This window comes from Cryptomeria japonica, chromosome 5 (genome assembly GCF_030272615.1).
Source record: "Cryptomeria japonica chromosome 5, Sugi_1.0, whole genome shotgun sequence".
NCBI classification, from domain to species: Eukaryota; Viridiplantae; Streptophyta; class Pinopsida; order Cupressales; family Cupressaceae; genus Cryptomeria; species Cryptomeria japonica.
Genome location: NC_081409.1, coordinates 375,687,826 through 375,759,914, shown reverse-complemented (window position 1 = coordinate 375,759,914; position 72,089 = coordinate 375,687,826). Strand labels below are relative to the sequence as shown.

The 72,089-nt window shown below is 35.9% G+C and overlaps 1 protein-coding gene across 1 annotated transcript; it reads left to right on the top strand.

Moving 5' to 3' along the window:
• The first annotated feature begins 29,505 nt into the window (after nt 1-29,505).
• On the top strand, nt 29,506-70,811 carry LOC131035136 (pectinesterase 31). The gene is made up of 6 exons (XM_057966781.2): nt 29,506-29,810; nt 30,886-30,990; nt 31,080-31,157; nt 69,854-70,041; nt 70,170-70,343; nt 70,431-70,811. The coding sequence occupies exons 1-6, from the start codon at nt 29,553-29,555 to the stop codon at nt 70,591-70,593; spliced, it is 966 nt and encodes a 321-aa protein (XP_057822764.2). The 5' UTR covers nt 29,506-29,552; the 3' UTR covers nt 70,594-70,811.
• Nucleotides 70,812-72,089: the final 1,278 nt, after the last annotated feature.

Genomic DNA, 72,089 nt, shown 5'->3' with positions numbered 1-72,089 from the left:
AGAATAGCAATAGAGAAATGTGCCAAGAACAGAGAAAAGATAGAGACCAGAGGATAGAGAAGATAGCGTTGAAGAGAAGAAGAGCAGGGTGCAAAGGTTTGAGTAATATAGAGAAGACAAACAAACTCTGAGTTAGAAAATTACATTTGTAACAAGGCATTATATTTGTAATCTATTTATTCATTGTAATTCTCTGAGTGGGTGCTCCTTGAGTAGGTTCTCTAAATTATTAGGGGGCTGGTGCTTATTTAGGGGTTAGTGCTCATTGGGTTGGTGCCCTAAACATATTGTAATAAGTGATTTTATTGTGAGGTTGGATTGGAGCAGTAGACTCTAGCAGCTATTCTCACCAAGGTTTTTCCCACATTGGGTTTTCCTCAAAAAACCTTTGTCTTGTGATTTGATTTGTCTGTGTGTGTTCTTATTTGATTTGCATCTTGAGTATTTGCACACTTAGTTTAAAATTTTTTAAAGATTCACTAATTCACCCTATCCTCTCAGTGACCTATTGTGTTCCTTCATTAATTACATCCCTTCCATCCTGAGATAATATTCTCTACATTCACATTACTATCTTTAGTAATCTCACCTGCATTAAGATGTGATTTCCTACTGATTGAATTTTTCAAATCTTCTCGAGGTACACAAAGAATCTTCTATCTGTTTTGCAGTCGTAAACATTAAATGTGACCATCCTTCTTAAGTTTCCATACTCTTTGTGATTAGATTTGATTAGATCTCCAACCACCATTTTAGGTGTATACATGCAACTATTCTTTGCCAGCAATAACTCTCTTTCTTAGACAAAAATAATTTCATTTTCCCATACATGACACATCCTTGGCTTCTTCATAGTCATTGGGTCAACCTTGGTCAACACCAATGTGGATCACATTTATGTCAACATTTCCTTTTTATCATAGTACTAAAGACAAAATGGTTGGGGAATGTTCCTAGCTTGTGGGACTACGGTGTCCATTATTTTCCATAAAACCACAGAGAGGTTGGCCAAACGATACTCCCATTTTGAGGGGCTGCGGTGACCCTTTTCCTTCTTTCCACACTACCACAAATTAGTTGGTCAAGAGATGTTCCCATTTTGTGAGGTTGTGGTAACATTACCTTCTTACCGTTGTATCACAGGTGACTTAGCAGCAACGGGACATAGGCTTGGAAGGTTGCAATTACCTTAAATTTTCCTACAGTACCACAACTAATCTAGCAATGATAGAGTTTAGTCTTGTAGGGTTGTGGTAACCTTCCCTTCTTACCCCGTACTACCACAAATGATTTGGCAGCGGTGGTATACTAGCTTGCGGGGCTGCAGTAAGTATCACTTCTTCATTCAGAACTATGGATGTCAAGATACTGATATAATTTCATCTTGCAGGAGTGTGGTAGAAATCTCTCCCATGATTCAAACCAGACTCCACAACTCTATGGCCTTTGTCTTCTCTGCCAAGTTATACTTCAATCTTAGTGACAATCATCATCTTTGCATCTCTGTCGAATGCATGTTGACATCAATTATAATCCAATGCCAATAATCTCCCCCTCTAACATTGATGTCTACCACTTAAACCACTCTCATCTCATGTCCCCCTTTAACAACAATGACAAAGAGCAGGTCATTTATCCTTCTCTTAGCTTGGAACACATGTCACTCCCCCTTTGAAAACCACTTCTTTAAATCATCTTGATAAATTGTGGATTGAGATTTCCTTTTCTCCTCTTTGGGACATAGAAAACTACACATATGTTGAAAGATATATACTCTTTCCCTGTTCATCACGTAGAAACCAACCTTATATTCTCCCCTTATTCATTACACAACTCCAACTCCTACTATCTCTCTGCTAATACTTACGGCTTTCTTCTGAGAACCAAGTAAATTATGCTCCATTTCCCTTGTAGTGTAGACTAGTTTTAGGGATGTATGAGAAGGCAGTAAACTCCCCCTAAACCACACACCTTTTTTTTTGTATTTAAATACTGAAAGAGTGGGGGAAATGCCCAACCTTAGTCTCAATAATTCAAAAGTGTCCTTATGCAGTGGTTTTATGAAAATGTTTGCTACATGTTCACCTATGCTCACATATTCCAACTTCCTTTTCAACAACTTTTTCCCTCAAGAAATGATATTTAATGGCAATGTGTTTTGTTCTTGAGTACATGCAAGGGTTCTTGGAGATGTTTATTTCACTAGAGTTGTCACACAAAATGGAAATGGGGTCTAAGTATTCTACTTGGATGTCATTAAGTGTTTGTTTTATCTAGAGATTGTATGTGCAACATGAAACAACTGCAATGTACTCGGTTTCAACAATGAATAAGGATATGGATTCTTGTTTCTTACTGTGCCATGAGACTAGTCTACCACTAGGAAATAAGGCTCAACCACTAGTGTCCTTTCTGTCATCCACACAACCTACCCAATCTACATCTGTGTAGGCTTGTAGTGTAAAGTCATCATTCTTTGGATACCACAAATCATAGTCCACAGAGCTCTACAAATACCTGAATATTCTTGTAATTGTATTGACATGAGATTTTCTGGGAGATGATTGAAATCTAGCTACCATGCACACAACTTGCACAATGTATGGCCTAGAGGTAGTTAGATATAGAAGACTTCCAATCATTGACCTATACAAGGTTTGGTCAACACCAAGTGACTCATCAATTTTTATCAACTTGTATCTAGTTACCTTGGGAGTACTGACAAGCTTACAATATTCCATTTGAAAACTTTTCAACATATCCTTTACATACATGGTTTGTGAAATGAATATGCCTTTGCTCAATTTAGATATTTGCTAACCAAAAAAGTAGGACAACTCTCCTAACATTGACATTTCAAATTTTGATTGTAATTGATCAGTAAAGTCCTTACACAAGCTATCTTTATTCCTAGCAAAGATAATGTCATCTACTTAAACAAAAAATATAATCATAAGATTACCTTCAACTTTAATGTATAAGTTGTTGTCAGCACATCCTTTCTTGAATCCTTGTTGATGTAGATACTTGTCAAGTTTGGAGTACCATGCTCTAGGAGCTTGTTTTAAGTCATATAATGCTTTCCTTAATCTACACATATAATCTCCTTTCTCAAGTGACTAAAATCCTTTAGGTTGCTCAATGTACACTTCTTCCTCGAGGTTGTCATTTAGGAACACAAATTTTACATCCATTTGATAAACTTTATAGCCCTTGTACACTGAAAAAGATAAAAACAATCTAATGGCCTCAAGGCAATAGGGGAAAATGTTTCTTCAAAGTCTATTCCCTCTACTTGTGAGTATCATTTGCACACAAGCCTGGCCTTATTTCTTATTACCTTTCCATCTTCATTAACTTTATTTATGTACACCCACTTTGTGGCAATTGCATTTTTATTAGCGGGTCTTGGAACTAAATCCCAAAGTTTTGTTCTTTTCAATCTGTTGTAATTCCTCCTGCATTGCCTTCACCCATTTTTCACTCTTGCTAGATTCATTGTAATTATTTAGGTCAATTTCAGCTAGTAGATAGAAATTGACTTGTTAATTTTTTGTTGCATGCCTTCTCCTTGTTTGTACACCTTCATTCTTCTCACCAATAATCTGATCTTCAAGATGATTCTTCTGCACATATATGTTTGGGGGCTTGTTAGTGATTTCTTGTTCATTATCTGATTGTTCTTCATCTTCATAACATGGTTCCTCAATCTAATTGACTATATTTAGCTTTGATTTTTGTAAGTCTTCATCAACCCTTATATTTATGCTTTGAACAACTTTCTTGAGGCATTTATTGAAACATTTGCATGCCTTGTTGTGAGTTGAATAACCCAAGAATATGTCTTCATCACACCTTGCATCAAAACTTCCCAACCCATCCTCATCTCTTCTAATAAAAAAATTTCTTCCAAAAACTTTTAAGTACTTGACAAAGGGTTTTTTGTCATACCGCAACTCATATGGTGTCATTTTGTTGTTCACTCTTAACTAAGCCCTATTAAGTGTGTATATTTTAGTGTGGACAACCTCTTTCCAGTAGACATCAAGAAGGTTTGATTCATTCAGCATTGTTCTCACCATTTCTTTAACCATTCTATTTTTTTTTCCACAACACCATTCTGTTGAGGCGTTGTAGTAGCAAAATGTTTTCTCTTTATTTCATGTGAATTCAACTCCACAATCTAATCTTAATAATTTAACCTTGTATCCACTCTCTTTCTCAACCATTTTCTTGAAAATTTTGAACCTTTAAAATGCTTGTGATTTCTCTTGCAAGAAAGCTATCCAAGTCATCCTTGAGTAATCATCTAATAACAACATGAAGTACTTTTCACCATTTAGAGCTCTTGTCCTAGTGGGACCACATAAGTTTGTGTGTACCAGTTCTAATGGCCTTGTGGTTAAGTATTCCTTTGCCTTGAAAATTACCTTAGCTTGCTTCCCTTTTTTTACACTCATCACAAATAGTGTTTGCTAGTTTAGTAATCTTAGGTATGTGCCTCACATATCCCTTTGAACTCACTTTGACAAGATTGCCAAAATTTATATGTCCTAATATTTTTTGTCATAACCAACTCTCATAAACCTGTCCCATCATGGACAACAATGAAAACACAATGTAATATTTTCTTCCAAAGTTTGGAGAGCATGGAGCGCGGACAGTTCCAAAATTCAAATTTGAGTGGGAATTCTGGATCGGCGTCAAGACAGCATGAGGCAAATGACTCAGAGATTCTTGCAGATGGAGGGGGTTCAGATACTAAGGACCCCAATGATCCCTTGGATTTGGGGGACCCAGGGGGAGGACCAACACCACGTGAAGAGCGGCTAGAAGATGAGAGCGGGAAAGGGCAGGTTCAAATTTCAAAAACAGAAGATGACAACTCGAAAGGAGCTCAAGGACAGCAAGCGACTAGTGGTTCAGAGAACACGGTGGAAGGAAAAGATCATCTGAAAAAGGCTCTTTCATCAACGGATCTTAAGGGGGGACCCATTTTGAATGGACAAACATGTAAGTGAACCTCTCTGTTCGGGGTTAAACCTAAAGGTAAGTCTTCATCGCCTCCTATTAAAAACACCTTGAATGTGTCTTAGGGCAAGTTTGCTACCGTTGTTCCAGATCAAATCATAGACCAAAACATTGCTAGAATGGAAAATAAATTGATCAGTAATCTTTTTGGGTCTAGACCTAATATAGAAATAGTTCGTGGATTTGTCAAAAGAAAGTGGCACCTGAAAGGTCAGGTTGAGGTGGTAGCAATGAACAAGGGATGTCTATCCTTTTCTTTTTCTTGCGATGAGGATAGAAGAAACATTCTCTATAGTGGGTATTGGGCAATAGGCAAATACATCATGTACATCCAAAAGTGGCATCCTAATGTGGCAAAAGGGAAGAATTTTTTGGTCCAAGTATCGGTGTGGGTCAAGCTCCCTGGGCTTCCAATGGAATTCTGGGAGGAAAATGTTTTTGCAGGAATAGCCAATACCTTCGGGGAGCTTATCGCTATTGAGCAAATCACAACATCCAAAAGAAGGTTGATTTATGCTAGGATTTGTGTTGGAGTTGGACCTGACACGAATATGCCAATAGAAATAGAGATAGAATCTAAACTGGGGAAGTGGATGTAGAATATTGTTTTTGAAACTATCCCCTTTGCTTGTTTTCATTGTAAAAAAGTTGGACATTGGCCTAAAAAATGTCCAAGTATCGAGGGTAAACCCTACCTCCAAACTAAGGTTTGGAAAAAAGTGGATAAGCCTCTAAAAGCCTTGGAGTCCAATGAACCAAATCAGGAGAAATAGTCTCAGATTGGATGGGTGGAGGAAGAACTCACCAGTGAAGTGGGGAATGAACTAAAGATTCAGATGTTGGAACCAAGTGATAAGGACTCAGAGCATAAAGAAAGAGACAGCATTCAGCAAGAGGATCTGGAAGAGGATAAGACAGAGTTAGTCTTAGATAAAAGTGAGAGTAAAGTAGATAAAAAGCCCTTAGATAAAAAAGAGGAAGGAGATAACTTTAACCTTGTTGCAAAATCTCATGATCCAGATAAAGAATTAGACTGGCTCCAGGAGGCTCAACCTGATAATATCCTGGGCCAAGGGCTATCGGAAATCTCATTAGCTACCCCGGCAAAAGTAAAGCTAACCTTTTCGGAGGAACAAGATCCAAAATGGGGAGATGAGGAAGACATCAAAAAGGCACTAGGGAAGAATGAAACAAAGCAGGATGATGAAGAAGAAGCAGAGGACAAAAGAAAGAATAAGCAAAAAAAAAAGAATAACAATAACCTAATCAATAGTACGCTAACTAGAAACACCAGGAGCAGGCTTGGGGATGTGGGAGCGCAACACACTTCTCTAGGAAGACATTCAAATGCCAAGAAAAGATCAATGGAAACAAGTAGGAATATAGCAGATGGAACCCAAAGAACCATCTTTGAGGCAGGTATTTCCAAAAACCCATGAAAATCATCTCCTGGAATATTCGGGGACTGAACAACCCTCACAAATATGATTTAGTTAAAAGTATGATTAGAGATAAAAATCCTAATATTTTTTTGATTCAAGAAACTAAGATGTTGAAAGATAAAGTTGAAAGTCTGAATATGTTCAAAAATGGAGGAGTCAGCGGAGGTAGTTCAGAAGGTGCATCGGGAGGAATTGTTACCTTCTGGAACAAAAACAATGTAGAAGGTGAGGCTCTGATTCAAGACAACAACCTGGCTTGTATAAGATTTAAGCACCTCAAGAATTGCACTACTTGGGTCCTAACTAATTTATACGCACCTAACACTAAGACTGGTAGAAGTGAGATGTGGAGAAATCTTACTGGGTTGAGAAGTAGGTTTGTTGAGGACAGCTGGTTAATCATGGGAGATTTCAATACTCCCTTGAAGGAAAATGAGAAAAAGGGAGGGAGTCAAGCTAATATGGACAGTAGATTAGACTTGATGGATTTCATAAACAATAATGCTATTCATGATCCAGAGCTGCAAGGAGTCAAATACACTTGGACTAACAAAAGAAGTGGTGAGAATTTGATTCAGGTTAGACTTGATAGAGCTCTCATTTCCTTAGATTGGTTTAACCTTCATGACTGCTCTTTATCTTCTCATATAAGGGCAAGATCAGATCATTACCCTATAACCTTCACGGCTGAAGTAAAGAATAGAAGGAGACATTTCCCTTATAGATTTCAAAAAATATGGACTAGACAGCCGGATCTGGAAAGTAAGATTAAGGACTGGTGGCAGGTCAGTATTGAAGAAAACGCCATGTACAAAGTGGTAAAAAAGTTGAAGATTGTTAAAGATAATGTTAAGAAGTGGAATAAGGAATTCTTTGGGAATATCTTTACCTCAAAAGCTACAATCCTCTTAGAGCTCAAGGAAATCCAGGATGAGATACAAAACAATGGTTATACTAATACATCTAGAGACACTGAAGATGTTATTCTAATGAGATATCATGATATTATAGCTAAAGAGGAAACCTACTAGAAACAAAGATCGAGAAATGTCTGGTTGAAGGAGGGGGACATGAATACTAAATACTTCCATATGTCCACCTTGAGACATAAGGCCATTAATAGAATTGTTCAGATTAAAGCGAACGACAGATGTGTAGTAGATGATAATTCCATGAGCAAGGCTGCTATGGATTTCTTCTCCAATTTACTTGCTAAGGATCAAAATCTGGATATATAGGCCCAAAGGGACCTCCTGGACAGTATACCTACCATTTTAGGGGATGATCAGAATGCTCACCTGACTGTCATCCCTTCCCATGATGAAATTCAGATAGTTGTAAACTCCTTTGAGGGTAACAAGGCCCCAGGTCCGGATGGCTTTCCCATGTTCTTCTTCCAAATGTACTGGCATATTATTGGAGATGATGTTACCAGAGCAGTGAAAGAATTTTTTGGTGCTAGAAAATTTTTGAAAGAAGTTAATGGTACTTTTATTGCTCTTATACCCAAAAAGATGGGGGCTAACTCAATGGATCTTTTTAGACCTATTAGTCTATGCAATTCTCTCTATAAGATTATCTCCAAGGTTCTAACCTCTAGAATTCTTAAGTTGCTCCCCTCCATCATTTTGCCTCAACAAAGTGGTTTTGTCTCGGGTAGACAAATTTTGGATTCAATCATCACTATCCATGAAAATATCCACTCTTTGTCTTTTTCTAAAAAAGAAGGTTTTTTTTTTAAGCTTGATCTCTCTAAAGCTTATGATAGAGTGGATTGGGATTTTATGATGGATGTTCTCTCTGCTTTTGGCTTCAGCTCCAGAAGTGTTAGCCTTATCAGGCAACTTGTCTCTTCGGCTTCTTTCTCTATTTTAATGAATGGATCTCCCTCTCCTTTCTTTAAAGCTTCTAGAGGTCTCAAACATGGGGACCCTCTATCCCCAGTTATCTTTATCATTATGGCAGAATGTTTGGGGAGATGTATTGGAAAGATGGTTGAGAAAAGGGAGTTTTGTGGTTTGAATCCTTCTTTGGCGGATCAAATATGTTCCCATCAGCAATTTGTTGATGATTATATAATAATGGGGAAAGCTACAGTGAAGGATTCTAGAAGATTAAAAAAGGCTTTGGATAACTATGGAAATGCCACTGGTCAACTTATAAACTGGTCTAAAAGCTTTGTTTATTTTATCAATACCCTGGAGAGAAGGAGGATTAAAATTAGTAATATTCTGGGTGGTCAAATTGGTAATCTGCATGCTTCTTACTTGGGGCTCCCCTTATGCCATGATCCTCCGGATACCTTTTGGGGAGCTTTGGTGGATAAATTCCACAAAAATTTGTCTGGATGGAAGGGTTCTCTTCTTAGTCAAGAAGGTAAGGTTCAATTACTAAGATCCACTCTTCAAAGTATTCCTCTCTATGCTATCAATCTGTTTAGGATTCCTGCTAAGTATGTTGAGGCCATTGAAAAGATTCAGAGATCCTTTTTATGGACAGGGGTTGAGGAGAAGAAGAGAATGAACTTGATTGCATGGGAGAAGGTCTGCAAGTCTATAAAGAAAGGAGGTATGGGCCTTAGAAGAATAAGAGACATAAATAATTACCTTATGGCCAAACAGATTTGGAGAGGTTATAGAAATCAAGGAGAGTGGAAAACGATATGGGATAACAAATATAAAAGTCAATGTCTGAACCTTCAAAGATTCCTCAAAGCAGAGATTATCCCAATTGGATCCAACATTTGGAAAAATGTATCTAGGACATGAGACTTAATTGCCAAAGGTACAAAATGGAAATTGGGAAAAGGGAATCTTATCCAATTCTGGGAAGACCCTTGGCTTCTGGAGACCCCTTTGAATGAAAATTCTGAGTGGAATAGATTTCAGAATCAATGCAAGGAAAGATTTGGAACCAAGGTGGAGGATTACTGGAAAGATGGACAGTGGAAGGACTTATCTTAGGTGGACCAGTCTTTGGGTAGTTTGAAAAAAGTCTCGAACTCTATGGTGAGGATTGAAGAAGAAGACCATTTAATTTGGAAACTCACAGCTAGTGCTACTTTTATAGCTGCCTCTTTGTATCATCAATAGTTCAACAACATGGAAAGTCCATGCTGGGCTAAAGCATGGGTGAAAGGCCTCAACCCTAAGATAAACATTTTCTTCTGGATAGCCCTTCAAGATAAAATTCTTACTACTGAGAATATTATAAAAAGAGGTATTAACATGCCTAGTTTCTGTATTCTTTGTAGGCAGAATGAGGAGACTATAAACGATATGCTCTTTCATTGCCCTTTCTCTACTGATGTTTGGGGAAGTTGTTTGGATCACTTCAAAGTCAGTTGGGGCTTCCCCAACTCAATTCAAGAGATTTTCAATTCATGGCATCATCCTTCAAAAAATAAAACCACTACCTTATTATGGAAAATTGCTTTACCTCACATGTGTTGGGGCATATGGAAAGAGAGAAATGATAGAATTTTTAGAGAAAGACTACTAAGGCTAAAATTGTGTTTGAAAAAATAAGAAGTATAGTGGAAAATATGAACATCATAGGCGGTATGGATAATCCTCACGATATGGATGATCAATTTATCTACAAAAAGTGGAGATTAAAGGTTCAAGAGTTCTTTCAGAGCAACCCTAGAGAGGGAGTGATATGGATCAGCCTGCCTAGGGGATGGATGAAAATCAATTTTGATGGGGCTTCGAAGGGTAACCCGGGTGTTGCAGGATGTGGCGTGGTCCTAAGAGATGAATGGGGAATATGCAAAATCATAAAATGTATTCCCATAGGAAATCAAACTAATCATATTGTCGAAGCCATGGCGGCTTACCATGGGATGATCCTTGCCAAGGAAGCCAAATCCACTAAAGTTTGGTGTGAAGGAGACTCCTTAAACATAATCAATTGTTTAAATATGAAATTCCCGCCTTCTTGGTCAATTAGTAATGCTATTAAAGCAACTAGGAAAATCAGCGAAGAATCTGAAATGTGTGTTTTTACATGTGTATAGGGAAGCCAACTCCTGCACTGACTGGGCAGCCAACCTGGCTTGCCAATCGGGAGACATCATTACTAGTTATGGTGAAATGGAGATTGCAAGTGAAATGAAATCCTTGCTCAATCGGGACTGAAGCCAGACAAGGAAATGTGGTACTTTAAATCATTATTTCTAATGACCTTTTTGCCTTTTTTGATGCAGGATTTTCTCGAAGATAATGAGCATTTATATAGGTGTCTTATCATTATTATTTGGCACGGATTCTGGGTGTTATCACTGAATAACCACAGAAACCAGAGGAGAGGCTATCAAGTTGAGATAAGGAATTGCAAGGAAGGTGTCAGAAAAATGGGAGGTAACAAGAAAAGATTTGAACCTACTTCCTGCTCTAAATGGAGAAAGAACAAACAAGTCTGGGATATTCTTCAGCAGGGGGGTCTGAATGTTTTCATGGAATGGCTAAGTGAGAAAGATCCCACAATCACTAGCTATTTCATCAAGAACTGAAAAAATGGCAAAATTCTTATCGGATCCCAGATGATGAATGTTGATGAAGAGGTCATCGTCAAGGCCACGGCGATGACGACCGAGGGAATAAAATTTTCCAGGGACAAAGGTATATCAGATAAAGCAACAGACAAGTTTCCTATTACGGATGAAGAGAGGAGAAAGATGATTAAAATCAACAACTCCTACCATGCCCCGAAGAGAATTTGCAGGCCATGGAGGTTTGTCTTATTCACTTCTATTGAATACATTACCTTAGATGGTAGGTTTACCAGAGCCTACGGGCATCACTTCATTTTACTCAACCATTTCCGTCATGGGGAAAAGGTTAGCCTTCCCTATTACCTTGCATGCTCAACGGATCATACTATCAAGGAGATCCAGAAGGACCCTAAGGGTGATCATACCCTCCATCAAGGGCTTATGGTCCTGGTTTATAAAATGCTCAAGGGAAAGTGCATTGAAAAGCCTACTAAGGGTAAAAATGCAAGAGATGTGACAACGAAGAGTGAAGCTAGCTGTTTTAACTTTGAATCGGAGATCGAGGGAGAATCAGAAGAAAGTAGCAAAAAAGGGAGGAATAGGGCCAAGAAGAGAAGGATTATTGTGGAATCACGTATGTCGAATTCTAAAACTGACTTTTTTGAGAAAAAAATTGTTAAAAAAAGAAAGGGAAAGCTACTGGAAAATAGGTTCAGAGAAAGAACACTAAAAAGGGTAATAATTTTGATATCAATCATATTTTGGTTGACTCTGAGGAGGAGGCTGAAGAAAACAAGAAGGTTGAGAGTCAGGATAAAGAAAGGGAGGGCAACTTGGTTATGGACAAAATTGAGGCCGTGAATACCACAAGTCTGCATAAGGAGGATAAAGGGGATATAAGTGGCAGTGGTGACAATGATACTGTTAAGGCCTTCTGTGAGACCATCGCGACCATGGTGAAGGATATCAACAGTTTGAAAACAGAAAGAATTGGTTGTTGTTCTGCATAATGCGGAAGCTATTGAATGTATGGTTGGAAAAATCATAGCTACGAAAAAAAAGGTCAATGAAATGGGAGATAGAAAGGAAATGGAAATCAAAATGAATGATTTCGGTAGCAGAATTGACAGGTTGGAACACAATGTCAAGAAGATTGCTAACCAAAATTTCCAAATTCTCAAATCATCGATGGACAACATGAACATCCTTATCAACAGGTTCGAGAACAATGCCGAGAAGGATGGTGATAAAGAGCAGCTGGACAAGAAGGGTCATGGTAGGAGGACCACAACCAACACAAAGATTAAGGGCAACATCAAAGGTTGTGAGCTGGAGGATCTGAAGACCTCAGCGAACAACATGAAACAAATGGTTGTTCACACTGAGGAAATTATGAATAGTATTTAGATTTCAGTTGATGTCCTAGGTTTTGTCTTTTTGTTGTCTACGTGCTTTCCTTTTGTTGTCTGCTCCGGGTTTTTAATGTTATGTTATGTTAGTTGATCCCTGTCAATGGGTCATTTTGTCTTTTTGAAGTGATCAGGCACTTTTTATAGATGATCTGTTTTCTTGGTTTGTACAAGGTTCGGGTACCTTTCAAATACCTACTTTTACTTAATCAAAACCTGTCCCATCATGCATTGTGTCCCATAACACTCTTTTAGAATACAGTTCCAATAGTTCTTTTACCTTCAACTACAAGTCTTCCACTTCTTTCTCTCCTAATCTCACAACCTTTAGAATCAAATGTGAGTTTGTAGCCATTGGCGCACATCTGACTGACACTAAGCAAGTTGTGTTTCAGCCCTTCCGTAAAATGTGCATTATGTCTATAAGTTTCCATCTATGCTTAAGGTTCATTTGCCTTTTATCTTGATGGAGGAGTTGTCACCAAATCTAACTGAACCACCATTCTAATCTTCAAGTTTTGTGAATTTATCTTTGTCTCCTATCATATGATTGGAGAAACTACTGTCAATCACCCAAACGTTTTTCCTTTTGACATGAAGAGCAATTTGTACTAGCAAGTTTGACTCTTCCTCCTCTTTATGTTAGATAGCTCAAATAATCGAAAGACTACTGAGGGGGGGGGGGGTGAATCAGTTGTCATAGATTACCGAAACCATTAGCAATTTAAACTTTAATACCGGAACCCAAAACATTAATACTAGAATGCTTAAACCAAATATCGAAATAGCAGTTAAACCAATTAAGCATAAACAATGATCACAGAATAAATACCATCCACATAATACCAAGATTTATACATGGAAAATCTGGTAAAGGGAAAAATCACGGTGGGAAGCCAACCCATAGTCAGATAATACTTCTGCAGTAAGTATGTGAATTAAAATTGAGGGGCCTACACCTGCAAGAAGGCCAACAACCTAGAGCACACTGCTCATCACAAAAAGGAGTCTAACTGACTACATAGAAATCCAGACTACAATTTGGAGAAGTGTTGAATTGCAAAAGATAGCATCTCCTATTCCTGAGTACAGTTCTGGTTAAGCTCAATACCAAAGGACTAAATCCTCTTACATAAACCCAATTCAATCTCCAATAATCGACCAACTCCTCTTCCTGAATGATATTACATTATTCACACATTACAGTCCTTGACCATGACCTCTAACAATAACCATGATGATCTACAATGAGATCTTACATCTATATATAAAAACCCTCGACCATAAACAATTAGGTCGGCCATCAGATAATAAAACAATTACATAATTACAAACCAAGTCGGCCTTAGATCAAACAAATAATATCCAACATATAAGACATCCCAGAAATACACAGAGAAGACCAATCCACACTTTACATTAAAGTCGATCCATAACCTAGATCAACTGGGACCTAGTATAGGTCCACACGCTACTGCAATGATCTCCATCCACCAAGTCTCGAACATGATTACCAACATCATCTAGAAACTCCACCAGAAGATGCACCAACACCACTTATGCAATTCATCAAAGATCTCCACCAAAAGCTCTGTCAGTGAAACCCTCATCGAAACTAGAAACTAAGCTTCTAGGTAAGAAGGATAGCATTTGATCACCAGACCAAAACCAACTGACCAAATATGAGCATGAGTATCATGAATAAGTCAATTCTATCACCAAACTATATCCGAGCCTACTGGATCATGTCGGATCCAAGTTAACCAGAAATCACTCAACCTACCGAGACAAGAAAGGTGTCGGTAAAGCATCCAAATAGCTAGTGTTGGCATCAATGACAAAATATTAATGCAACACATAATCAATTCCATCAAATGGCCAACAATCTCCCCCTTTGGCATTGATGGCAATGCTAGATGTGAAAAACATCTAAGTACCAAGAAATGCCAAACAAGTCTCCCCCAATGGAAGACAACCAACAATTTCCCACATACAACTCTGAATATCAATATCTCTCCCCCTATAAATAATATCTCTGTAAAGCTATGAATTTCTCCCCACGTGACTTTTTCTTTTTCTTTCTTTGTCTTTTTCACATCAATATCTCTCCCCCTTTGACATCAATGCCAAAATTTTGACAAAAATATCAAAGTAAAAATATAAACCACCGAATCACAAAGATGACTACTCCCCCTGAGCAGCACCATCCCACATCAGTGCCAGAATGAATAGTATCTCTAATAGTGCATGTCGGAATGATACCAACCCACATCAATCAAGTCTCTATCGGAAGGGCAGAAACTCCCAATCTGTCTCTCAGGTACTCAAATGATTCCTTGGGCAAAGGTTTAGTGAAAATATCTACAATCTGCTCTTTAATGTTCACATAAACTAGTCTAACTTCATTTGCTTCCACCTTTTCCTTCAAAAATTTATACTTTATAGATATGTGCTTTGTTTTAGAATGAAATGTCAGATTCTTTGATATATCAATAGCAACAGAGTTATCACAGTGAATAACTACCAGTGCATCACAATCCACCTGTATATCCTTCAACATTTTCTTCATCCAAAGAACTTGTGTACAATTGGTAGCAGCGGCAACATACTTAGCTTCAACAGTAGATAAAGAAGTACATGACTATTTCCTTTTGATCCATGAAACCAACTTCTTTCCAAGAAAGAAAGCTCCACCGAAAGTGCTTTTCCGATCATCAATATCTCCAACCCAATCAGCATTTGTATATGCACATAAAGTAAAGTTATCATCCTTAGGGTACCACAAACCATATTCTAATGTACCTTGTAAGTATCTAAAAATCCTTTTCACCGCCATCTCATGATTTTCTCTAGGATCACTCTAAAATCTTGAAACAATACAAACAACATTCATAATGTCAGGCCTACTCTGAGTCAAATAAAACAGACCTCTAATCATAGATTTGTATCCTGTAGGATTTACAAGTTTAGAAGCATCTTTTCTTGTCAATTTCTCACTTGTAACCATAGGAGTACTTACCGATTTAGAATCTTCCATACCAAATTTATTCAACAATTCCTTAGCATATTTAGTTTGACAGATAAAAATACCTTTGTTAGTCTGAGTAATCTGCAAACCTAAGAAAAATTTCATCTCACCAATCATAGACATCTCAAATTCTTTCTCCATATTCTTTGAAAATTCTATGCATAACTTATCTTCACCTCCAAAAATAATGTCATCAACAAATACTTCAACAACTAGTATATCATCATCAATGATCTTATAATATAAATTGTTGTCGGCATTGCCCTTAGTAAAACCAAGCTTCAAAAGATATTTATCCAACTTTGCATACCAAGCTCTAGGTGCTTGTTTCAATCCATATAAAGCTTTCCTTAGCCTGCAAACCATATTTGTATCATCTAATAGTGAAAAACCATCAAGTTGCTCAATATAAAATTCCTCATCAAGATACCCATTCAAAAATGCACATTTAACATCCATCTCATAAACCTTGTAGTTTTTATAAGCAGCATAGGCAAGAAATAATCTTATAGCTTCAATCCTAGCTACAGGTGCAAAAGTCTCTCCATAATCAATTCCTTCCTTCTTAGAATATCCTTTACAAACCAATCTAGCCTTGTTCCTTATAAATTGACCATCCTCATTAAATTTATTCCTAAAAACTCATTTAGCTCCAATAACATTTTTATTTTTAGGTCGGGGAACCAAGGTCCATGCTTTATTTTTTTCAATCTGATCTAATTCTTCTTCCACAGCTTTCAACCAATATTCATCTTTACATGCCTCAATTACTGATACCGATTCAACTTGTGAAATTAAACATAACTCATTAGTTGTTCATCTTCTCTTTGTCATCACTCCATTTCTCTTATCCCCAATGATCTGATCTTCTGAATGATTCAATCTCACATACCTAAGAGTCTTCTGAATTTTTGTTCCTCTTTCCTGTTCTTTAGTTACTGTTGTAGAATTATCTGATGTTGCCGGAGTAACTAGTTCAACTCTTTGTTCTAGTAAAGGTACTACCGGTTTAGATATAATCATTTCCACTGTCGGTTCCTTCTCATAAACTTTGATTTGACTTTTGTTCCACTCATCTACTTTGACATTAGCACTCTTCACAATTCTTTGCAATCTCTTGTTATAACATCTATATGTTTTGCTTTCATTAGAATAACCAATAAATATGTCTTCATCACATCAAGGATCCAATTTCCCAAGGATATCATCTCTCCTGATATAACATTTACTACCAATTTTTTTGAAATACTTAACTGTAGGTGTATTGCCAAACCATAATTCATAAGGTGTCTTATCGGTTTCTCCTTTGATATGTACTTTGTTGAATGTATAAACCATTGTGCTCATTGCTTCTCTCCAGTAGATATGAGGTATACTAGCTTCCATCATCATTGTTCTAGCAGCATCCAAGATAGTTTTGTTCTTCCTTTCCACAATTCCATTCTATTGAAGTGTCCGGGGAGCAGAAAATTGTCTTCTTATACCATGCTTGTCATAAAAGTTATTAAACTCACCGCATATGAATTCACCACCATGATCTGATCTCAAACATTTAATCTTCAATCCTGTCTTAGTTTCCACTTTAGCCTTAAAGATTTTAAACTTTTCAAATGCTTCAGATTTTTCTTTTAGAAAAGTAACCCGCATCATTCTAGAATAATCATCAATGATTAGCATGAAATATCTATCACCTTGAAAACTTTAACTCTAGCAAGGCCACACAAATCGGCATGAATAAGATCAAGAACATCATTTGATTTATCTTGTATACTCCTAAAAGAGGTTCTGACTTGTTTACCAATTTGACATTCTTTACATACCGGATTATAGGGCTTCATAATCTTAGATATATCCCTAACTGACTTAGTTGAACTGATCTTCACAATGCAATCAAAATTCACATGACACAGCCTTTTATGTCATAGCCAACTCTCATCAATCTATGTAATCAAACATGTCTTCTCACCAAAGTTCAAATGACATATATTAGCTTTTTTCTATGTACCGGTTGCAATCTCCAAGCCAAATCTAGTAATGATTTTGCATTTTCCATCCTTGAACTGTAATTGAAATCCCTTATCTACCAATTGTCCTACACTCAAAAGATTATGCCTCAAACCTTCAACATAATAAACATTTTCAATATTGTTCTTACCATCCAATGATATAGTTCCTTTTACTTTGATCATACATGCTTTGTCATCTCCAAATCTAACTAGACCACCATAAAATTCTTGCAAAGACAGAAACTTCCCTTTATCTCCAGTCATATGATGTGAACAACCGCTGTCAATTACCCATTCATCCTTGTCTTCAATTTTAGCAAAATGTGCCTTCTCTTCAGGTACATTCTCTTCCAGTGCCGAAACATCTTCTTTGATAGCTAAGAACACCCATTCCTTTCTATTGTCGGATCCACTAGTAGAGTCTTCTTCTGGTTCATCATCAGAATCAGTAATTCCTTCCTCACCTGCTATGTAGCATGTTTTGTCTCTATTTTTCTTGTATTTATACTTGTTCTGATATCCAGGGTTAGGCTTAAATGATCTTCTAACTCTTTCTTCAAATCTTGAATTTCTTTCAGGACATCTATATGCAAAATGACCAATCTTATTACATGCAAAACATTTAAAAGGTTATTTTCCTTCATACTTACTTCCTACCAATCCTTTAGGTACTCTTATAGAAAATAGTGCTTCAAGTTGCTCAAACTCACCATCTTCTCTTTTCATATCTTTCAATTCCTTTGCATACAAAGCTTTCCAGTCTTGCTTACCAGTTGTATATGTAGATGCATGAAAAGTAGGTTCAGACTTCACAGCTTCAGAAGGTCCAAATTCTTCAAGCTCAAAAGAAGATAGTTTACCAACCAAAGTATCTATGTTGATAGATGTATTAGCCATTGTTCTCAACTCATTAATAGCAGTATCCTTCATTTTGTAAGCCAGTGGTAGGGCTCTTAGGACTTTAGAAATGATTTCATCTTCGCTTAGAGTTCCACTACAACATTGAATTCCCATAAAAATCTCATTTACCCTTTCAATGAATGCAGTAATCCTTTCATCTTCTTCCATCTTCAATTTTTCATATCTCACCTGGTAACCATCAAGTTTAGCAATCTTCAGTGTAGGGTCACTTTCATTAAGAGTCTCCAACTTATCCCAATAGCCTTTCTAGATGATTTGTCGATTAAACCCATTATTTGTTGATCAGAAAGTGCACACAAGAGGGCTTCTCTTTCTCTACAATCATTCTCAAGCTCCTTGTCTAGGTTTGCCAGAGGAGGATTGCCAGATCCTAGATTATAGGGTGTGACACCATTCTATGTGATCTCCCAAATCTCATTACCAAGACATCTGAGATGACTCTCCATCTGAATCTTCCATACTCTGTAATTTGTTCCATCAAGCCTCAAAATATCCCTTTGAAAGATAGCTCCAGAAGAATTGGATGAACTCATACTGTTAGTCGACATAGGGTCTTCCTCAGACAATTAGGCTTTCTATAGAGAGGACCAAAGCTCTGATACCAATTGTTATACAGTTCAAATAACCAAAAGACAACTGAGAGGAGGGGGGTGAATCAGTTGTCACAGATTACCAGAACCATTAGCAATTTAAACTTTAATACCGAAACCCAAAACATTAATACCAGAACTCTTAAACCAAATACCGGAATAATAGTTAAACCAATTAAGCATAAACAATAATCACAGAATAAATGCCATCTACATAACACCAAGATCTATACATGGAAAACCCGGTAAAACCACGGTGGGAAGCCTACCCACAGTCAAATAATACTTCTGCAGTAAGTATGTGAATTACAATTGAGGGGCCTGCACTTGCAGAAAGGCCAATAGCCTAGAGCACACTTCTCATCACAAAAAGGAGCCTCAGTGACTACACAGAAATCCAGACTACAATCTGGAGAAATGTTGAACTGCAAAAGATAGCATCTTTTATGCCCGAGTATAGTTCTGGTTAAGCTCAATACCAGAGGACTAAATCCTCTTACATAAACCCAATTCGATCTCCAATGATTGACCAACTCATCTTCCTAAATGATATTACATTATTTGCACATTACATTCCTTGACCATGACCTCTAACAATAACCATGATGATCTATAATAAGATCTTACATCTATATATACAAACCCTCAACCATAAACAATTAGGTCGGCCATCAGATAATAAACCAATTACATAATTAAAAACCATGTCGGCCTTAGATCAAACAAATAATATCCAACACATAAGACATCCTGAAAATATACAGAGAAGATTAATCCACACGTTACATTAAAGGTAGTCCATAACCTAGATCAACCGGGACCTAGTATAGGTCCACATGCTACAACAATGATCTCCATCCGCCAAGTCTCGAACATGATTACCAACAACATCCTGAAACTCCACCAGAAGCTACACCAACACCACTTATGCAATTCATCAAAGATCTCCACCAAAAGCTCTACCGGTGAAACCCTCGCCGGAACCAAAAACTAAGCTTCTAGGTAAGAAGGATAGCATTCGATCACCAGAGCAAAACCAACTGACCAAATATGAGCATGAGTATCATGGACAAGCCAATTCCATCACCAAACTATATGGGAGCCTATTGAATCATGTCAGATCCAAGTTAATCGGAAATCACTCAACCTACCGAGACCAGAAAGGTGTCGTTAAAGCATCCAAATAGCTAGTATTGGCATCAATGAAAAAACATTAATGCAACACATAATCAATTCCACCAAATGGCCAACACTTTACCCTTTTCTTTCCAAGTTTGCTTGATTCTTACTTCTAAGTTGTAACTTTTGATTCATATTTGTCCAAAAAGAGTAGCATCTACTTTCTTTTCTTGTTTGGTAACTTTTTTATACAATGTTAAGCAATGTGACTAAGGTTGTTGCCCTTGTAGCATACTATGTTTTCATAGAATTGAGGGATGAGGTACCATTTACTTGGCTGATTTGTTTTACTTCTACACTTAGCGCTCTTGTGTCCTAGCTTGTTGAAATTGTAACAAAAGGATTTTTGCTTATGAAGTCTACAAATGGTCTATTGTAGATTTTATAATTTGAAAATTTGTAACCATAAACATTACACTTATACTAATAACTAAAGAATTCAAGTACATACCAATTTTTGAATTGATGGTTATTTCGCACTGGTCTTCTTCTAGTAGGAGGTCTTGTAAACTTTTGTCTTGTGTCCTCAACTATTATGAAGTCATCATTTTTATGCTTGGACTCCCTTTTTAGGTAGTATTATTTTCTTTTGGAGCAACTATAACTTCCTTTTTACTATTAACAAAGGAGTTCAAATCAGTCTTGTTTCTTGAAGTTTCTTTTTCCTTAGAGCTCTCTCCTTGTTCATAACCCAGACCATGAATATCTTTGTTCTTCTTTTTTTTTCTAAGAATATCATTTAATGCATTGGTGTTGCTTTCAAATTTCATTCTCAGCTTGAGATCCTCCTTGCATTTTTCAAGCTCTTTTCTAAGATTTTCCACTTCTTCCAATTTTTGACATTCCTTTTCTTTTGCATCCAATTCTAATTTTATTACATCACTCATCCTATTGGCTGCTTCTAACTGATTTGTTAAAGTGGTGATGTTTAGATCAGATTCTTCAAGTTTCTTGTTCCACAAGTTTTGTTTGTTTATGGTAGATTTTTTGTATTTGGCATGCTCTTTCTTTAATCTATTTAATTCTTCAAGAGCACATTTTTATTCTCCTTCTAGGTCAACTTCATTTTACTCATCACTATCAAACAAATTTGGATTTTAAGATTGAGCTTCACTTCCATTCTTTGAAATTTACTTCTCATTTAGCACCTCTCCTGCCATGAACAAGTTGACTTATTTTTCATCATAACAATAACTTTTAGTTGACACACTTTCATTATCAGAAACATCACTATCTAAGGTAAAGAGAATTTTCTTCTTTTGAAAATTTGTTCTTGCTGATTTAAAATTTTATTACCTTTTCTCTTCTCCCTTTCCTCATCATCATCCCCCTTCTCTTCATACAAACACTTAGCAACAAAATGTTCAATCTTGCCACAGTTGAAGCATTTGAATGGCATCTTACCTTTGTATTTTCCAAATCCTTTCTTTAGCTTCTTGGCAAAGTTTGCTTCAGCAATGCTAGGGTCGTCTTCATCAACACTTGTTGCCAATTCTTTCTCTTTCTTAACAATGTTGAAGGCAAATTTTCTCTTGGATGTATCATCACTTACAGTCCTCATCTCATAAGTTGATAACGAACCAAATAATTCATCCATGGAGAAAGTTTTCAAGTCCTTAGCTTCCTCTATGGCAGAAACATTTGTGTCATATATACTTTGTTGTTAGTGATCTTAGCACCTTCTTGACTATAACTTCATCTACAACATCCTCACCTAGTCCTCTTACTGCATGCATTTATTGTTTCATCCACCCTTTGTAGATAGTCAAAAATATTGTCTTCCTCTTTCATATTTAGACCTTCAAACTGAGCTCAAAAATGCTACAATTTAGCCTCCTTTACCTTCACATCTCCTTTGTATATTTTCTGCAGCTTGTCTCATGTTTCTTTTCCAAACATACAATGCATAACTTTAACAAACTTTGTATCTGACAATCCACTAAGGATAGCATGCTTGGCTTTATCATTGTGTTCATATCCCCTTTTAGCATTAGGATTAGTTGGAGGGGTAGATAGAATAGTATAACCATTTTTAACCGACACCTAGACATTATAACCTAGGTATGACAAATATGTTTCCATTATTTTACTCTAGAAGGCATAGTTAGTGCCATCAAACATTGGTACTTTAATAGAGGAGAACTCATTTCTAACCATTGTGTTCACAAACCATAATCTACCTAAGCTAGAGAAACCTTATCTAAAAGGGAACTGAGGGCTCTGATAACAATTCAAGGAACACAAATGGACCATTTAGATGGGGGGTGAATCAGTGGTAACAAAACTTGAACTAACTAATTAATCAAAACACTTAATAACATAAATTAAGAAAATCTAAACAGATGAATTAAACACATTCACACATAAGACATACACATAACACCATATATGTATGAGGAAAACCCATGATGGAAAAAACCTTGGTGAGAAATGCTACTAGAGTCTACTTCTCTAATCAAGCCTCACAATAAAAATATTTAGATTACAATGTTTATGGGCCCACCAACCCAAAGGAACACAAAACCATAAATTTAATGGGCACCAATCCAAAGGAGAACAAACCCCTTCTTTGAGCACTCACTCAGATGATTTACAATAAAGTTAGATTACAAATACAATTTAAGTACCTTGTTACAAATGATTTTTTGAAACACACAGTTGTTTTCTACACTTAGAATTGACTCAACTATTCTTTGCCACGACTCTCTACTCTTTGGTCTCTGGTCTCTCCTCTCAATCTTTGTTTTGTGTCCTCTATCCTCCATCTTCTATCCTCTATCCTCAGTTCTCTGATCTCTACTCTCATAGTTATACTCTGAACTCTTTATTTTCTATCCTTTCTCTCTACTTCACTCTGTATGTGTCTTTCTGAGTTCTTCTCTATCTTTGATATAGACTCAACATGCACTCTCTATTCTACACACCTCTCTCTCATCCTTTTTGTTCTAATTTTCTTTTTCTTCTCTACACTCTCTTGTTTGGCACACATACACCCTCACATAGCCTCTACTATGAATATATAGAAAAAAAAAGTGTTTTGATAGCCCTTGCTATGAATTTCCCACCAAGGTCTGAATTAAACACTCTTCTTCGTGTAAACATAAATTTGATCTTCTACATCTACCCTGCAGATTAATGGTTGCCATTATTAATTACATCCCTTCCATCCTAAGATAATATTCTCTGTGTTCAAATTACTATCTTTAGTAATATCACATGCACTTAGTTGTGATTTCCTACCGATTGAAGTTTCAAATCTTCTCGAGCTACACAAAGAATATTTTGTTTGTTCTACAGCCGTAAATATTAAATGCGACCATCCTTCTTAAGTTTCCATACTCTCTGCGATCAAATTTGATTAGACTTCCAACCATCATTTTTGGTGTACGCATGCAACTATTATTTGCCAGCAATAACTCTCTTTCTTAGACAAAAATAATTTCATTTTCCCCTTTACATGCCACGTCCTCGGTGTCTTCATAGTCATTATGTTAGCCTTGTTCAACACCAATGTGGATCACATTTATGTTAAAACTTCATTTTATTGTAGTATTGCAGACATAATGGTCAGGGAATTTTCCAAGCTTGCGAGACTGCCACGTCCAGTACTTCCCACAAAACCGCAGAGAGGTTGGTTAGACGATACTCCCATTTTGTGGGGATGTGGTGACCCTTTTTCTTCTTATCGCAATATTGTAGATAAGTTGGTTGAGAGATGTTCTTGTTTTGTGGGCCTGGGCTACGCAATTATCTTAACTTTTCTTGCAACATCGTAGCTGACCTAGCAACGACAAAGTTTAGTCTTGCAGGGTTGCGGTAACCTCCCCTTCTTCTCTTGCAGTACCGCAGATGATTTGGTAGCGGTGGTATACTAGCTTGTGGGGCTGTGGTAAGTATCACTTCTTCATGTAGAACCATGTAGAACCACATATGTCAAGACAACGATGGAGTTTCAGCTTGCGGGAGTGCGGTAGACATCTCTCTTGAGTCACAGATTACCAGATTATCAAAACATTTAGCAATTAAAACTTTAATACTGAAACCCAAAACATTAATACCAGAATGCTTAAACCAAATACCAGAATAGCAGTTAAACCAATTAAACATAAACAATAATCACAAAATAAATACCATCCACATGACACCAAGATTTATACATGGAAAACACGGTAAAGGGAAAAACCACGATGGGAAGCCTACTCACAGTCAGATAATACTTTTGCAGTAAGTATGTGAATTATAATTGAGGGGCCTGCACTTGCAAGAAGGCCAACAGCCTAGAGCGCACTGCTCCTCACAAAAGGAGTCTCACTCACTACATAGAAATCCAGACTACAATCTGGAGAAGTGTTTGAACTGCAAAGATAACATATCCTATGCCTGAGTATAGTTCTGATTAAGCTCTATACCAGAGGACTAAATCCTCTTACATAAACCCAATTCGATCTCCAATGATCAACCAAATCTTCTACCTGAATAATATTACATTATTCGCACATTACATCCATATCTCATTCCTTATCATATCCCATGATTCTATACCATGATGATCTACAATGAGATCTTACATCATATATATACAAACCCTCGACCATAAACAATCAAGTCAGCCACCAGACAATAAACCAATTACATAATTATAAAACATGATGGCCTTAGACCAAACAAATAATATCCAACACATAAGACATCCTGGAAACACATCGAGAGGTCCAATACACACGTTATATTAAGCCAGTCCATAACCTAGATCGACTGGGACCCAATATAGGTCCACATGCTAAAGCAATGATCTCCATCCACCAAGTCTCGAACATGATCACCAACAACATCCTGAATCTCCGCCAGAAGCTACACCAACACCACTTATGCATATCATCAAAGATCTTCATCAAAAGCTCTGTCGGTGAAACCCTCGCTAAAATCACAAGCCAAGCTTCCAAACAAACAGGACAGCATCCAATCACCAGACCAAAACCAACTTACTGAATATAAACATGAGTATCATGAATAAGACAATTCCATAACCAAACTATACCGGAGCATATCGGATCATGCTGGATCCAAACCAACCAAAAACTACTCAACCTATCGGGACCAGAAGGGTGTCGGTAAAGCATCCAAACAACTAGTGTTGGCATCAATGACAAAACATCAATCACAACACATAATTAATTCCTCCAAATGACCAACATCTTATACATCAACTTAGTGTCTCACTTAAACATGATTAAAAAAACTTGAGCTTTTTTAACATCTTTAAATATCTTTTTGTAGAGGTTAAATATATACTTTATTTAACAGATTGTGTCAAATGATAAAATTAACATAATTTTTAAGTTTTGATGGGTAGATATTGTTAGCAATACTCGTCAATAGTTGTCATTGATGTCAAACCTGGTGATCCGGATTGCTATGGGTGTATTGTAGAGCAGTAGAAGATAGATATGTATGATGTATATTGTAGAGCAATAGAAGATAGATATGTATGATGTGTTGTAGAGAAGTGGAAGATAGGTATGTATGTTGTAGATGGTAGCATTTAGTTGTTGTTTTTGATATGTCAAAGACATGTTCATTGCTCTAGAAATATCCTTTTGTTAGTATGAGGACACTTTAATCCTGATGAGAGAGTTGGTGTTGGTTGTGGCAATCAGTTTTTCAATGCTTCAATTGTTCATGCAATGATGTAGTTTATAAATTTAGTCCTTTACATTTGGTTCTTGATAAGATATGGTAGTACAATTTGTGATATGATTGTTGTTATCAATTGAGACTATTGTATTCATGTTTTTGATGCTCTGGAAGTCATGCTCCAGATGTCGTACTCCTGAAGTATATTCGGTTATGCGGTATTAAGCAAATCTTCATGCTCCAGTTTCTTGATTTTTGATGATATGCTATTGATAATTAGTTATTCATGTCATTAACCTCATAATTTTGAGTTGGATCGTGATCATGGTGCTCTGGTAGCATGTCATTGCAAAATTTCAAGGATGTGCTTATTCCAGGTCAAACTGACCTTGAGAGATTATGTTAATGTTTAGCTTCGATGATTGTAGTTTCTGATTTGACCATTTAAAATATCATTTGGGGAAATATTGTTAAGGCTGACTTGATGAATATTCTTATTATTGTAATCATATATATGCATGATCATATTATGATTGAGATATATGAAGGAAGAGAAGTTTGGAGAAGAATGTGAGGTATACAAGGACAGTGAGGATTTGTTTGAGTCAGTTTGGAATGAAGGTATGTGAGTGAAGAGCAAGGTGGTAAGCAACAAAACAGTTGATCTTGTGCTATAGTGCTTTGGAGTAGACATATTGTGGAGTGTTTTATAGAGTTTCTTAACCGAATCCACTGCAAATATTTGGTGTGTTGTCTGAGCTTAATTGGAACTAATTGCATGCATATGTAGATGCAAATTTCTCATTTCATTTCCTTTCTTGCTAGCAGTGAGCGGTTGTAATCCAAGAAGTGAGCCCTATGACAGTGAACCTCTTTTTGTAATTCCATATAACTAGTTATATTATCTTGAGAGTTAACCCTCTCTGCACAGTTTTTCTCATTTGTGTTTTCCACGTACAAAAATCTAGTGTCTCTCTTTTGGATGTGTATGATATGCTCTTTGTTTTAATTGGTCATTTCAATTCATGCTAAAGAACATCTAAGAAAATTTTCAGATTATTATTAGAGTATGTTTTGTTTTTGGGAATACTGATTTAGTCCCCCTACCCCCTCTCAGTATCCCTGTTTGTTCAACAAATATGTGATGGGTGAATATTTGTATTTCTCACTTCTTGTATTTTAGTCTATGCATAAGCATCAATTTAGTTTTTCTATCCAAACACAGAAAGTTAGTCACATTAATTTAATCACCCTTAAATTTTTTCGATTATATTTTGTTTTCAAGATCAATCTAATACTACTATAATAAAAAAGATTATTATTACATTTTATATTCCTAATCTTTTATAAAAATTCATTCAAGACTTTTTTTATTTGAAGTTGGATGTGATAATGATGGAAATTAAACTTATAGTTAAATATATAATGAGTACAGATGAATGCAAGTGTAAAAATATTGAAAAATAGGTACCTAGAATATGTGGTAAAAATATAGGACATTTTAATGGGGATTGTGTACCTAAGAAGAGTATTAAAAATTGAAGATATAGATGTGGAAATAAAAATTAAGAGTATTATTTAAGAATATATGATTGCAAATGATATAGAATTAATTTACTAAGTGAATCCCCTAGTCATGTTTAACAACTACTCTTAGCTTGTTTGCTTAAACAAACATTACAAGATATTTTATGGCCATCTAGCATGGGAATTGTCCATAATAACATACCCCACTTCACATTTGACTTTTCCAAACTTAAACATCCCAACTACATATTATTTATCTTCATTTGACAACCTTAGACACCATCATGTCTAATTGCATCTTGAATGCTCAAAAACTATTTTTTCTGTTATATGGTACCTATTTATTTTTTATATCTATCATTTCTACGCCCAAATGATAAAACATTGATTGTGTAATTGTTTATCAAAGGAAATATAATTGTAATTAACATATAAAATAGAAAACACAACAAAACAAATAGTAATAGGCAGAAGCGCAACATTACACTATAGAATCGATTATAGTATCTACATAGTTGTACAAGCCTCTACACACAATCATATGCTACACTTGAATTACTTTAATCACCTCTACACATTTATAGGGATCTATTCCATTTTTTATTTTTTTTGTTGGGACTTGATCATAAAAATAATAATATCAAAATTCAATCTCCATAAGGCAAGCCCCTAAAGGTGAGCATATATACTACCATTCCCCAAATATCACAAGTTAAATACAAATTACAAAGCACATATTTGTAGAGAGAACACACAATTATAAAAAGGACCAATGCAATCTATAGAAATCAATGCCTTAAAAGGGATCAGATACCTTTATGTCTAATGAAGACACAACTAATGAAAAAATATGATAGAGAGAAAATGGATCATATACCAATTTCTAAACTATAACAAACCAACACCAACCTTCACAAACAACTAAACCATTATAAGTCGTATTGTATTTTCTATTCTACAAGTAATCAATTTCCTATTTTAAAATCTAAAAAACATATTTCATTTTTTATTATATTTGACAATTATGTTTCAATTGTAAATCAAAGGGTAAAGTAAATGGACCCTTGGTCAACCAATGAAGTTTAATATTTTCGAATGAACCCCTTAGGGATCAAGTCTTGTTACTTTTGCAAGATCCTAATATCATAAGGGATGAAGTTTAAATCATACCTCAGAAGCACTGGGCAAGGCATAATAGTGTTCAAGTATTGAATTGTAATTAGGACTATAAAAAATCTCAAAAGCTTATGTTTCTTTCTCGTATAGAGACTGAGATTTAATCTATAAATGTATGAATGTACATTGGGTTGTTAAGCCTCCACTTTCCAAGCATGATTGATCTCTGTAAAGAATATTTTGCAAATGCATGGAAATTTCAAGAAGGAAAGACAAAATGTATGAGTGATGCATGAAATTTGTTAGCAATTAGTACTTGTATAATTTGTCTTGTTATCTATACATAAAAAAAGGTTAAGTTCAAAACTAATTAATTATTTTAAGAAAAGCTAAGGTTTGAGTTAAGGTTCATTTAGGTTTCAATTCGAGTTAAGTTAAATAACAAAAACAAAATAAATTATGCATATCAATAATGATATCTCCCAATGTCTTCTACATAGATTTTTTTGAATATAGGTATGCTAGTTTACAATTATGTGTTGATTCTTAAAAAAAGGGTAAAGCCAATCGACGCTTAGTCTATTAGAGAAGTTGAATGGTTTTGAATGAACCTATTAGGGATCAAGTCTTGTTAAGTGCAAAGCCCTAAAATCATAAAAGATGAAATTAGGATCATACCTTGACGAAAATAGATACCCTTCAAACCTTCACTCTATACTAAAAACTTTTTAAACGTAAGACTTATATTCCCATATCAAATAACCAAACAATCTTATAAATGATTTAAGAGTAAAGAAATTTGAACTCCTATATTCTCCCCTTTCAATAAAAGCATCGATAAGCTTGAGGAAGTTGAATCTTATTTGCATGCGTCCACTAGCTTGGAGAACTTTTCTTAAGTCGACATCTTTATCCACTATCCATCTATTCATAGATGGATTGAACACAAGTGCGAATAATGTTATCATCACAACAGTCGGATCTATGTTGTAGTGCTTCATCGCATTTGTTCTAAACTAAAGTAGACCACACATAAACAAATGCCCGCATCTCTCTAATCTTTCAACACTTTCAGTCCCCTCCCCACAATATATTCCTATTTATAGACGTGTTTGAAACATTATAGTAACTAATCTGTGAGCAGTAAAATTGAAATTTGTTAGAGCATAGTGAGATGGCTCAGCCTGTGATAGAGAAGAATGTGGTGAGAGTTGGTAGAGATGGTAGTGGTCAGTATAAAGGCGTGCAAGAAGCCATTGATGCTGTTCCTCTTCACAACACAAAGCGTGTGGTGATTGAGATAATGCCCGGAGTTTATGAGCAGCCTCTTTATATTCCCAAAACGAAAAATTTCATTACACTGCTAGGATTTTGCCCAGAAAAAACCATATTCACTTGGAACAACTGTGCTACTCGAATCACCCATCCTCAGGTTTTCACTTGAATTTTAATCATGTGGACAGACTTCATTAATGAATTAAAAGTTATAACATTGGGCATTAGATTTGTTTTGTATTAATATTTTTTTAAGTTTTTTTATTATTTTGATAGGATTATAGAGTGATCTAAAATATTCTTGCAAAATAATTTTGTGATAATAACAATAATTGTTGATTAATGATAATAAAAGAAGATAATATAAATTTTTAATTTAGTCTTATCTTTTAGAATAACAATTATTTTTCCTTCTTAGAAAATTTCTAATTTCTTTTATGGAATTAAAGAGACCACGTGGGAATGTTCCTAATTTTTTTAATGGAATTAAGAGATTATTTCTATGTTGGGTGTTGATTGTAATATAGAAATAGTCTATATATCTTTGTTGTCTTCAAGGCAATGTAGTAATATGAATTGTAGATTGAAGAACAATTGATGTGGATTGTAGATTGCAAGGACAATTGATGTGGATTGTAGATTGTAACAGCAATTGTTAGGATGAGTCATGAATTGCAAATTCAGATTGTACTAGTGATATAGTGGTAGTTATGGAGTTTGTAGTTGTTTTCTCCTAGCAATAAGAACACTGATATCTTGCCCTGTAGATGTTTCCTTGGCGTTTTGTCAAGGTTTTACCATGCAAATCATCGTCTTAAATGTGCTATTCTATTATCCCATTTAATTTTCTTTATTATGCACCTAATTTGTGCTGCAATATTTAAGTTTTTGTATTTAGGCTTCTGTTTCCACAACAGTATCATAGTATGTGATAAAAAACATTGATGCAAAACAAATCTTACACAGTTTTCTATTATTCTAGTGATGTTTCATAGAGTGTGATTTACAATGTTATCTTGTAAAACAAATCTTTTGTGATTAAAACGTTATCTTGTAAAACAATTCTTACTCAGTTTTTTATTATTCTAATGATGAATCATAGAATATAATTAGATCTTACACCTTTTTTCCATTAATATGAGAGAAAATAAAATATTATGTAATTGAATTAAAAATGATATGGGCTATTTACTAATGAATTCTTAGATTATGTTATGTACTGGAATATGCAGGATGAGAAAATTATTGGGACTGGAACATTTGGCTGTGGAAGTGTAATAGTGGAGGGGACGGATTTCATTGCCCAAGGAGTTACATTCGAAAATTCTGCACCACAGGTATAGGAAAAAAACTAAATTTAATTTTCTTCTGTCAGTGAAAAATACTTTACGTGGCGACGTTATGAATTGGAGTTGATTTATTGCAGGGATCAGGGCAAGCTGTGGCCATCAGGGTTTCGGCTGATAGATGTGCTTTCTATAATTGCAGATTTCTGGGTTGGCAGGTGATGATTTCCATTTTGTTAAAAAATGTTGTATTAACCTATTTTGCACTTCTTCCAGATTTACTTTTAAAGGTTCCAACTTAATAATATATGTTAATCATTTATTAAAGAATTAAGATAAAGTTTATATAATGTAGGTTCATATATTTCAATGATATATCTTATTAAAAAAAAATTTGATAAAGTTAATATTTAATTTATTAAATATCTAGAATTTAAAAAAAAATTATTTTATTATTAGAAAGGAGAAAATACAACTCTTAAAGTTAGTTTTGGTCAATCTAATAAGTTGTACGTATATATATTATATCTTTTAAAACAAAATAATGATTGAGAAAATGGAGTTGAATAGATAATTAATATATATTTTATTACTTTTAGAAATAAGGAGGATCGACTATTTAGTTCTCTAATTGGAGAGTGAGTGTTAATGAATAAAATGTTCTAGAACATGTGCACTTCAAGATTTGGAAATAATCTTGAAAATTGAATATACAAAAATTAGAATTAAAATAGTATTCTCTACTCTATTTTGAATCTTTAACTTCTACCCTTTGTGTAATCCAAAAGGTAGACCATATAAATTCTCACACTAAAAAGGGATTAGTTGATGTGTTAGTTTGAAATTTGCAAGATCCCATTATTCCTAACATGTTAAACTATGTAAGGAGGTCAAATTAATTACTTTGACTAAATAGTTTAAGATGATCAACAAGCATTTAGAAATCAAATTCACTACTCATTTCAAGCACCAAATCCAAATGTGTTGCTATTTCTTTTATCTTCTAAGAAGACTTAGTTAAAAGATTGGAAATTTGTTGTAGAATAGTATGTTGATTATCATCTTTTTACTTGTTTATTTTGGAATCTTTCATTTGCTTTCCATCTAGACAATCCTTTCTTCTTGCAGAATTGTTTTATTAGACTATATACAACACACAATATGAAGAAGTATTGGCATGATTTTTGTTGTGCAAAATTTCTATTGTAAGCTTCTTTTCTATAATTATATCATTTTGTATCAAAGTTGTTTGATCGTAGCCTTGAATCAAGCTTTCTGAAAGGTTTTAGTTAATTTTACCAAATTAATTTTCTTTTGTTACCATCTAGATCTAACCTATAATTTAGAAACTTCTATGGTTATTATCTCTAGGTCTTCATTTGTAGCCTATAGTTCTATTCTACTTGAGAAATTCCATCTATTACGCTCACTAGATCTTCATTGGTTTTCAAGTATCACACTAAAAAAAACTATATCTCATTCTTTATGCATTTAAAGTGGGTTTGGGAGTTTTATTGATTTTTAAACACCTCTTTAATCAACTTTACACATCTACCTTATTAGCATTTTTTTTTTAATATCATTAAAATTGGAGTTGTGTATCTAATATTACACCTACAAAAGGTATTCAACTTCAAGACCCTCAATTAAAAAAACTATCTACTTGTCATTTTGAGATGGCTTCTAAGAGGGATACAAAGTGAGAAGAGACTTAAATTCAGTAATTGATAGATTTGAGTAATCCCCAACAAACTTTGTAAATTCAAGAAGAGATCTAACATTGTGTGAATGCAAGATTTGGTTGCAACCTTTTAAATGGGTTCCAATGTACATAAGTTAATCTACATGTTTCTCAAGGCCCTAGTTTCCATTCCAAAGTTTGATGGCACCATTGAATATTAGAAGATAGACTTTTGGATATATAACCTAGAGTCATATTCAAGGAATTTAATTAATCTTTCCAACCATTAAAAGATCTAGGTGGCTAAGATCCATGTGTTAGAGTTGGCCCTAGACTATTGAAAAAAATATCAAATTATGCTTGTAACAAGAGATAGGGAGAGCAATCAATGGAAACAATTCCAAGGGGCATGTGTAATTTTTTTTTTAATTAAATTAAGTGGGGAAGGGCCCCAAACCATTACAAATCTAACAAAGTACATACGAGACCCAACAAGAACAATAGAGTTACACCAGGTAGTAACAACAAAACAACATCGTTAAAACAAAATAAAAAACCTTACGAGAAGTTTGAATAGAGGCCAAGAGGTGGGCCCAAAGGAGTGCATTGAGAACTATGGGTCAAAAGGAAGTGATCCCTTTTCTTGCGATGCACAACCATCCATGAAGAGTCCTTATTAAGTGAGTCAAGTAGAACAATGTTAGTTGAACCCTTTGAAGCCAAGACCATGTCCGAAAGCCAAGCTACCAAACTCATAATAAGAACTTGGCAATTTGGGGAGAGAGAATACAAGACCAATGAAGGAATAAGCTTTGTACTCAAGAGAGCTCACAAAGGAGTCTGTAGAACATTAATCAAGAAAGCAAAATTCGTTGGGGAAATTGAGGCTCCCTAGGTGGGGGCCACAAGGGAAGACTAACCACAAGCTGTAGAGGTGGGGATAGTCATTGGGGAAGGGGGAGTTGAATTTGTCGAAGAGTTCAAAATAAAGTCTAGAAAAAAAAATGTAAGACGACACCTCTCAAAATCATTCCACCAAGTGGGCAATGAGCGAGGACAAGGCACATGTGAGTAGGACAAGACAAGATGCCTAATAGAAAAGAAGTGCCTACAACAAAATGAGAGACCTTCATAATCCACATACTTCTTCTATTGAAGTTCACCAACCTTGAGATAAATCTCAGCAGAAAGTGGCTTGGAGAGGTCCAAGTCCACTAAGATTTGCACAAAGGAGGTATACGAGAAGAGAATGGTGTTGGGATCAACTTTAATAAAGTGGTTAAGAATTTTTCCAATGCATACAAAGGCAACTTGGCACCAAAAGTGAAGAGGGCGTTGTGGAAGCTTGACCCTCATAGGGGACACTTCAATAGGGTCTGTAAGGGGATTGAAATATGGGGTCCAAGGGCAGAGAGATAAGGGATGGGAGTCCCAAATCTAGGGGCCCTAAAATAGAATAACTTCTTTATCCTCAGTGTAATTGAAACAAGCAACAAAAAACCCCAACACAAGGGTATATTTCCATCTTACTAGATGTCGAAGGGTTCCAGCACGGGTTCAAATCCAAGAGTGAAGTGCTAGAAGAGTTGACTAGAGATAGTTGAAATAACCAATAAGAGTGTATTTCTCAAAGTATGCAATCCAAGACCATAGAAGCACAAGGAAGGTATTTAAACATAGGAGTCAAAGAGTCACTAGGGGGTTTCTTGAGCTAATTTGCAAAGGAACTCTTAAATGGGGAGTTTACTAAAGCATCCACCACACAGGTGTCTGATTGGGTGCTCTATAGGGAAGGCATATAAAAAATGTCCATAATAAGTTTGTAGACCGGGGAACCTTTCGCAAGAGAGCCATTAGCATGGGAGATGTTGCAACTTGCAATGGATGGGATAGTGAAGTTTGAAATTTGGGAGTTGGAGGCCATGCGTGGGAGGACTGTAAAATTATTATGTTGAAAAAATATGTATAGAATATGTTAGATCAATGGATGCAACTCAATTAAGTTATAAGTCAATCAATTTAATAATATATAAATATCTTTAGCAAGCTCCATGTCAAGTTCAATATTTCTGATGTGGAAGTGAGAGTCATTGGGTGAACTCACAATACTGGTTCCCACTTTTTGACCAACTTTGACACTTAGATGAACATTTTGCAAAAAACCTTCACTTTCCAACACCTATAACTTTTAAATCGTTAAGAATTTGAAGATGATGTAAACTAGTGATTTGTAACATCCTTTTTGTAGATTCTAAATATATTTTTTTCAAATTTTTTTGAATAAAATTTTATTGATTTTTCCATCTCCCTCAAAAGTAGTTTTTTACAGGAAACGACAGTTTTTAAGAGTGATGTGCATCCCAAAATGTATAAAATTTTTTTTATAAATGATAAAAACTTATCTCTTTTAAATTTTGGTTTGTAACATCAATACCCAGGGCATGCAGTTGGTTTGATAGTGATATGTTGAATACTTTTTATTTTATTAAGTTTTGAAGTCCGACTAATTATAATTTAGATATAGGTGTGTGTGGGGGAAAAAGTGACACTAAGCAAACATGTCCTAATTTCACTTTCAATCACACACTTGTGGAATACGAAAGACCCTAGAGGTATCACACAATTGGCTACTTCTTTTTGTGGAAGAGAGAGCCACGGGCTACCTATTAGGATTTCTATTCCTTTCTTGAAAATGATAGATAGAATGATGCAAGTTCAACTATTAACCCTAAAGTGTAAGTATGAACTAGTAACAAGATTGCAGAATTGAGATTAAACAATGGAAAGTTGTAAACACAAGGACAAGATAAGAATGCATATGTGTACCAGGAGTTAAAATCTGAGTGAAAATGTTCGGGACGGGGGCGCGGGCGCCACTGTCTTGATTCTGCTCCTGAAACTGTTGTTTTGCAACCTAAAAAGCTGTCGGAAATGCTGAAACTTGCTGTCTGACAGGAGGACCAGGGCGCCCAGCGCCCCTGTCCTGGCAGGACCAGGGCGCCCCACGCCCCTGTCCTAGCTTTTTGGGCTGGAATTTGGTGTGTTGTTCTATCTCGGTCCGCTTCCGTTGGATCTGCAACTTGCGGCATCGTCTGAACCCCGAAACCTACACTTATATCTGAAAAGGTATGGTGGGCGGCTATATAGGGTTTTGCCTTAGTCAAACCCCTGCTTTGGTGATTTCCACCTCCACAAATAGCCAAGTTGTATTGTAAAAGTAATGTGTGTGCAGACCTTGTGTGTGTGCAAGATCCTAAAATGCAAATAAGCAAACTAGAGCAACCTAGAAAGTAAACCCTAATTGCTTGTAAATGATAATGTAAATGCTCCAAATCAAGATGCAAAGTGATCTAAAGCATGAATACAAATGATATAATGAGGCTTATGCAAAGACATGAAAACAACATGAAATCATACCCAACCCCAAGGGAGGGGTACAAGCCAATCTTCAGTCGGTGATCCCTTATTGCTCTTCAATGCCTGCAAAGCCCTAAATGGATGAATGAAATTGATGGATGCTTGATGGATGGATGTTGAATGTTGTTGAAGTCTTCAAAGATCTGCTCTTTCGCTGCATAGAAGGTCCTTTTAAACCAAAATTCGCCTCCTTTCAAATGAAGAAAGAGAGCTCTTATATATGAAACCCTAGGTCTTAATTTCAACTTTTGGCCGACCTAGAGATTGAATCTCCAGCCAATTTCTTGGGGTTAAGCTTTATTTTATGATTGGATCGCGCTCCTAAAATTTTGGGAAAAATGTCTGGGACCGTGTGCACTCCGGGCGCCATGGTCCCGACAACTTTTCGCCAAATTTTCAGGGCCGTCGGATATGATGATTTTAGAGAGAATCCCGAAGTTAAAGGTGATTTTGAGATGTTTTGACCCCGGAAATCAAACCCCCAAGTTCAAAATAGGACCTAATTAGGGTTTTAGATTAAATGATGTATTGGAAGAATAAAATGAAAGGGGCACACTTTAATGAAAAGGGCCCAACTTTATGATATGGGAGATGATAAAATAGAACCCTAGACCTAATTAATTTAATTAATTAAGTGCTAAAGGGGAAATGCAATGCAAAATGCAAAATGCGCCAAGGCGGGTGCTAAACTAGGTGTGAAATTGTACCACCCTAGCAAGTGCGTACAATTTACGATGCTACAAGGTGTATGTTTGAACACATAACTTGCTCTATATATATCAAAACTAAGTTTTATTTTTTTTGTTAGAAAGAAGACATCAATACCTAGGGCATAGATATTTTTCAGAATTTTTTTGAATTAGTTTGCTATTTTTCCCAATGCATTAAACAAAGAAGTTCATGTTCGGCGAAAAACCTACATTCATAAAAAATAAAATAAAAATATATTAATAAACTTAAATATATTTAAAATTATACTATTTGGAAAGCTTATAATAAGGACTAAATCCTTAAGAAAACAAAACTTCTAAATGAATTCGTCTGACCCCTCAAAAGCTAATGTAAAATTGGTTTTTTATCAGCATTTGATAGATGCAAAGGAGACTCCATTGCAAGTATGATTTAGAAGTAGAGAGGTTCTATCCAAGAAATTTTGATCTAAGAGCCTTTGATCTAACTCTCTTGAATTAATTACTTCAAATGGGACCTCTTAAAGCTTAAATAATTATATTTTCCAAAAAATGTATGATTTTAGCAAAAATCAGGATGTACCAAAAAGTGGGAACCAGCTTTGTGAGTTCACCCCATTATTTATCTTTAGTCTTCTTACTGTCCTTCATAAATAGTTTTCTATGTTTGAAGTTGAATCTATAAATATGACTCTTAGCTTTTAAAGTTGTTGTAGAAAATAAGCTAGGACTATATATGCATTCACTTTAAAAGAGAAAATGATGTGAGATTTGGAGTTCCAAGAAAAATAAAAGAAAGTGAAAAAGATGATATAAGGGATCTATGAAAGGCGTTATCCATGGATACAAGTGAAACAATTAAAGAAATATGTTAGAAGATGTTATTAAAAATGATAAAGTAAACAAAATTACATCTCGAAAGATGAAAAGGCACCTTGAAGAGATTAAACTCCAAAACCAAGATTCACCTTATTCCAAATAAGACAAGAAGAGTTTACCTAGAAGAAATAATTATTGACTCCTTACTAAGGTTATAAAGAATGAGGAAAAAAAGAGATTATGTAAATAATTTAAAGAAGATGCTCGACAAAGAATAATTGAAAATTCAATTTCCTCGAAATAAAGGTAAAAGACAAAGGTCAGTGAAACAACAAAGAAAAGCTAGACAAAGAAGACTTGGGGATTAAATAAAGAGAGAGATAAAAGGTTTAAATGTCAATTAGGTAGAAGGAAAATCCCTAAACAACAAAGAAATAAATCAGATACACCTAATGGTTATATAAATGGGATTAAACTCTCTATGTTTGATCAAGATGGGAAGGATGCAAGTGAGCACCTATTTATCTTATAATATCATTGAATTATATCTCACATAGATGAGAAGGAAACAAAGTTACTAAACTTGTAGAAATATTAAGAGATGAAGTCCAAAAATGGTATATTAAAATGAGTCCAAAATATGACAAGGTGTGGGATGAGAAAAAAAAAAAAAAAAAACTATTTTGGACAAACTTTAATACTCTTAATGTCCCTACTAAAAGTGTCAATAAAATGAGAAAAATGATACAAGAGAGAAATGCATAAGTGAAACAATATGAATAATTGATAAATAGAGAAGAGAATAGTTTACGTTCTATTTAAAACCACAAATCAAGGCTACAATAGATGGACAAGAATTTACTATCTATAATGAAGAGTTAGAGCTACCAGCTCACATATAAGCTCACTCTTGGAGGAAATAATTTGGTGAAAATGAATAAATAGATGAATTAAATTTAGAATTGGGTATATAAAAAATATAATAGGAGATTCTAAAGACAAGAATGAGAAAAAGACTTCCTCTAAGTACCAAGAAGGAAAAACATCTTGTGTGCCTTTTTTAATAAAGGACATCTATAAGAAATTAATGTCCAATCATAGAGGGTACAATGTGAGGCATCATATTGAACACATAGAATTTCAAAAAAACTCTATGATGAATGGTAAGATACTATTGAGCTATTTGAAAAACATGGGATAGACTTGTCTAACTAATGATTTCCCTATAAGATTTAAAGAAGATGATGAATCACTAGTTATATGAATGATTAGAGAAAAAAGAAATTATTGATAAGGCATGGCTAGGACAAAAGTATTGGTCATGATCTAAATTGATATTTGGCACATGAGTGCCAAGAACCAACATGGAGAAGTAATCGACAAAAAAATACTAATGGGAACCATATTTGCTTACTAGCTAACATAAGGTTGTAGCATGGATTCAAGAGGAGTAGGGCCCAAATCATGGATGGAAGGTCCTTATGCGACTAGAACACTGAGGGAGTAGGTTGCAAGGACATATTTCTAGTGATCCATACAATACCTCAAATATAAAACAAGGATCATTCCACTAGATCTAACAATGATTTTATCAAGGTTATGGTAAAGGAAACTACCATAATAATAGTTATAGAGGGGACCAAGGTAGAGAATGAGGATATTAAATGATTGAATTTTATTATGGTAAGTTAGATCACTATGATAATGAATGCAAAATTAGGAAAAAAATAAGAAAATTTATATTGTGGATTTTACATGATAACTCATATGATGCATTTAATTACCCTACACCCACATATTTTTATAAGATTAAACTAGCACAAGAGAATATAAGTGAATAACTATTGGGTCTAAATGCATCACACAATGTTAAAGTATTGATAAGAATTAAGAATCAAAGACAAAATTCTAGTTGACGTATTTCAAAAAGAAAAAGAATCTAGAAATAAAAATAGAAAAACCTTCTATGAAAAAAGAACAATTGTTCAATATTATGTATCAAAAAGAAAGAAAAAAAAGTGAATAAAGAAGATATTGGAAAATTTAAGTAAAAAGATAATAGAGAAATTAGTATGGCTTGCAAAGGGATACATACACATAAAAATAAAAATATAATCAAAGAAGAAGATGAGAGTGACAAATATATACATGGGAACAACCCTTTCAAGAGAAAATTCCCACGCTCCAAAAGCACAACCCTTTTGTATTATAGTAAATAATATAATGTACAATACAATTTTCATATCAAAACTCTTTATTAGGAGTCTTCAATCAAACATGATTTTGTAATTATTTCAGTAGCATCATTGTACCCATAGAAAGTTTCTCATACAAGATATGAATAGATAATTCAATTTATGTATTTACATTTCATAAGGATATATCTCAAGATGGACACCAAGATCCATGATGCATGAATCTAATGGTTGTAATGAATTCCTTAAAATACATGGTACTTGCATGCATGCAATCATCTTGCATGAAAAGTATCAGCATGCACCTATAAGACAATATGTCAATTCTAATGCCCTTCCTACATGCGAAATATACCCTCAACATGTAGAGTTCCTACATTCATGAAAACCCCTTACATGCATAGGTATCAACACTTATTAGTGGCCATTTTTCATAGATTTTATCATAAACTGCTCTTACACCATCATAAACTATCTTACATCAAAGTGTCATAAGATTTTGTCATAACTTATCATAGAATTTGTCATAAGTTGGAACATAGAACCAACATAGCTACATGTTGTGGTCCACCAGGTTGTATGCCTACATCCATATGTTCTACATGTGTGTCATAGTCATCTCCAAGTAGGAATACAACCTCACTAATAAGTCTCACTAAATGAAATGACATTATTAGGCAATAATATAAATAAAATAATGAATTAATTAAAAAATTAAATGCTTTGAATTGCAAAGGTTGAGACACCTTACTTTTAACACCATACTTGCCATAAAGCGAACATATTTGTATAAGACCAATCCAGAGCTACAATTGTGACAAAATAGGGGTCATATATGAATATAGTTGTCACTAAGAGTAAGAATGCATCCACAATCTTCAACAAATTCATGGCCATTTAATGTTCCATCATCTTCCTTCATCCTATAAATTCATTTGTTTTGGAATGCTTTGTTACCTAGAAAAAATTGAACCAAGTCCCAAGTTTAGTTTTTTATCATCTAGAATCTCTCTTCTTTCACGCCTTTCTCTCACTTATTTATGGTTTCTACCTGCATTTCTTATTCATAACATTTTGGTAGTCAACAATACATAGTATGAAGAATCCAACTATGATGGGCAGGAGTGGGTATAGGAGGGCACCAATGAGGGTTTTGGGTGTTGAGCACATTGCAAGGGATGAGGATGAATTTTGTTCTATTAATATTTGAATTATTGTATAATAATTAGATTTTTACCTTCAATCTTAATTTATAAATTCTCTCTCTCTCTCTCTCTCTCTCTCTCTCTCTCTCTCTCTCTCTCTCTCTCTCTCTCTCTCTCTCTCTCTCTCTCTCTCTCTCTCTCTCTCTCACACACACACACACACACACAATAATTGAGGTTTTTTGGAGGCAAACACTATTGGGGTTTACATGGAAGGCACAATGGTCAGTGTTTTTGTTGTTGTGAGGGGTGTTTTTTCTTGGTTTGTTTTCTTCTAGCCAGCTCTCACCTTTTCCTTGCTTTGGATGGTAGATGTCTTTGCTTTGGTGTTGGGTCCTGTTGTTTTGGAGGTGTCAGCTAGAGTGGTTTTTGTTGTGGATGTTGTGGGTTGGCTTTACTTCTTTATGGGCCTTTTTGGTTTGGCCTTGCGTGGGGTCTGTTACTTGGTGGACTTCTCTTCTAAGGCCTTTTTTGGGTTTATTGTCGTGCATCTTTATGTGGGCTCTTTTAGCATTAAGCCTCTGACCATGTCTTTTGATGACACTCTGATTTCTCTTCCTAGATATTTCCTTTGCAAATACTCCGTTGTGGTCTATTTTGTGCCCTATTTTGTTAATGGTGTTCTAATCTTTGTTGTTGTTTTGGCCGGTTGTTCCCTCTACTGCTTTGACAAAGAGTCTTGTGGAACTTTTGGCTTGGAGAGAGTTGTCATTGCTACTCTCATCTTTGGTGCTTCAGATATTTTCATCTATTTTGTGCTCAATGATTTTTTTGTGGTGGGTATATCCTTTATTATCCTATTCTTAGAGATACCCACATTGCATTTTGATTTTCTTTGTTGTTGTTGGTTGGGTGGTATTCCTTTTAAATGTCAAGTGACTATGAGGGGGCTTTGTAGGTTTGTCCTCAAGGCTCTACTTGGTGCCCCTAATCTTCTAGGGGCATTTTTTGTTATTTTGTGTTTTGGGTTGGCGTTTCTTCTTCCATTTTAGGGGGGAAGTTTTCTCTTGCAGGTATTGAAAGGGATCTATTTGTAGTTATTATTATTTATCTAATGAGGGCCTATATTATTTTTATCCTATCTTCCCATCACGTTTCTCCTATTGAGGTGGATTGGTCTCCTATGGAGTTGAAGATCCTTCTTATGGGTGAGGTTGAGGGTTTTTATCTTTTCCAACTAGTCCCCTCTCTTTCCTTTCCTGTTGAGGTGGTTTTGTCTCATCTTGAGGTAGAGTGTGGTTGTATGGGAGAGGTGTGGTTCTTCTATAAGGAGGTTGATGTTGCTCTTCCTCTTGTTCTTGGCTAGAAGGGAGCTATTGTTGCCTTTTTTAAGACTTCTTTCCTTACTCTCCTATTGAGATGGAGACTATTAAAGGCAAGGACAACTTATTGCTATATCATCTCAAGGTTATGAAATCTTTTTCAAAACCCATTGTTTTAGATAATATGAACTAAGTTGCTTGATGGATTCAACCTATTCTTTTTGTAGATGGTTTTCTAATGTTTTGATCCTTCTAGTTTGTTGATGTTAGGCTATTGTTTGCCTATGTTTATTTGTTGGGAGTGTTTTTTAAGTGGATTCCAGATCCTAGAAAAAATATGTTTGTAAACAGTTTCGGGTCCCTTCAAAACCTGTTTTAACCGTAATAAAAAACCATATATAATATGATGGAGAGTATCACTCAAGGGATTTACATAACCTAGAAAATATTCTTACATCATTTTGAGATACCTACTATTATTCTTGTTTAACATTTTAATTTTCTAGCACCTTTGGGATTTTATTATTAAGTGATTCCATCAAGCACTATATGTTTTATGTGTGCCTTTTCTAGTTTCTTTCCCTACAATTGATCTTTGTACATGACCTTCTCATTAAATATCTTATCTCTACTCCTAATGATTCTATGATTTTCTTACTTAAATATCCAATAAAGTTGTAAAAAATGAGTAGTTTACCTTTTTAAGTAACTTGGAAGCCCTCTATTTATTAGAATCATTTGTCGTGGAAGTTATGCATTATGGAATACTATCACTCAATAAAATATAATAGAAAAAATTATAATTGATTGAAAAGTAAACATAAATAATTAATATAAATATTTTTTTTAAAAGAGTGAACTTGTAACTGGAATCTACCTATAACATGTCATAAATCATTAGTTTATATCATCCTTAATTTATTTTTAAGGCAATATTGTCTGTAAGAATTTGTTGAAAGTAGCCAAGATCAAGAGCACATTGAATAGCACAAAAGAGGAGAAATAGAGAATAAATGGTATTCTCAATATTATCAAAATGATCATTAAAAATTACATGCAATGTAGATAAGCATGCTTATTGTATGCGGGAAAAGCGGGTCGATAGAACTCAAAATGTGAAAAACGGAGCTCTAGGGAGCCTTGCTCACACACCCACAGGACTTCATGGTGCAAGCTATGGAGTCATGAAGTATGACTCAGCTTCCCAATGATGGTTCCATGGTTCTCTATCTTGCACGGTCCCTCAAACCAATGTTTTTTCTCTCAGATCACTGAGCAAAATGGTTTAGGGATGGCAAATGCAAGAACAAGGAATGCTTTTGTTGATTTTAATATGAGATGCATCCTAAGCTATGCATGATGTTACAAATGCAATAAAATAGCTATAATATGACAAGGTTAGTATAAATACTATCCTAACATGATATATTAGTCTATGATTGAGCTAAATGATAAAGAAAGTATTCTAAACATGAATATTTAGACTAATTCCTAGTTAAAATAGAGGCTAAATGATGAGCATAAATGATATATGAAAGCTTGAATGTATTTGAACATAAGTATGATGCTAAAGACTTGAATCTATGAAAATGGAGGAATGAGAGCTCTATTTATAGCAAAAATAGGGCAATGGATGACCAGGATTGAAAGGTTTAATCAAGGGCCAAGTTTGAAAGTTGGGAATCCATGTTTGTAATTGGCACCATTGAAATGGTGACAATTGTCAACATAAGGTTGGTTGAGAGGAGGAGTAAAAAGCATTGAATGCTTGAGAAGACCTCATGGTTACCCTAGGGGTTAAGGTTTAAGGTTAAGTTAGGGTTATCCATTGGATAAAGCTTTTATCCAAAGGATAAACTCTTGTGCAAAGGATTAAGGATAACTATGGTCAAAGCAATAAATTCTTGATGAGACCCTTGGGTTAACCATTAATGGTTATGAAGACTTTGGGGATAAATTTGTAAGAGTCCTTCCAAATTTGGGGGTATTCAACAAGTTAGCTTGTTGAATGGATAAAGGCTTTAATGCTTTTAGAAGACTTTACTCCAAATTTGAGAAGTGACCTCCTCAAATTTAGGGAAAAGGGATAATGGATGGGTTTAGGTTAATTAATTAGGATTAGATGGATTCTAGAAGAAGTTAGGAAGAGGGTTAGGATGCAAGTGGGAGGTGTAGGATTTTGCAAGTGGATGGAGAGATAATAGGATTTAATTGAAATAAAGTTAATTTAATTCAACTTGGTTGTAATTTGGGGAAATCAAATAAAATAGATTTATTCAATTTAGGGTAAACTATTTAATTAAATTTGAATTTAATTAAAAGTGGATAGAAGGGATTTAATTGAATAAAATGATTTATTCATTAAATGGGTATAGTGAATTTAATTGAGTAATTTACTTAACTAAATAGAGGAATATAGGTAATTTAATTAAATTGGATTTAATTAAATAGAGAAATGAACATAAAATATTCATTTAGGAATATGGTCATTTTTATACGTCTACATTTTGCCCCTCTTTGAAGTGACGTGTGTGCACATGTTGATTCAAAGAAAATTTGTCGGATATGCTGTCAAAATTTGATCAATATGATGTTGTGGATATGAAAAATTGATTTGATATGAAAAGTCGATATGATGTTGTGGATATGAAAAATTGATTTGACATAAAAAATCGATATGATGCCCCAGATTTGATGAATGATATTGATGATGCCCCAGATATGAAGAATTGTTTTGATATGAAAAGCTGATATGGACTAATGTTGATATGAAATTGATGTCGAGATTTGATATGATAATGCCCCCTCGGGAGATCGTTTGTGCACTAAAGGCATGAATGATCTCTCGAAAGAAGAAGAATGTTGTTTGAAAGATAGAAGAGTGGATAGTGATGGCATGCATGGGTTTGATAAGATTGATTAGATTGATTGGAATGAGATCAAGTCTGGTTTCAGGTATGACACCTCCTATATAAGACATGAATGATCGAGCGTCTAGTTTTAGGAATGATACCATCTATATAAGATATGGATGATCGAGCATCTAGTTTCAAGAATGATACCACCTGTATAAGACATGGTTGATCGAGTGTCTGGTTTCAGGAACGATATATCCTGTATAAGACGGATCAAAACGCCTAGTTTTAGGAACAATATATCTTGTATAAGAGCTGATCAAACATCTGGTTTCAGGAATGATATATCCTGTATAAGAGCTGATCAAAACATCTGGTTTCAGGAAAGATACATCCTGTATAAGACATGATAGAAGATAGTTTGGAAGAATGATAGAAGATAGTTTGGAAGAATGATGAAGATAGTTTAGAAGAATGATGAAGATATGAAAGTGAAGAAAGATTCCATGATGATGTGATAAATATGCATGCGAGGGATGCAATGATGAATGATATCTTGAAAATGAGATGTACGATATGATATGCAACTAATTGTAAAATGATATGCAATTAATTGTAAATGATATGCAACTAATTGTTTTTGGAGCATCCTTATTCTGCATTTGTCATCCGATATAGCCACATGTTTATTTGCTTTCGATATATGTATCATCATTGAGCATTGATTTGATTTTGGGATATGTTGAAAATTTATACAAGCATAATGGTATAATTGAACCATAATGACCTGAGAAAAATTTACATGATGTTTGATTTTGCAAGATAGCACAAGCGTCAAGGTATAATTGAACCAGGATGAGTAGAGTGTGGATTGCGTATAAACAGACAAGATTAAACCATTTGTATGCGCAAAGTGGATTCATGTCTTCAGTGATATGCTTTGAATCACATCTTGAGACAAGTATTTACACAGTACAAAGGATCGCTTCCTAGACAGAAGACTAAGAAAATATTGGAGTTCCCCCATGATCTCTAGCTTTTGAAGCTTTTAGTGAGAAAATACAGAGAATCCAATAATTTAAAAAGTTCAAAATGCAAAAATAGTCAAGTTTTTATGCTATAATGCAACATTTATTACTTCAAAAAATCATCCATCTTTGGTATTTCTTGTGATGCTTTGTTGTTGCTTTTGCGATGAAGTTCAGTTTTGTTCATTGGATGTTTAGGTTCTTGAGTTTTGCAGAATGTCTTGAATGTGTTTGCAAGTTTTGACGATTTATTGCCCCTAGCTAAGTGTGCCTCTTGATGTGGATATGTACAGTGATTTCCAAGCCATGGTGGAAGGTGGTAAAAAGGATATATGGATGGACCAGGATAGTGACTACACTAAGTATATCCTGAATGGATATTTGCTAAGTGTCAGGCAATGGCCGATAGTGTTTTATGGTGAAGAGAAGAATGCGGATATAGATAAAGGAGCCATCCACTCACAATAGTGCCTGTTACCAGGTTTTCACCAGTTGCTTTTATTGTACCTTGTTATTTGCTTTTTCTTGATTTTTTGATTGTTTTTGATTTTTTGACTTTTCCATGCATTAGACTTCCTTAGGTATAGTATTTCTTCAGGTGACTGTTGTTAGTTGGTTCTTTGAGCACATCTCCTTCTGAAGTTGTTAGCTGATATGCACCTGATCCATAGGCCGATATGATGACATAGGGACCTAACCAGTTAGGCTCAAATTTTCTTTTCTTTTCCCGATCTTGCTAGTTTTTAGGATTTTCTTTGAGTACGAGGTCGCCAATTTTGAAGATTCGAGGAATGACTTTGTGGTTATAGCTGCGGCACATGCATTGCTGATATGCTTTGAGATGAGTGTAAGCATGCTGATGTCTTTCATCTAATAGTTCAAGTTCTTGCAGTCGATTAACTCGATACTTTTCATTTGGGATTAAACCTTTCAAAGAGACTCTAAGAGATGGGATTTCTACCTCCAGGGGTAAAATGGCTTCTGATCCATATACCAATGAGTATGGTGTTGCTCCTATAGGCGTGCAGATGCTGGTTCTATATGCCCAAAGTGTTGGGTTAAGTTGTACATGCCAAGCTTTGCCTGCATCATGTTGGGTCTCAAATCAACAGATTGGATAGGTTCTAAGGAAATGCCAACTCCTATGATCAAACCCTCCAATTGACTTGGCCAACTTATAGAGTGAACCTATTTGGTTACTAACTCTCTCTCTTTAAGCTCTGTAGGACCTAGGCAGGTATACCTATTCACTAGTTGTTTTCAATGACTAGTGCCTTTTATAGCAGATTAAGTATCTTGATCTGGCTTCCTCCTATCTCAGAATGGCATAAATTCCTAGGATGGAGATATAGCAGATGAGTTCAAGATTGTTGTTGTAGAAGCTATTTGATCTATGTATACACTACTGCCAACTTACTCTATGTTTCCTACTCAATTACTCCTATTGCTTTTAAAATAACATGTGATGAGTATGGTGATAAGTGTAATTTATAAATGGTCAGTGCCTTCTTTGTTGTCTGGGCTACAGAGTCCTTATATTTCCTTAGGACTTATTGTGTGAACTTGTGAGACAGTTTTTTAAACCCACCCCTTTATGGATCTGTCAGTTACTATTTCTTATGAGATCAATTGAATGCCTATATCATAAGTTGCTTGAATGAATTTAACCCTACCTTTAAGGGACCACTCAAGTAGGCACTGCAAAGAACAATTATAATTCACAAGCAGAACTTTTATTTCAACCTTATAACATACAACATAAATTTCACTCAAAGAACATGAATAACCTTATCTCCTTTAGATAATATCACAAGCAATTGCCAACAACGAATCAAATAATCTGAAGCACATATGCAAAGAAAAGACGACTGATTATATTATGTATTCCATCAAAAATTAGTATAACAGGAAGCTTTCAAGCTGTCATGTGTTACTGTCTTTTTTCTATGATCTCTCTTTCTCTTATCGATAAAACCCCTCTGTTTTTATCAACATATTATTATCGATAAGATTTGCTCTTCGATGAATGTTTTTTAAGTTTCCTCGGCAATTTTATTTCCTCGACTTTACCTTTTGTTGGCCTTTCGCTTTTCGATGAAACTGTAATATCGATGAGTAATCTCTTTCATTTACTGAAAGAGATATTCTGCCGAAGTCATCTTAACTTATTGTTTTACACTTTATGCTTTATTTCGATGAAACTATTCTTTCGGTGAAACTTTTTCTGAGATGCTCGACATGATACTTTTGGCCGATGATCTTTTAGCTCTCAAGCCTTTGGGAAGATTTTTTAAATATATATGCTTTGAGTTGAGTGTAAGCATGCTGACGTCTTTCATCTAATAGTTCAAGTTCTTGCAGTTGGTTAACTCGATACTTTTCATCTGGGATTAAACCTTTCAAAGAGACTCTAAGAGATGGGATTTCTACCTCCAGGGGTAAAATGGCTTCTGATCCATATACCAATGAGTATGGTGTTGCTCCTGTAGGCGTGCAGATGCTGGTTCTGTATGCCCAAAGTGTTGGGTTAAGTTGTACATGCGAATCTTTGCCTGCATCATTCACTGTTTTCTTTAGGATTTTTAGTATTGTCTTGTTAGATGCTTCTGCTTAACCATTTCCCTATGGGTAAGGTGTAGAGAACCGATGTTGGATTTTGAATTTTTCACATAGTTCTTGTACATCTTGGTTTTTGAAAGGTCGTCCATTATCCGTGATGATTGAACTTGGAATACCATATCTGCAGATCAAATAATTTAGGATAAAAGAGGCAATTTGTTTCCCAGTTATTGTGGTCATGGGAACTGCTTCTATCCATTTGGTAAAGTATTTTGTAGCGGTTATAATGAACTTGTGTCCATTTGAAGATGAAGGATGAATTTTGCTGACTAAGTCTAGTCCCCACTGACAAAAGGGCCAAGATGTTGTAAATGGCTGCAGTTCCTGTGCTGGTTGTATCAGATTGCCATGGATCTAGCATTTAGGACATTTCTTGGTGAAGTGGTAGGAATCTTTCTCCATTGTAGGCCAATAGTATCCCATCCTTAGAAGCTTTTTAGCAAGAGTAGTCCCACTTGAATGTGTTCCACAAATACCTTCGTGAAGCTTGTGTAAAGCAGAATCAGAATCATTACGATCAAGGCAATGAAGAAGAGTACCATCTAGACCTCAACGGTACAAAGTATCAGCGGTAAGGGTATAACGGGCAGCTTGCCGGATAAAATTATGTTTCTAGTTACGGGATTGGTCAATGGGTAAGATATTGTTCTTAAGGTAGTCGTATATCGCTCCATATAATGGAGAATCTGAACCAGTCAAGGCATAGATAACATGGGATTCAGAGTGGTCATAGGTTGGGGAGAACAGTTGCTCTACCAGGAACTCATAACGACTCTATTGCTCTGGAATTTGTAGTAATGAAGCGATAGTAGCCATGGCATCGGCTGCTTTGTTGTTCAACCTTGGTATCTGCTTGAAGGTGATGTGCATAAAATATTGTTTGAAGTCATCCACCATTCGTTTGTAGGGTAGCAGCTTGTCATCCTTTGTCTGATAGTCATTGTTGATTTGATTGACGACTAGTTGTGAGTCTCCATAGACCACTAACTCTGTGATTTTCCATTCTATGGCCATTTTGATGCCTATAACGAATGCCTCATATTCAGCCACATTATTCATGCATGGGAACATAAGCCTATATGATCTTGGTATAGTGTGTCCTTCAGGAGTGATGAAAAGAATGCTAGCACCTGAACCATGTTGTGTGTAGGATCCGTCAAAGTATAGAGTCCATTGTTTGGTAGAAAGAACAAGAACGTCCCTGTCTGGAAATTCAATCTCCATAGTTTGTTTGCCTGGTAGCGGCCCTTCAGCTAGTTGATCTGCAATTGCTTGTCCTTTGATGGCTTGTCTTTCTATGTATTGGATGTCAAATTCACTGAGAATCATGACCCATTTAGCCAATTGTCCAGTAAGAGCTGCTTTGTTGAGTAGATATTTGAGAGGATCAATTTTTGCTACTAGCTTAATGGTGTGTGCTAGCATATAATGTCGGAACTTCTGAGATGTGAAGACCACTGTTAGGCAAGCCTTTTCAATGATTGTATAGTTGAGTTCATAGCCATTCAATGTCCTACTGATGTAGTAGATGGCTCGTTCCTTTCCTTATTGATCTTCTTGTGCCAATAGTGCCCCCAGCGATATATCTGTTGTTGAGATATTTAGGATAAGTGGCTTTCCTGCGACTGGAGGTACTAGAACTGGTGGATTCATCAGGTACTGTTTGATTTGATAAAAAGATTCTGCACACTTGGTCTCCCATCTGAATGGCACATTTTTGTGTAGTAAATGATTGAATGGTAGACTTTTATCTGCTAGTTGAGCGATGAATCGCCTGATTGATTGAAGTCGTCCTTGTAGAGATCTAAGTTGACTGATATTCTTTGGTGGTGGCATCTCCATAATGGCTTGTACATTTGCTGAATCTACTTCAATACCTTTAGCTAAGACTATGTAGCCTAGTAACTTGCCTAATGTGACCCTGAAGACACACTTCTTAGGGTTGAGCCTAACTTGGAATTTCTCCAATCGATCAAAGATCTTTGTTAGGATGCTGAGATGTTCCGCTTGAGTGAAGGATTTAGCTAGTAAATCATGCACGTAATCTTCCATAAATGTGTGCATCATGTCATGACAGATTGTTGTCATTTCTCTTTGATAAGTAGCCCCTGCATTCTTTAAACCAAAAGGCATAACCTTCCAATAGTACGTTCCCCAAGGACAGGTGAATGCGGTTTTATCTTGATCTTTCGGGGCTATTTTGATTTGATTATAGCCTGAGAAACCATCCATTAGTGAGAGCATTGCATGGCCCATTGTGAGGTCTACAATTATGTCCATACTGGGCAGAGGAAAGTCGTCTTTTGGACAAGCTTTGTTGACATCTCAAAAATCAGTGCAGATTCTGATACTGCCGTCGAGTTTTGATACCGGTGCTATATTGGAAATCCATTCTGCATAGTCAATGGCTCGGATGAATCCGACATCTAATAGTTTCTTTAGTTTAGCTTTGACCATGAGTGCCACCTGTGGATTCATCTTTCGTAGTTTTTATTTGACTAGTTTAACTCCTGGAGAGATGGACAAGTGATGCATGATTAAGTGTGGATCTACTCTGGGCATATCGGCATATGACCAAGCAAAGTTAATTTTCTATTCTTTAAAGAAAATGATAAATGCTGATCTTTCCTCCTCTGTCAAAGATTCTGCAAGGTGTATATTTTTGACTGCTTCTGTGGTACCAATGTTGATTGATTGAGTGGGCTCAATCAATATGGGTGATCGCTCATGAAAGTGCTCAGGAAGAGTGTCAAGTCTCCCATCTTTAGGTGACTTAAAAAGGTTTTCACCCTCAGATGTGCCCTTTATTTTTACTTTTTTGTGATCTAGAGCTGCCATTGATTGGTTTTCAGCATCAGATCTTTTACTTGGTTTATTTTTGCGACTGAGAGACTTGGCACTCCCAGGATTGTAGATGTCGTTACTTTGTTTACTGGTAGAGTCTGTTTCCGGATTAACGGTACATAGGTAATGCATAATAGATTCATCATCTGGGAAAATTGGTATATCATGGATTTCAGGTTCATCCCAGTTTATGAGGTCAGGAAAGACAAGTGGTAAGGAATCATTTGGTGGATCAAGTTCTGCTACTGTAAGTGTCAAGACATAGGTTTCATCGTGATGGTTCTTGGTTTTAAAGAAGTCCAGGATTTCGTCGAGGTCTTCGATGGTACTATCTTCCGTATAGACTTGTTCATAATGCTTTTATTTGCTTTCCTTGGTGTCATAGATGTTCTGTGGTCCAAATTCAAGAGGTCTATCTTCTGCGTTATGTTCTTCTTGAGAAAGGGGTATGGTGTCAATATCATTAGGGATATCTGTAGAAGTATTTGAGCAGGTACCCCACTCATATTCATTGGAATCAGTCTTTGAGGCATCATCCTAGATTCTATCAATGCTGTGAACTGGTATGTTGTATGGTGAAAACAAATCTTTGATAATGGATACCATTTTGATAGTTTTTGTTGATTCAGTGTTAGATCCTACTTCTACTTTATGTATTTGTTCATAGATTGTGCCTTCTCGGGGAGAAATAACAGTATCCTGAGATGATTTTATTTGTTCTTGACATAGTGGATTTTGAATATGAGCTACTGCTGCAGATATGGCCTTCTTGTGGCTTAGAAGCTTTTCCTGATGTAACTTTTGTTCTTGACGTTCCCATGCCTTGCGGATTGTTTCTGCTGACTCAAATAGTGGTTCCTGTCAGGATTCTTCTTTGTACTTCTTCTTTACTTTCCATTGAGGTTTCACAGTTATGCGTGGTGGCTTTCTTAATAGGAAAGTGAGCTTACAACCCAATCCTATTTTGTCTCTACCGGGCTGTGAAGGAAGATCTATGGGTTCAGTGAATCCTTCTTTGCGTTTCCCAATAGGTCCTTTACTATCATATCCCATTTGCTGCATGATTAAGTATCCTTTTCCATATAGGTGTGTTGGTAGAACAATGTCTAGAGCAGCTGCTCTGTTATCTTCTTCCTCGTCTTTGTATAACCAACTAAGAATATCCTTATCTTTTGATTCATGTGCTAGAGTGCCCAATTGGATGAAGGTACCATCAAATTTGGTGATGGGCTGAGTTACCAGATGCGTTGATGTAGTAGGCAATCCATGAGATCTGGGTGACATTGGTAATTTGGCCAAACATAGGGGTTCCAAAAAGTATTCTCCCATACCTTGGTCTTTGATTTGCATTTGTTGCTTGAAATCTCTAGATAATGAGTTGGGCTTTGCTGTTTGTAGATCTGATGTTGAAGATCGCTGCTTTTCTCTATTATGAGGAACTAAACTGTCTTGGGTTTCCCCCATTGCGTTGTAAAGTTGAAATGGATTGTGATCAGTAGATATGGAGATTTCTTGTCCATCATAAGGAAATTTGACACACTAGTGATATGTAGAAGGCACTGCTTGCATTTCATGTATCCAGGGTCGCCCTAATAAAATATTGTAGGTGAGATCTATGTCTAAGACTTGACACATAGTATCCTTTTGCATTGGTCCCACTTGAATGGGTAACATCACGGTTCCTTTAGAGGACCTTTCCTCATCATCATATGCCTTTATGGTAATCTTCTTACGGGGATCAATAGACTCTTTTAAGAAGCCTAATGCATGGATAAGCTTTAAAGTACATATATTAAGTCCAGCTCCTCCATCTATTAAGACTCTTTTTACTCGGTGTTTGCAAACGATGACTTCAATATGGAGAGGAGTGTTATGCGGATGACTCAAGGAAGTATTATCCTGCTCTGAGAAGGTGAGATTATGAGGTCCTGTCATATGGGCGACCATGGCTTGAAATCTGTCTGTATACAGATCTTGAGGTACATTGGTTTCCAATAGCGCTTGTTCCAATATGTTTTTTTGTTTGGGTGATAGTTTCAGCAATTCTAGTATGGATATCTGAGCTAGAGTTTTGCGTAGTTGGCTAACCAAATCATATTGGATCTTTGGTGTAGTAGTTGTAGGCATCGTATGTCCTTTTAAGACATATTTCTAAGTTTGGGTTGTCACATTGACAAATTCATGATCACGCTGATCTCAGATGGTGATGACATTTACTTGATGACCTTCAACTGATATGTGATTTATGGTGTTGTTGTAGATATGGTTGATACGAGCTCTGTGTGTATCGTTCGAGGTTGAAGCTCCATCTTTGTTGTAATTTGGAAGAGGATTTTTAAAGGCTCCATGGTCACCATTTGTTTTGAGACCATCTACCGTTAAGTCACCTCGATCAATCATGTCTTGCACAATGTTTTTCAATCTCATGCAATCGTTCGTCCGATGACCCTTGTTATGATGGAAATCACAATAGTGCGAATCATTCCACCAAGGTGGCTTGATTTGGGGTTCATAGTTGCTGATTGCGGGCAAGGAGAGAATTTTGTTTGCCAGAAGTTCTCTGAATACTGATTCTAGTGATTGCCCCAATGGTGTGAAGACACGCTTTTGGAAATTGTTCATGTTGTCGCGTGAATTGTTGTTAGGTCCTGGATTTGTGTTTTTGCTTTGAGTATCGTTGGTGTTGTTTGTGTTGAGTTGTCCTTGATTGGTGTTTGGTGCATACGTGTTAGCATTTGGATTAGCACTTTTAGCATTTTTCGTAGTCTGAGGATTTTTGGATAATGCAAGCACTGGCTGCTTAGATTTGGGATCATGCGATTCATTGTTGCCTTCGTTTTTGTTTCGAGTCCAGAATCGAGACTTGTCCAAGTTGTTGTTGTTCTAGTTATTGTAGTTTGATGAGTTTGTTCCTTCCTTGAAGAATTTGAGTGTTCCCTTTTTGACACACGCTTCCTCTACTTGAATGCCATTTTCAATCAATTTAGCGAAAGACGGTATGCATTGGAGTTTTAGCCTGTAACTCATTTCACCATTCAAATTGTCAATGAAGATTTCCATTTTCTCCTTTTTGGGAATATCTTGAGGATATCATGATACCATACGTCACCAGCGTTGGAGGAATATCATGAATGTTTCGTTGCTCTTTTGTTTAGTGTTGCAGACGTCTAGCATGGTTATAGCGTGTTGGATGTTATAGGAGTATTGGGTTATGAACTTGTTAACCAATTCATCAAACGATCTGACAAGTGGTGTAATTTTGGATAACCATTCCATTGTTTGCCCTCCCAAGCTTCTTGGGAATAACCTCATCAGATATGAGCAAACTCAAGACTCATGGTACAGAATTCTCTGACATGATCACAGGGATCACTTTTTCCATCGTACTTGTCAAATTTAGGCACATCTGAGTTTGGAGGAAAAGGGATTATGTGCAATCTCCTATCAAAAAGATAAGGACAGATTTCATTTAAAGAGTACCGTACTGTTGTCCCTTGTTGCATGTCATGCATTTGTCTTTGCAACATTTGCATTTGTTGAGTAAGGGCAGCCAAAGGTACATTGTTTTGTCGAGGGAATAGTTCTTCCCTTGTATTGATCCTAGGTTGAAATGGTGTTTAGAATGATATGTTTTGCTCGGGGAGGTATTGTCTGGGTGTATATTGCTCTGGTATGTTCTGATCCAGGATGTTTTGCATTGGTGTATGTTGTTCTGGTATGTTCTGATCCGGGATGTTTTGTTCAGGGTCTCGGATGCCCCTTTCTCACTGTTGTTCTTGATATTCGTAATGCTGAGGGTGTGTCCTAAACACATTTGCATCAAGGTTTTCAGGGAGTTTTACTCCTTTACTTGTGAGCATGAGCAAATATTTTTCTTTGTCATTTTCCATGAGCCTTTCTACAAGCTTTTGGAATGAAGCGCTTTCCTGACATTCCTGAAGAAGCTCTTCAGAAATTTCAGTATCCTCTAGGTGTGGACCTTCAAAAGGATTTGACAACCTTCGATTCATACTAGACTCCGTGTGTGTCTCGCTCTGTTGGTTTTGTTGAGAGCGAGTAACAGGCATTTTAGTAGAAACTTTCAGTGACGAAGGGGACAAAATTCTCTTCAATGTGTTGCTCAGGGGTTGGAGGTTCTTGTCGGGGTGTGTTATAAGTGATACACTCGTCGGGTAAGAATGCCGGATTGATCCTTCCTCCATGGTTTATGATTTGATTAAAAGCGGACTTTTGACAATATGCCATAGTCTTTAAAGGCTCTTTGTCAAATTCGTTGGATCTGTTTTGGATATAACGTTTGATGTGATGAAGGAATACTCGATGAGATTTGAAGAGTTGATGATTGATGTATAAAAATTTATTTCTCTTGATGAATTTGAAAAAACTAGGTTGTTGTTTATTCAACGTGATGTTACGATAAAGGTTCTTTCTTCTCAAAATATGGGGATTAGTCATGCATGAGTGATCAATGGTTTCCTTTGATTTGTTTGGATTCAATTGATCTTGTTTTGAAAATTTCAAGTCTTACTCTATCAAAATGAAGGTTTAGATGCCCCTTCACGACAAAGCATGTCAAATGATATGGATAAAAGCCTCCCAATATGGAGACTGGATTTGACAACCTGGAATTGTTAAACAAGTGTTTGTGATATGAAATCCGTAAGATGGTAAAGGATTATGTTGATACTTATGATGAGGTTTCCAGATTATGATAAGATAGATATGTTTTACCGTGCGATCAGTTTCGGATTTTTACAACGTTTGTTTTGACACAAACTTGGCTCAAGAAATAGCTTTTAAAGTTTCATTTTCGCTACTCCACTTTGATGGGAATTGATGCTGATGAAAAGAGGCTTCTGAAAATGCTTTCAAAAATTTTTAAATTCCTCACTGTTTTGCCCCCTGTCTATATGTTTTTGGATATGTGCTAAAACAGGGACAAAATGCACTACCAAAATTACTCCACGCGCTAAAAGAATCACCACACGTGCTAAGCTGCCACCAGAGACGCGCTAAAAGTTTTGACTGTTCAAAATTTATTTTCTGCCTGTTTGAAAAGTTACGCGCTAATCTGGGTCTGCGACGCGCTAACTGTTAAACCTGATGCGCTAATGCTTGGTTTCTACGCGCTGCGCTGATGCTTCAACGTGCTAGACTATTTTTCTGATGCACTAAATGTTTTAACACTGTTTTGGACTTGGGATAAAACGCTACTATTTGGAACAAACGCGCTAACTGGATGGTTTGATGCGCTAACGGAAATACCCTACGCGCTAAGGAGTTGTCCCCACGCGCTAATCTGCCCTAATTTTTCCTTTGGTTGGTTTTTCTACAATTTTTAGGTTTTGATTGTGAGTTTTTCAGCTTTGATGGATGATTTTCTGAAGTAATAAATGTAAACACAGCACAAAAAGTACAACCATTTTGCCTAATCTAACAAAAAGTGTATGTTCTGCGAGGATGTGTTCAAATCCTAAATGTTTTAACAGGTTTGGATACGAATAATACACTTCAGAAAGACTCTTTATTCAAAAGTCATAAATAACATCATAGCCCACTAGTCTCGATACTCCGTCAGCTCAAACAGCCGTGTCATCCCCTAGAGGGCGCCCGTTTTTTTGTCTGTTGTCAGAAATTAACTCAAAGTGAATTGCTTCACAGTTGAGTAGTTATCTTGGGAGATATATGGTGAGTAATCTTGGGGGCGGATTCTTCCCCACCCTTGCACTATGATGTTATAAATGTTTGGTTACTGACTCGGTTCAAAGTTTCTATTTCTATGGCTCATAATCAGGCTTCCTGTTCGGCCGTCAGTGATAAACTCCCTCAGGAGGCTTCCCAACCTTTAGAACAAAGACTTTATGTATCTCGAGGATACTGGGGGAAGGCTAATCGTTGCATGCAACCGTTGAAAGGGACTTTCGTCTCCCTCCACTTTTGATTATAGTGGGTTGGAACACTTGGCGTCAAAGTCATTTCCCACTTAGATCGTTCCCTTCACACTGGCCATAAATGGCTTTAAGAGTTGATTTCAACTCCTCGGGAAGGCAGGCCTACTAAAGGATGTAAATGCTTGAAGGAAAGAAAGTTTTTTAAGAGAGGTCTGGCTTTTTGATCACCCAGTTAAGGGAAGAGCATATACATTCCACTTTCGATACAAGGCAATCAAAGTTCTTTTTAAGCCTTCAATTCAGTGATTTGCTAACCTCTACTTGGAGATGTTGCTCCAAAAAAAAGCATGGTGTTCCTTTTAGTTCCTCCAAGCAATGATTATTTAATCTAGTGAAAGAACTTGGTCAACAAAGCAAAATTATCGATGTGGTCAACAAAAGAAAATCGGAAAAGGGGAATAACTTCCCTCTTTTGATTTTGAACAAAACTTCGTAAGTGAGGTTCTTTCCCTTGCAAAATTTAAAAATGAATCCTTTTATACACCAAAGGATGGTGAGGTTCTTTTTAAAGCTATGTTTGCAAAAAGAGAAGTTTGCGTTGTTCTTTTTAGAGCCTAAAATAAATATTTTCTCCTATGAAAGCCAGAAAATTTCTGATAGTGGTTCTTTTTATAGCCTAAAAACAAAGTGAGTTCAATTTTAAGAAAAGAAAATCAAATTTTAAACTAACATAATTAAGTTAGTAAAAATCTAACTATCTTGATCCTAAGACGAAGCTCCCATCTGCAATAAAGTTGTTAGAATTCTGCAAAATAACCAGTGAAAGACGTTAGATAACTTGGTGGACTTCCACAAGTCTAATTTTTAACTTTCGGTTACAATTTTTTTTTTTTTAATTTCTGTCTATGATGCGCTATAGAACAAACTGTACGCGCTACATAATCACAACAATGTGCCAAAATAAATCAATGATGCGCTATACTGTCTTCGGGATGCGCTACTCTATGTTCCAGAGACGCTGCTCTGTCTTTCTCCCGCGCCGAAACCTACAGGAAAAATTTAGTAATATGATGCGCTAATAAACAGACTTTACATGCTAGATGATGGAAACAACACGCTGAACAGTGAACCGGATGCCTAGACTGTTAGCCAGATGCGCTAAACAGTTAACCCAGCACACTACTTCATTTTTCCCACGTACCTGCAAAAGGGGTTAAATAAAAAAAACGATTTGATATATGGGGTAGGGCCCCACGGTGGGCACCAGAAATGTATGTGGGAAAAGCGGGTCGATAGAACTCAAAATGTGAAAAACGGAGCTCTAGGGAGCCTTGCTCACACACCCATGGGACTTTTTGGTGCAAGCTATGGAGTCATGAAGTATGACTCAGCTTCCCAAAGATGGTTCCATGGTTCTCTATCTTGCACGGTCCCTCAAACCAATGTTTTTGCTCTCAGATCACTGAGCAAAATGGTTTAGGGATGGCAAATGCAAGAACGAGGGATGCTTTTGTTGATTTTAATATGAGATGCATCCTAAGCTAAGCATGATGTTACAAATGCAATAAACTAGCTATAAGATGACAAGGTTAGTATAAATACTATCCTAACATGATATATTAGTCTATGATTGAGCTAAATGATAAAGAAAGTATTCTAAACATGCATATTTAGACTAATTCCTAGTTAAAAGAGAGGCTAAATGATGAGCATAAATGATATTTGAAAGCTTGAATGTATTTGAACATAAGTATGATGCTAAAGACTTGAATCTATGAAAATGGAGGAATGAGAGCTCTATTTATAGCAAAAATAGGGCAATGGATGACCAGGATTGAAAGGTTTAATCAAGGGCCAAGTTTGAAAATTGGGAATCCATGTTTGTAATTGGCACCAATGAAATGGTGACAATTGTCAACATAAGGTTGGTTGAGAGGAGGTGTAAGAAGCATTGAATGCTTGAGAAGACCTCATGGTTACCCTAGGGGTTAAGGTTTAAGGTTAAGTTAGGGTTATCCATTGGATAAAGCTTTTATCCAAAGGATAAACTCTTGTGCAAAGGATTAAGGATAACTATGGTCAAAGCAATAAATGCTTGATGAGACCCTTGGGTTAACCATTAATGGTTATGAAGACTTTGGGGATAAATTTGTAAGAGTCCTTCCAAATTTGGGGGTATTCAACAAATTAGCTTGTTGAATGGATAAAGGCTTTAATGCTTTTAGAAGACTTTACTCCAAATTTGACAAGTGACCTTCTCAAATTTAGGGAAAAGGGATAATGGATGGGTTTAGGTTAATTAATTAGGATTAGATGGATTCTAGAAGAAATTAGGAAGAGGGTTAGGATGCAAGTGGGAGGTGTAGGATTTTGCAAGTAGATGGAGAGATAATAGGATTTAATTGAAATAAAGTTAATTTTATGCAACTTGGTTGTAATTTGGGGAAATCAAATAAATTATATTTATTCAATTTAGGGTAAACTATTTAATTAAATTTGAATTTAATTAAAAATGGATAGAAGGGATTTAATTGAATAAAATGATTTATTCATTAAATGGGTATAGTGAATTTAATTGAGTAATTTACTTAACTAAATAGAGGAATACAGGTAATTTAATTAAATTGGATTTAATTAAATAGAGAAATGAACATAAAATATTCATTTAGGAATATGGTCATTTTTATACGTCTACACTTATAAAGGCAAGGTTAAGAGACAAGAGAGCACACAAAGATGACATGTGGCTCAATGAGATGCAAGGGTAGGTAGGGGTAGGTAGGAGAAATAATAAAATATTCCACATAAGGTGGATCACCCACCGAAGGTGGAATCATCTCACAATAAGTGGATATGATAAAGTAACAACAATATCACACCATAAAAGGTGGAATTTCTCTTACATACACACTCCTAATGTATGCACATCCCTAAGTGTCTCATATGCAAACTATGATGTTATGTATTTACCTAAGTCAACTTAAGTAAGGTGTAATTATATCCTATATGAATAAATAATTACACCACCACCCCCCCTTAAGTGCAACTTAGGGGAATGCACTTAAGCTAACAATGCAAGATGCATCCCGACTATGAGGCCATGTACAAATGAAATGCACACAAACCAATGCAAAGAAATCTCTCACAAACAGAGAAAGGGAGAAAAGCAAGTGGGAAAAAACTCCCCCCCCAAAAAGAGAGATGAATATATACAAGAGAACTCACAAAGAAGAATGTGAAGGACAAAATCCCATGTGAGGAAAAAGTCCCTACTATAGAGAGAAGAGAGACCAAGTAGCCCCCCCTCAATGTAAAATCTTTACCAATGGTAGACACTCGAAGTTGAATGAAGAAAATGCTCCATGAACATCGAACAACATTCCTCCCCTTGGGAAGAAACAAAACCAAAGGTGTATTTATGAAGTCTCCCCCTCATGAAGGGGAGATGTAGGAAAAAAACTCAAGATGTGTGGAGTCTTTGAAAACTGCTTGTGTGCCCATGTCGATGTTGAAAGTTTCCCTCTCCAAATCAAGTGTGTTGGTCCACACTACTGAAAAAGGTAATCCAAGATCTAGTGGAGAGGAATGTAGAACAAGATCCAAAGACTCACATGTCTCCTCTAAGGATAATAGACCTCCTCCAGGTGTTGTACATAAGAATCCACAATCATATCAACTTCAGAAGAATGGTCATGTAGAGAATGAACAAGAGGGTCAGATTGTTCCCTCGCAACAAGTGAAGAAGGATCATCTTCATCAAAGAGAAGATGAATATCATCAATGATGTCTCTCAAATCTACAATGTAGCACTCCACAAACAAGCCTGCAATGTCTGTCAAGTAGGCATCCCAGTGAACTGAAGCTAGAAGACAAGATATATCCTGCTACACTGAATCACAAGAAGGTGCAATTATAGCATCATCTGTATCATCAAGTGCAATAGGTGATGTGAAATCAAGAGGAGGAGATGAAATTCTAGTCTCAAGAACGGGTTCACATGTGAGAATCCCCAAGTTCAAGTAACCAAAAATCTCTTCAATATCTGAATCAAAACAAGTGTGATCATTATGTGAAAAATCAACATTGTCAAAATGACCAAAATGTGAAAAAGAGTACAACTGATATGCATGATCCACCACCCCAGTTGCAAGGATAGCTCTACTCTCCAAGTCTTTAATGATAACTTAATCTGGTGTGAACTCCATAGTTCTCCTTGTTGCCCCATGAGTGATTTGTTAGATGGAAAGAAGATTATTTATCAAATGAGGTACACACAACACATCATTGAAGGAGTTGTCCCCAATGGCAATAGATCCTTTCCTAATCATATTCATGTAAGTATGATTGCCCATCAAAATCGGTGGCATGTGGCAAGGCTCAAATGAAGAGAACATAGACTATGACTTGATGCCATATGATGAGAAGCCCCTGAATCTAGAAGCCATCTCCCTGAATCATGACTTGTAGTAGCACACAAAGCTTGTCCTTTCTGTGTCCAAGAAGTGTGATTCTTTCCCTTATCAATTTCCTTTTCTTTGGAGGATGAAGGAGAAGCTGAAGTAGACATTCTAGAAGGTAAACTGATTTTGTTCTTCTCAAGAAGGTGCTTCAACTCATCAATATCCTTCTTGTAACAATAGTGTTCTTCATGTCCTAACTTCTTGAAATATGCACAAAAATACTTCTCCTTAGATGATTTACCCTTAGATGAGGATGACGATAGAATCACTTTGTTGTGGATTGGGTGGTTGTGTTTTCTCTTGTTGTGGCTTTAGCTTAGAGTGCTTCTGCTTCTTGTTGGAGCCCTTTCCTTGATTCCCTTGATTAGCCACCAAAGCCATGGACTTTGAAGACTTGAGAATCCCCATTTGCCTCAACTTATCCTGCTCAAGAATCAACAATTCCGTCAATGTAGCAAAAGATGGTGCTTGGTATGAACTGCTTGTCAATATTTGAGTATGGAAGCTAGAGACAAAGGCTGCATATTTTGATGGAAGCTTGTGCATCAAATTGAAAACCAATTGATCATCATCCTTGTTTATACCATAATCCATAAGTTGTGCTCTAAGCTCATTAGCTTTGGTTGCATAATCATCAATGGAACCAAAATTCTTGGGATCAAGGCTAGAGAGTTGACTATCAAGCACGTACCCCTTAACCTTATCAACTTTGCCATACAAAGAAGCAAATTTGTCCCAAGCCTCTTTGACAGTTTTATATTTTTCAATATGGAAGATAAGATCTTTTGAAACATGTTTCCTTAAAGTACCAATAGCCATAGAGTTCTTAACAAGCCAATCTACTTGAGCATTAGCATTAGATTTAGGATTTGTAGGTGTTGTTATTGTTCCATCAACATATTGTATTAAACCTTTTTCCATTAACTTGCACCAAGCATCAATTTTCCAAAAAGCATAGTTATGTGCAGTTAACAAAGGAAACTTAGGTGAACCCATGATGAAAAAAAAGAGCACAAGATCAAAAGACAAGAGTACAAGACAGACCCCCCCCCCCAAAAAAAAGAAAAAAAAGAAGATAATTTTGCACTTTATGCATAGTGCGTATACAATGGACCACTTACAATCAATGGAAAAGTGGACTTATTGTTATGTTTTACAATTGCCACAATTAGGCTCTTATAGACTCAAATAAAAAATATAAATGATCTGCAAGCAATTACAAGTACCCAATAGGACAAAAAATGACCAAATACTGAAAGTACAATATCCACTCAAAATCACTACAAACCAATGCCAGATTATGAAAGTAGATGAAAAATTATGCACTTTAAAAAAAAGGGAACCTGAAAAGGAAGTTGTATGAGCCCGAATGAAGCATTTGAAGTTGCAAAAATGAGGATTGGACAGGTATAGTCACCAAAAACTGAAAAATTGTGAAAAATATGTCCATCAAAATCAGAAAATTCTACCACCACTGTGGAGAGCACAAAACATTAGCCCAAATCAAAAAATAATTGCACCCACAAAGGAGCAAAATTGAGCAAGTTATGGCCCTCCGAAGTTTGCCTACAAAATAAAAACTACATTGGAGAGGGAGTCAAAAAATTCAAAAAAGTGATGACGCAATGCTGACGTCAACATTTCACGAGCTGAAATTTGACAGTCACATGACTGTCAAAAAACCATCACACCCCTGCATAGGCATCTCCATATAGTATGGATGTTGACGTGGCACTGATCAGGCTGACACGTGGCAAGCTGACTGACTCGTTGATTGGGCAATCTGTATGATTACGTGGCAGTATGGTAGAGTGATGTGGTGGATGACTAGTCCGTACGGTGACTATGTAGGCTAATGTGTCAAAATTTGTACATTGATGTGTCGGGTGACTGTGCAAGATGATTGGACTGTATGTATGATGTGGCAGCATGTTGGCACATTGTGTGTCACTGACTATGTCGCAACATGTGGCTGGGTTGTCGCCGCATGGACAAATGACAAGGTGCCATGTGGCGTTGTGCTAGCATGCAAGCAAAGGCTAAAGGAAATGGCGTCATCCAGGGGGGAGAAGTGGTGGAGCATGGGCGATGCTTGGAAAGAGTAAGACCGAGGAGTGGTAGCGGAGAGGAGTTTCGAGCGGAGGGGAGCGGTGGTCCGATCGATAAACAAACAACGGTCACCGGTGGGGTCAGCACAGAGATCACAGAGCCGAAGAAAAAGCAGCGAGGGCTGGGTGGTGTTAGGGAGGAGGGGTAGGCTACCGGAAAGAAGGAAGCGCCGATGAGTGGAGCAGGGTCGGTGAAGTAAGGACAGTCGGGAGAAAAAAGGGAGTCGTCAGAGAAGTGTCACCTATGGGAGTTGTCAGTACGGTGGGCGCCAACTAAAATATAGTACAAGAATCTGACACAAACCCTGCAGAGAATGAAAGCGGCAGTATGGGGGTCGGGGGTTTAAATCCCCCCCCCCAACTCCCCGAATTTTTTTTTTATTTTATTTTTTTAAATTTTAAATAAAACTTTACAACATAAAAAAACGATAATTATGAAAAATATTTTTTAAAAATGATTGCAGAAAAATTAAATTATTTTTTTATTATTTTTTTGAAGACCATACCACTCGAATTGGGTAAAAATTCCTGTAAAGGCCCAAAATTCAATTTTTACCAAATATAGGCAAATTTATACTCAAAATTTATGGAAATGGCCTCTCGAAAACAACGGTGAGGTTGAAATCGCCATAAGATGCCTCCAAAATGTGTAGCTCCCCAGATCCAAAAATTGAATGCTCAAAAATCTCTCAATGAAGACCACTCAATGAAGCCCCAATGGCTCTGATACCATGTAAGAATTTGTTGAAAATAGCCAAGATCAAGAGCACATTGAATAGAAGAAAAGAGAGGAAAAATAGAGAATAAATGGTATTCTCAATATTATCAAAATGATCATTGAAAATTACATGCAATGTAGATAAGCCTTCTTATAAAGGCAAGGCTAAGAGACAAGGGAGCACACAAAGATGGCATGTGGCTCAATGAGATGCAAGGGTAGGTAGGGGTAGGTAGGAGAAATAATAAAATATTTCACATGAGGTGGATCACCCACCGAAGGTGGAATTATCATCCCACAATAAGTCTATATGATAAAGTAACAACAATATCACACCATAAAAGGTGGAATTTATCTTACATAAACACTCCCAATGTATGCACATCCCAAAGTGTCTCATATGCAAACTACAATGTTATACATTTACCTAAGTCAACTTAAGTAAGGTGTAATTATATCATATATAAATAAATAATTACACCAACATTGTCATTAAATTGTTGACCATTTGTTCCCTATAAGTGGCACAAATTGAAAATTGCTTTAACATGTTATTTTTAACATCCCAATTAGTCTAAAGTGGGACACGCTATTGTGCAATCATCTCCTAGAACTAAGGTATTACATATCTTAGATGTTAGATTTACTATGCATGAGGATTGGAAATGGTTGTATCCATTTAATTCACATTTTAGACTAATTTATGATTACTTGCAACAACCATCATCAACTAAACACCTTTCTTAGACTACAACAATTGAGATGGTTGGTTAGATAACTTGAATTAGATGTGTGTTCCTAGTAGTTCTATAAGATCAATCCTTATTAATGACACACATCATTCTTATGGAAGACACTTTGGCATCACCAAGCATATACAACATTTACAACAATATTTCTATTAACCAAAGCAAGTGGAGAGTTTTATTTGTAGGTGATCCCTTTGTAACCAAGCAAAGCTTGCTAACAAAAATATTGGTTTATATTAGTCACTTATTTTGTGCACTCATATCATCTTTTAAATTCTCTAGAACGAATGAGAGATCTCTTGATTCCATGATGAAAAACTCATTGTTCAAATAAATGTCATCTTATAGAGACACATGATAATAGATCACATAAATGTGTATGCAAAAACTTTAGAAAAGAAAGACAAAGGGGTCAATTGACCAAAATTTGAATTAAGGTGGATCAAATTTGTGCTTGCAAGGGTCAATCTCCAACTACAAAATTGACATGGGATCAAAATGGTAGAATGTATCATGACAAATAGAGACAATTTGGGCGTCAATGTATAGATCAACATGAATAACAAACATATAAGCTAAATGTTAAGGTATTTGTGCATGCAAAAGTAAGATGTGTTAATAATTTTAGAATCTTGTGTGGGTGAGGATTAGCTAAAAACTAGATATATGGGCCCCACTTTGTACAAGATTACCATTTTTTATCAAATACAAGCATCAAGACATTACCTCAAAATAAGAACAAAACTAAATAAAAGACACATCAAAATGCACTTCTACAATTACAATTATAAACAATTATACATGAAAAAATCAATAAATAATTAATAAAAAAATATTTTATATTGATTTTTATATATTAATTAAAACTTTTATGAAAGGAAATTATTAAATATTAAATAAACAATATTTATACTTTATTCATCTATATTAATTAAAGTTTATAAGGTTAATCATTAGGAATGTAACATCATAAATTTCCATGATAATGTTCTATATAGATGCAATCTAGAATTAGATTCCTTTTTACAATCAATTGAAGTGTTCTTGACATGTTTCTTTAATAAACACCAATAGTTTCTAAATGATGTCTTGATGATCAAATAAATACAATTGAATGTTACATATTAAGGGGCCTTCTTGGGTTCATCCAATTGATAAATTGCCCAGTAAAGTTATGTGGTCTAAGACAGAAGAAGGTTGGGTAAAAATTATTTTTGATGGGACTTCTAAGGGTAATCCAAGCCGTCAAGGGTGGGATCAGTAATATTGTTGTTCTTGGAGCAAAGAAAATGGTAGACAAAACTAATAATGAGGTTGAAGCACAAACGGTCCTATTGATAGTTGACATGGCTAGAAGACTTTCAATCCCAAGGCTCCATTTAGAGGGAGACTCCTTAGTTATTATAAATGCAATAATCAAGGGTGAAGCTTTGGCTTGGAAATTAAATGAATAATTAAATTTATTAGAGATGCATTGTCATTATTTACAGAATTCAAAATCTCCCACACGAGTAGAGAGGGGACTGATGTTGCAGACACCTTGTCAAAGTGGGTGGTCACATTTAATGATGAACAAGCTGCCAAGATTTGGGATGATCTACGAAGTCTTCATTTTGAGGAGAGTTGGCATATAGATACAACCCAATGTAATATTCATAATGAGAAGTGAAGGATAGGGGAGAGGACCCAATAGGTGTGCACCCTAACTTTGCGCTTCTCAAATTCCTACATGGAAATTTCAAATCACTTCCAATTTTTTACAGCAGCTTACTTGGCAAGTCCCCTACTTATAACTAAGATTCCAAGGCCACATCATCAAATATGATGCCACATCAGCATGTTTTTTGCCAAGGTGTCCAAAACAGCCCAAAAAAAGGTGAGACCAATAGGCATGCAAAAGGGGCCCCAATACTTGTGCAGCTGATGTGGCATCACATGATTGGTTGCTTTTTACAACAAAGGGTATATTTCATTCAGTTATTGGTACTCAACATCAACAACAACAGCTTTAAAATCACAACTATCCGTGCAATGTTGTACAAAAATTAGACATTAAATCAACAAGTGTGGCGGTATTAAATCAACAACATCTATCACAACAATTAGAATGCGCTCAACTAGTGAATCCTCTCCTATATTTTCTCCTTGAAATTCGAAAATGGTGAGAAGTGCAGGACCTTTCATTTCATCCCTCATTCAAAAGTTGTTGAGCTTTGTAACCAAGCGCAGAGGTGGGTAATTCGAGAGAGTCAAACATGGAAGCCAATTTTACTCTTCTCACAAGGAAGCAACAACTTGCCTTTTTGGGCAAAATCTCGGAAGAAAGACTAAGGATTATCTTCAAGTTTGAAGATCCAATGTTTCTGTAGATGGTCGGCATGCTTTTGGAAGAAGAGCACATGAAATCTGAATATTGGTATCACATGAACATAGACATTGCTTCCTTAGGCGAGAAAGAGGAGGTGCACTGGTTGATGAAGGAGTGTGTAAAAGAATTGGTGCCTTCATCGCAATGGCTAAACCAGTTGAGGGTTTTGTCGCTCGCCATGGAGACTAGTTGCACGTTGTTGAGTACACTCCACCATTGAGGCCTTTCCTTCTTTGGAGTGCCTCAAGGGACAAAGAAGGGAGCAGAGTGGAAGCTTGGGTGGGGTGGGCCTTTCATTAAAGAATATCTTCGTGACAGGGATCGGGAGCTGAAGGAGAAGGGATCAAACGTGGAGAAGCATAAGAAGAAGTGACTAAAATTCTCAAAGGCTTGAGCTGTCAGAGACCGATCAGAAAATTAATCAGTATGCTATTTTTTGTGCAGTCATTTTTGGTTAGGATTTCGATTTTGCGGATACTGTAATTATGTAAATTTGTCAAAAAAACTTATTATCGTAGAAGTAGATGATAATGTTTCTCTGAAAGACGAGTATTATGTATACATTTGCAGTTTAATAGTTGGTTGGAGTTGTGTCTCAGACAGTTAGTTTAGTAGTTGGTTGGAGTCTGCAGTTTAGCAGGTAGTTTCAGTTAGAGGATATAAATGTTGAGTTTTATTAGTGGGCAAAGCCACAAGAACTTTTATTTTTTATTTTTAATGGGTTTCAATAATATAAATCAAAATTTCACTGATAAAAAAAAATCTGTTAGAATGTTTTAAATACGTGAATATAGTAATAAATGGTACAAAATATGTATTTTGTCAACTTTAAGTAAGAAAATAGGCAAGAATCAATAAAAACTTGAATTTTGCATATAATAGATCCAGAAAATTCTTAAGGTGGCTTAATTTAGATTTTATTATTTTACATAATATCCCTTATAATTGAGAATCCATTGATGACTTCATCCTTGAGGATATGTGTGAACCCAAAATGATAATTGATCCTATGTTAGAAGTTGTTTTAGCTGCTTAGTTTTCTGTGAAAACTAAGTGTGTTTTTATGTTCTCAAAACTAGACCCTTTTGCTAAGGCCTGTCTTTTTATCACTTTTCCCTTTTTTATGAATATTGTATTTTTTATAAATTAGTACAAAGTTTTTTTTTAACTAAAAGAGGGGTTAAAATTTATTAAAACATAAAGAAGGTACAAAGCAAGAAGGGCCAAATGCCCAGCAAGAATAGACCATTACACAACTCTATCATTATCTACTAAGGGGTCCAACAAAAGAGACAAATCCGGAGCTAATTGTCCCCTGTCCCTGTCCACAATATTCCAACCTTGCAGATGGTAAGAAGCCTATTTGGCCAAACAATCTGCAACTCCATTCCATTCTCTAAGAATGTGACAAAAAGTGACAGATTCCAAAGAACTACACAACCGAAGAATCTGTTTAATAACCAAAACTAACTGTCATCCAACATCATCAAACCTCTGGCCATTCAGCAAAGTCACCACCACCTGTGAATCCGATTTACAAATGATCCTATTCCAGTCCATAATTTATTAAAATAACACAAAACTAAATGAAAATTGATATGGGTATGCAAAATTTCCCTATTAAGAAGATTGCCAATCTGCAACAAATGTTTAATCTTTCTTGGTTATCTATGAGCCTCTCTATGGGGTTGCACAATTCATACATTCTTATTTCTGAATAGAAATTTTATTATTACTAAATTGTTGCTAGATTAGATTGTATTACAGAATTTTTGTATTAACGTGTGGGATCACACTTCTTAATAATAATAGATTCGTATTTCTATATACTTTTTATCATCTTGATAATAGAGCACAGATCACAGAATGTGATCGGAAACATTGATAAAAAAATTTATAACGCAATCTAATTCAAAAACAATTTAACAATAATCTCTATGGATTGTAGTAAGCTATATCATTATAAGTTTTGTGTTTAACCTTATTTGTTACCAATTACGATACAGGACACTGCATACCTGCATAGTGGAAAGCAATATTTCAGAGACTGCTATATTGAAGGGAGTGTTGATTTCATTTTTGGGGATGCAACGGCATTATTTGAGCACTGTCAAATTCACTGTAAGGCCAATGGATGGGTTACTGCACAGAGCAGAAGATCTGCAAAGGATTCCACAGGATATGTCTTCCTCAGGTATACTACTCTAATCAGATTTTCTGGAAACTGTTTAAGCTGCAGAAAAACTATATGAAAAACTTTTGTTTTCCAAGTTTGTTTATTTTCAAAGATCATATTAAAAAACCATTGGGTCTTCTGTGCAGATGTTGCATCACTGGTAACGGGAACAAAGCTTATGCATATCTGGGACGCCCATGGCAACCCTTTGCAAGAGTTGTATTTGCTTACACATGGATGGATGCCTGCATAATGCCTGTGGGTTGGCATAACTGGGGCTTACCAGAAAAGGAAAAAACTGCCTGCTTCTGTGAGTTCAGGTCTGTTTTCCTCTCTAGATTTACTCTTTGCAATGATTGGATTGTTTTGCTTGCTGCTTGTGTTACAAGAATTGGGATGCATGGCAGGTGTTTTGGCCCTGGCAGTGATGTTTCTGGACGAGTGAAATGGGCACGGCAATTGAACGATGGTGAAATTGAGAAATATGTGACTCGGAGTTTCATTGATCCAAACCCAGATAAAGCCTGGCTGACACATGACCTGCCCATTAAATTGCCATTATCAGCATGAGAACCTACATTACAGTCAGATCTTAACTACTTTTCTTAAATATGTAAAACAGTATGGAAACATGGATATCAGACTTGTCATAATTTGGCTGTTTCCTGTAAACTTGGTTTTCTGGGTTTTTGGAAACATGGTATTTGTGATATGACTGGTTACTAATGTGAACAATAGTTATAAATTACAAATTTCAGTGATTAATATCATTTTGAGACATTTTTTCATAGAGGATTTTAAATCATTTTGTTATCTGATAGGAAGCACAAATCTATGCTGACATTTTTTCAGTTGAGAGAAAGGACTGAGGGTTATCCACTCTGTTAAAGTTTTTAACAGCACAATCCCAACCTCATCTTATATAAATCAGATCTCAAAGGATCTGAATATGAGTAGATGGTATAATCAAAGAACAGACCATAACTCTCACCAATTGTGCTCAACCAATTGAACTGCAAATCTTTAATCACTTTATGACTTAAAACATACTCTATATCAACAATTTATCAATTAAATGCTTAAGAAGATATTCAAATTTTATTTACCAGCTTAACAATAGATGTTGTGAAAGTAGGGAGGGAAAGAATAATGGAGTAGCCCAACAAACCACTTTTGCTTTCTCAATTATAACCAGATCAGGAAGAGGTTAGTCCCTCCTATAAATATTACGATGTGTTTGTATTCAAATTTGAATTTAAAGATTTAAACATTATTAATAGAACAATTGAAGTTACAAATATCGTAAACACGAGATCAAATTTTTAGATTAATTTATATATGTTTAAATATACAAAATTTAATACACCTATTACAATTTTTTTTTACAAACAAACTTTTTTTTTTTGATCGGTAAAGGCAGAGCCAGATTTGAATTAATAAGTTTAGATACATATGTTTGAAACAAAATTCTCAGTCATTCAGAATCCCTGCTCTTTGAGAGCACAGAGAATTCACCAAAACCAGAAAGGCTTTAAACTTATGTTTTAACTATTTTTAAAACCATCAAAGGGTTTAATAGTCTAGGAAAGCAAATAGACTATAAGTGATAGAGGCAGATTTCCAACTGCCTAGAACAGAGTTTTTAAGCTTGAAATTAAACCTAAGAGAAATATACATATCTACTTAGTATCAAAAATCAAAATGAGGGAACCACAGAAATCCTAGCTTGAAGATGGAGTGTCGGGTTTATGTTGTTGCTTCCTGGGAAGACCTCGGCCTCTACCTCTGCTTGCAAATCCCTATCGAGCTTCAGCTGATTGGAGCTCCAACTTGTCTCGACCACGTCCTCTGCGCGGAGGGCGACCTCTACCACAACTAAAACCTTTCCCACAGTGACCCCTGGAACCACGACCCCTGCTAGCCTGATCCAAATGTGGGTTTTCCTGTTTTGGTTTTGGAGGTAGGATGCCATTAAGTCTTGCAAACTGGATAAGGTCCTCCTCCCTTCCAAGGTCTTTTGAATCCTCTCCCAGGAACCACCATTTGAGATAGCCAAGGCCAACACC

Bases quoted from the DNA above. Each gene is read 5' to 3' on its own strand.
- LOC131035136 (XM_057966781.2), top strand. From the start codon at position 29,553: ATGGCTCAGCCTGTGATAGAGAAGAATGTGGTGAGAGTTGGTAGAGAT. The intron at 29,811-30,885 runs GTTTTCACTTGA...TGGAATATGCAG, and splicing joins CTCGAATCACCCATCCTCAG to GATGAGAAAATTATTGGGAC. The intron at 70,344-70,430 runs GTCTGTTTTCCT...GATGCATGGCAG, and splicing joins GCCTGCTTCTGTGAGTTCAG to GTGTTTTGGCCCTGGCAGTG.